This window comes from Psammomys obesus, unplaced genomic scaffold (genome assembly GCF_907164565.1).
Source record: "Psammomys obesus unplaced genomic scaffold, mPsaObe1.curated_primary_1811, whole genome shotgun sequence".
NCBI classification, from domain to species: Eukaryota; Metazoa; Chordata; class Mammalia; order Rodentia; family Muridae; genus Psammomys; species Psammomys obesus.
Genome location: NW_026592118.1, coordinates 33,780,735 through 33,845,882, shown reverse-complemented (window position 1 = coordinate 33,845,882; position 65,148 = coordinate 33,780,735). Strand labels below are relative to the sequence as shown.

The window sequence follows — 65,148 nt, the reverse complement described above, 5'->3', positions numbered from 1 at the left end:
CTTCCTTTCTAGCTTTCTTTCCTCCTGCCTGCCTTCCTTCCTTCCTTTCTAGCTTTCTTTTGCCTGCAGAGGGCAGCAGTTATTAACTTGTCATTTTAAATATACCGTGTTGGTTTTCTCCAGTTCTAAACTGCTGTATTAATACAGGGTTGATTGTATTCTAACAAAAATTAAAGATGCACACACCACATTTGGAGAAGAGGATTGAATTTACACAGTTGATATAATGTCATGTAAAATATTAACAATCAGAAATGGATTATTTAAAAAAGGCTTATATATATATTTTTTTTTAATTTTATTTTTTTTCTTATCAGTTACATTTTATTAACTCTGTATCCCAGCTGTATCCCGCTCCCTCATTCCCTCCTAGTCCCTCCCTCCCTCCCTCCCTCATCTCCACCGTGCCCCTTTCCAAGTCCACTGATGGAGGGGAGACCTCCTCCCCATTCATCTGATCCTGTTTTGTCAGTTATCTTCAGGACTGGCTGCAAAGTCCTCCTCTGTGGCCTAACAGGACTGCTCCTCCCTTGGGGGGGGGTGGGGAGGTCAAAGAGCCAGTCATTGAGTTCCTGTTAAAAATAGTCCTTGTTCCCCTCACTATGGGAAACCAATTGGTTACTGAACTACCACAGGCTACATCTGAGCAGAGGTTCTAGGTTACATTCATACATGGTCCTTGGTTGCATGTCAGTCTCAGAAAAGACCCTGTGCCCAGATATATTTGGTCCTTGTGGAGCTCCTATCCTTTCCCCGTCATACTAACTCCCCTTAAAAAAGGCTTTTTAAGTTAAAAAATTTTACCTGAGTAAGCAACATACTGAAAAGTGACATAAGAGTTTAAGAACTGTACAGTATAAAATGTAACTGTATATTGTAAAATCGTATCTCAAAATATGCTTAAAATATTATAAACTTTGTGATCTTTAATTTTAGCTCCAGAGCAGGAAATAAGAGTAATGTTGATTGTTCTTTGAGAGATAACAATGAGGTGTGTCTGGAATGTAGACACTAAGTAATACTTTCAACTGGTGATACTGCCTTAGTTTGGGTTTCCATTTGCTGTGAAGAGATGTCATGACCATGACAACTCTTTTATTTTCCAGACAGGGTTTCTCTGTGTAGCTTTGGCTGTCCTGGACTTGCTTTGTAGGTCAGACTGGTCTCAAATTCACAGAGATCCGCCTGCCTCTGCTTCCATGAGTGCTGGGATTACAGGTGTGCGCCACTGTGCTTGGCTCATGGCAAGTCCTATAAAGAAAAACATTTAATGGGGGCTGGCTTATAGTTTCATGGCAGGGAAGCATGATGGCGTGCGAGCAGACACAGTGCTGGAGGAGGAGCTCATAGTTCTATATCTGCACCCAAAGGCAGGAGAAAAGAAGACTAAGACATACTCCTTCCAACGAGGTCACACCTAGTTAACAAGGTCACACCTGATAGTGCCACTGTCTATGGGCCTATGGGGGCCATTTTGATTCAAACTACCACACTATCCAAATTGTAGACTTTAGTAAGGTAATGGAAATCAAGTTATAACACCAATGTCATCTCCCTTTCATACTATGTAAGCATGTGGATAATATAAGTAATTCTGATTCCACAGGGAAGATGGAGTGGAATTTCAGTGGTCTGGGAAGAGTCCACTGAAATGGCCAAAGGAAATTGAAATGAATTACATGAAGGTATATTCAACAGATGCAACTTCCTAGAGTGATAAAGGGGCATGGCAAGGTAGCTGGAGCCAGTCCAATCCCACCTTTTGTTTCATAGTAGTTCCATCTAAGAAGGAAATATTACATCCTACCGATGTTCATTATGACTGGGGGTAAACAATTCCAAGTAGCTTTAGGAAGTTCCTGAAACTGACCAGATTCACTAAGGCCTTCCTCTCCTAAGCTAATAATGTAGGTAGTAAAGTCCATTGAAAGTTGCTCTGTGAAGAGCCATGCTGCAAAAAGATTTTCAGACAAGCCCAGCATCCTGAAAGAAACAGAGATCAGCTGTACTGACTGCCTGGAGGAAACAAAGGCCAGCGGAGCTGCCAGGAAGGCACTCAGGCCAACTGAACTACCAGGAGAGGACACTCTGCAACCTGCTGAGCTTCCTGCAGGCTGTGCAGTGTGCTCCAGGTTTTCCAGCTTTGTGAGCCGTCCCCATGCTGGGGTAGACTTCGGTGAGGCAGCTATGTCTGAGTCATTTCTGCTCCTGAAAGTAGTCCCTCACCCGTATTCTGTTAAGCAACCTCAATAAAACTCACTGGTTCATCAAGTTGGGCTTTGGTGATGTGTGTACCTTGCTCTGTGGTGGGCTCCATATCTGGGATGAGTGTATGTGTGTGTTGTGTCTCCCTAGAACATTATTGAGTACTTATTCACCTCTGACAGGTGCTAACATAGTAGATGTAATGAGAGGTACCACTTTCGGCAAGGTGCTTTCACAGAGTTTACATATAGAGAGTATATAGAATATAAAAACATACACCTATTGAAGATCAGCTGCTCAGATGTAGGATTTTCTAATAAGTTTCAAAATAGAGAAAATGGAAACTTTAGGACTATATCTTGGTCTCAGGTAGAAGGGATGGGGTAAAGCTAGCCTTTCTACAGCTACTCTGGCTATGGAGATAGACTGCTTGCGCTGGAGGCTTATGCTAAACTCCTGGTGATGCTTGTATTTCTTCTATCATTAGAATCACAACCAATATGTAAAGGTTGGTCTAAATCACTTAATTGGCATGAATCTAGATATCTCTCAGATGTCCTGGGTACTCTAATTTATTAGAGGTACTCAGAGGAAGCCGAATAATACCTCAGTGGAAATGCAAGAGCAAATGCATGCCTTAGATGTGGATTGGCTAGATTTGTGCTTCTATAACTAACTAACTAACTAACTAACTAACTAACTAACTAACTAACTAACTAACTAACCCAAACTATTCAGCTGCTGAAAACATGATCTTTTACTGACTGTACCGAATGGTTTTAACCCCTTCTTCCAATGTCCACCCCGTTTGTCTTTCTGAGTGAAGATTGATCATCTTACCCAGAGTCCTCCTTCTTGCTTAGCTTTTTTAGGTGTACAGCTTTTAGTATGCTTATCCTATCTTATAGGTCTAGTATCTGCTTATAAGTGACTATACACCTCATGTATCATTCCACCATTTGCCTGCAAATTTCATAATTTCCTTGCTTTTAATTGCTGAGTAGTATTCCATTGTATAAGAGTCAATGTTTCAAAAAAAAAAAAAAGTCAATGTTTCTCATTAAATAGTAGGGTTGTTTTTTTTTTTTGCCTTTGCTTTGTTTCTCTAAAAAGCTTTAGATTATTTCCTCCCAAACAGCAATTTTCTCTCTAAAATTCACGTCCGCATCCCAGAGTAACAGTAGTTGTTTTGTCCTTGTTTATTTGTCTGATTCCCTTTGCCATTTTCTCCCACTTCCCTGTGCTGACAATACATTCTAAAATCATCCCCACAACTTTTGGAAATTGTTTAAAAAGTGGATAAAAACACGAGCACTGCGTGAATCCTTTCGATAACACAGCAGACACGCCACCTCGTTTGCATGGTAGAATCCCCCAGGGTTAGAAGCCTGGCTCTCAGACCACACCCCAGACCAATTAGATTAGAATGGCACAGGGAGGCAGCTATACCCCAGTTTGATTTTGAAAGTGCTTTACATGACTGCAGTGCGCAGCCAGGATTGAAAGCTACCAGCTCGAAGAGAAATCCATCTTCAACTTCAAAGAGTTAACTTTTTAGATGATGGCCAAATTGCAGCAAGATATATGTGTTTTCAAAAGTGAAGTGCGAAGTGAACCTTTAGAGCCATTTCTCTTGGGAAAGAGCCTTCAATTTCTTTGGACTGTCATTGTTTGAAGATTTGACACGGGGATATGATGTATTGGCTTCCAGATGGAATTATATTGCCTTCCCCACCCCCGCAAGTAATAGCATCAACCATAGCAATATCGTGGCTGTCAAATTTGTACCTTTCAAACCCAGAAATAATTCCCATTACTGGTTGAATTTTCTCTAAGGGTAATTAAAACATTTCATTATGAATATCATTTAAAATAGAAAAATTTTTTTATTAAGCTTTATTATGTTTCTCCTGATTAAGGTTATTAGACGGCTGAAAAAGCTTTTAGAACCATTCATATGCAGAACATTCAAGAATGATGAAGTGGTTTTACAGAGCTCCGACACGCTGGGCCCATCCTGTGTATTAATACATTAACTCCATCACCGGCTTTCTGAGGATCAGTTTCTCTGCCCTGAATGGTGAAAACCGTATGAATCCCCTCAACTCCATCTGTGTTAGTAAAGGCTAGAAATATACATTCACGTGCACACTCACACACACACACACGTGATTTCACTCAAGGTGTCTTTCTAAATATAGCTCCACTTCCTACTTACTAATTAAGGACGGGTTGGTGGCCACCTTCCTTCTCCTGCAGTTCCCGTTCTTCTCTTTTCTAAAGTGTACAGTACCCTTTAGTCATCTAAATCAGCAAACCTTGTCATTTTTCTCTTTTTATTCCTCACTGTTTCTGCAGTCAAGGGTTACTGAGCGAAGCACTTTCTCACTCTGAAACATCTTCTAGATTCCTGGCATCCTCTACATTGCAACTACATATATTTTGGGTCAACCAGCTGCTTACTATCATTGAACTTTTTAGCTGATCGTTCACTTTTAAGAGTCCTTGCCTTGTTTAATTAAGTTTTTTTTCTGTGAATTTTGCTTGTCTTGACTTTCATTTTCACCAAAGCCATGAGTTCTAAAATCTTTAGGCCAGACGTTTAAGAATTTTCTCTGATAGGGGAGGTCCTCCTTCCCTTCCATCTGACCCTAGTCTATCAGATCTCATCAGGACTGGTTGCATTGTCTTCGTCTGTGGCCTGGCGAGGCTACTCCCTTGATCAGAGAGCCAGTCACTGAGTTCATGCCAAAAATCCTAACCCTAACCCTAACCCTAACCCTAACCAGCTCCTCTTATTAGGGAACCCACTTGGAGAGAGGGGGAGAAGAGGGAAGGAGGGTGAAATTGGGAGGAGACGAGGGAGAGGGACACAGCCAGGATACAAATTGAATAAATTGTAATAAATGATAATAAAAAATTTCTGACTCAAAAAAAAAAAAGAACTTTCTCTGACTCTCCTGAGCACTACTTATAGCCTAGTAACTATTACTGCTGCCGGACAAAGCTCCTATAGGAAAGTGTTAGCGAAAATGAAGGGAAAAGGAAGTGAAGCTGACAGGCAGTTATTAGGTATTTTGAAAACTGCTTTCAATGCAACATATTTCCCTGAGGATGCAATTTAGTTGATCTACACAAATGCAGTTCATTTATTCCCCGAGAACCAATTGGTTTGTGCCTTGGGGAAATCACTTCGCACTTGTCTAGTTATACAGGAATGATAGCATCTTCTGACCCTTTGCCAGGTGGACCGTCAGAAAAGATGATTGACAAATAAGGGCTCGGGAGGACGTCATGAACACGAAATACGGGTTTTTTTTTTTTAAATTTGTGAAAAGCTGATCTAGCCGGAGGTCTTGGAGGACACCTAAAAACAAGGCCCTCTAAATCAATATGAGCAAAGCTCATATGACCTCACAGAGACGGAGGCAGCACACCCAGGGCCTGCACAGGTCCGCACCAGACCCTCTGTGTACATATTATGGCTTCCTGTTTAGTGTTTTTATGAAATTCCTGAGTGTGCAAATGGGCTGGTCTCTGATTCTTGTGCCTCCTCTTGGGCTCTTTTCCTCTGCTAGTTTGTTTTGTCGACCTTCAGTGGGATAGTTTTTGTTTCAGCTTGTTATATTTTATTTCATCATCTTTTGTTATTATCTCTTAGAAGCCTGTTTTTTACTAATGACACACAGAAAGGGGGTGTATCCGGATAGGAGGGGAGGAGAGGAGTAACTGGGATGGGAAACAGTAATCATAATATATTATCTGAGAAAAGAATCTATTTTCAATAGAAGGAAAAATATTATAAAAGGATAAAAACTAGGGCAGAAGAATCACCCAGTCTCTATAATTGATGAAATGTATTCAGTTTTTCTATCAAAAATTTGAACTATAAAGTAAAACTACTTCTTTGAGATCAATCTGTGATGTCTAAATATATGTAAAACAGCTCATTTTTATATATTTATGGATGCATGTATCCTGCTTTGAACAAAAATAAGCTTTAAGTTCTAGATAAAATAGGGCATTTGGATATGGGTAAAATACAATGTTAGGAAAATACTGCTATTTTGATGTTGTTGTTGTGCTCATTTAAGATAATCTTCTTGTTAGGAGAGTCACACTGAAGGGTTGAAGGCCAAAATGTAACATCTAAAGTGTAATTACAAATTACTCATCAGAAAAAAATATGCAAAAACGTCTATCTGGGTGGTGCATGCACAGTTGTATATTATTTTCATCTTTTATGTCTAGATTTTTCCATAATAAAATGTTATATAAACTTTATTAAAAAATGACAATGGAAATTATAATATAGATTTGCTAGTAACTATTATATTAAATTTTTTTCTATTTTTGATTGGTCTAAATAACTGATTTTTACACTTAAAAATTTTACCTGACAGTGCAGCCACTTCTGATGAGAACTGATAGACTAAGATCAGAAAGAAGGAGAGGAGGACCTCCCCTATCAGTGGACTTGGGGAGTGGCATGCATGCAGAAAGGGGGGGAGGGTGGGACCAGGAGGGGAGGAGGGAGGGGTTTATGGGGGGATACAAAGTGAATAAACTGTAATTAATAAAAGTTAAAAAAAAAGTTCAAATGGAAAAAAATTTTACCATTAGTAAGTTATTCTTTTTCTTTTTGATTATTATTTATTACAATTTATTCACTTTGTATCCTGGCTGTGGCCCCCTCCCTTGTCTCCTCCCAATCCCATCCTCCCTCCCCTAATCCACTGATAGGGGAGGACCCCCTCCCCTTCTATCTGACCCTAGCTTTTCAGATCTCATCAGGACTGGCTGCATTGTCCTCCTCTGTAGTCTGGCAGGACTGCACCCCTCAAGGGGAGGTGATCATTAAGTTCATGCCAGAGACAGTTCCTGTTCCCCTTACTAGGGAACCCACTTGAAGTCTTTTTTTTTCTTTTGATCTTTACATTTTTTTAAAAAAATTTGAACAAGATTCCTGATTTATACAGAGATGTATTTTCTAAACATAATCCTGTATAGAAATTACACACTATCTGTTTAGACAGATTTTGGTTACAGCTGATGGAATAGTTCCATTTATAAAGTTTTACACATCAGAAAGCTTTAAATTTGACCAGGCTGTCCATTAATCACCCCTGAAAAGGTGGCATTTAATTTTAGATCTATTTTACAGCACGTACTATCTGGTTTTACATGTCAACTTGACATACGCTAGAATCATCAGAGGGAAGTGAGTCTCAGTTAAGGATATATGTCCATGAGATCTGTAAGACTGTAAAGTATTTTCTCAGTTGTGATCAATGGGAGAGGGCCTGGTTTATGGTGCCATCCCTGGACTGGTGTTTCTAGGTTCTATAAGAAAGTAGACTGAGAAAGCCAAGGGGAACAAGTCAGTAAGCAGCATCCCTCCATGGCTTCTGCCTCAAGGTTTCTGTCCTGTTTGATTTCCTGTCCTGATTTCCTTTGGTGATGAACAGCAATGTGGACATGTAAGCCAAATAAACCATTTCTTTCCAGCTTGCTTTAGTCATGGTGTTTTTGTTGCAGCAATAGAAACCCTGACTAAGATTATTGGTACCAATGTAATAGGGTATTGCTGTGACAGATCTGACTATGTTTTGGGGAAGATTATGGAAGGACTTTGAAAGTTTGGACTAGAAAAGCATTTGAGTGCCAAGACCTCAGTAGTATGTTCCTTAGGAGCCTGGAAAATGAGAATGTTGAGAACAGGGCAGAAGATGAAGGCTTGGCTTGTGAAGTTTCAGAGGGAAAATTTTAAGGCTATATCAGTGCTGTTTGCTATTTTGAATTGAGATTTTTGCCATTTTAGTTAGCTGGAGCTGAAGAGTCTGATATGATTCACAAGAGACCAGCATCACTGAAGGGAAACCTTTACATTAGTGGGACAATTGATGCTAATCAGCTGGAGCTAAGAAATTAGCAGTGATTAAGAAGAGACCAATCTGTTCTTCCAACTGTCCTGATCCAGAATAAAGAACTCAAGAAGTTAAAAAGAAACTACACAAAAAGAGCAACAGAACCAAAAATCTGGGCACAGGGGTCTTTTCTGAGATTGATACTCCAACCAAGGACCATTCATGGAGATAACCTAGAACTCCTGCTCAGATGTAGCCCATGGCAGCCCAGTATCCAAGTGGCTACCATAGTAAGGAGAACAGGGACTGTCTCTGACATGAACTCAGTGGCTCACTCTTTGATCACCTCCCCCTGAAGTGGGAGCAGCCTTGCCAGGCCACAGAGGAAGACAATGCAGCCAGTCTTGATGAGACCTGATAGGCTAGGGTCAGATGGAAAGGGAGGAGGACCTCTCCTATCAGTGGACTTGGAGAGGGGAATGGGAGGAGATGAGGGAGGGAAGGTGGGATTGGGAGGGAATGAGGAAGGGGGCTACAGCTGGGATACAAAGTGAATAAACTGTAATTAATAATAATAAAAAAAAAAGACAGAAGAGACCAGGATGGGGCTGGAAAGATGGCTCAGAGGTTAAGAGCACTGACTGTTCTTCCAGAGGTCCTGACTTCAATTCTCAGAAACCACATGGTGGCTCACAACCATTTATAATGTGATCTAATGATCTAATGCCCTCTTCTGACCTGCAGGTGTACTTGTAGGCAGAACACTGTATACATAATAAATAAATAAATCATAATTTTTTTTTTCTTTAAAGAAGAGACCAGCATCACTGAGGTGAAATCTTCTGGGAAGTGTTTTCTGGGGGCACAGAGAAGCTGTGTTCCAGAGAAGGTCAAGGGAGAAGGTCAAGGTTGCACCTCTTGTTGACAGCTGAACTTGGCCATGCGTAAGAGTCACCGAGTCGGTACTTATTTTAAAAGCATGAAGAGTTCGTGGAAAGCAGCTGACGCTTGGCACTGTGAGAGGCCTGGGGAGACCCTTGGTAAAGGTGCAGCAGTTGGGAGGGTGTCAGCCAGAGCCTAGAAGACAAGCTGTGGGTGCTGTGGAGGGCATATCTGGAGAGGTGACCCAAGTCCTTTGGAGGAGCCCAGAAGATTGAGAGTGAATCTCAGACATCGGACGTTGTGTTGTTTACACAGTTGGAGTTTAGTTTTGCTTTGGTCTCACTGTGACTGTGATTTGGTTCTTCCTCTTAAGCAAGAAAGCATTTTACTGGAGCCCATAGTTGAGAGATTTGAATTTTAAGCACTTTGTATTTTAAAAGAGATGGGCTATTTTAAAGGAACTGAATTTTGATATGTTTGAATTTGTAAAGACTGTGGGCTGTCAAGGGCTGTGGCTTAATAGTGATATGTTTGTATGTTTGTGTGTCATTTCACAAGGGATCAGTTGTACTGGCTGTTTTTGTAAGTCAACATCACACAAGCTAGAGTCAATCAGAGAGCCTCAGTTGAGGAAATACCTCAAGCTCTAAGGTACTTTCTCAATTAGTGATTAATGAGGGAGGGCCCAGCCCATGGTGAATGGCACCATTCCAGGGCTGGTGATCCTTGGTTCTGTAAGATGAAGTCAATCTGGCGCTTTCTCAGACAACTAGGAGTAGTGCTACCTCAAGACCCAGCTATACCACTCCTAGGGATATACCCAAAATTTGCTCAAGTACACAACAAGGACATTTGTTCAACCATGTTCATAGCAGCTTTATTTGTAATAGCCAGAACTTGGAAACAACCCAGATGTCCATCAACGGAGGAATGGATAAAGAAATTGTGGTATTTTTACACAATGGAATACTACTCAGCAATCAAAAAGGAAGAAATCATGAAATTTGCAGGCAAGTGGTGGGATCTAGAAAAGATCATTCTGAGTGAAGTATCCCAGAAGGAGAAAGACAAACTTGGTATATACTCGCTTATATAGACCTACAAGATATGATAAACATAATGAAATCTACACACCTAAAGAAGATAATCAAGAAAGTGGACACAGGTGAAGGTGATTAATCCTCATTTAGAAAGACAAATGGGATGTGCATTGAACTTATGACAGGAGTCTCCCACAAAAGGCATCTGAAAGACTCTACCTAGCAGTGTTTCAAAGCAGACACTAAGACTCATAACCAAACCCTCGGCAGAGTGCAGGGAATCATATGAAAGAAGGGAAGTTAGTATGATATGGAAAGGATAGGAGCTCTACAAGGACCAAATATATCTGGGCACAGGGTCTTTTCTGAGACTGATACTCAACCAAGGACCATCTATGGATATAACCTAGAACTTCTGCTCGGATGTGGCCCGTGGTAGCTCAGTAACCAAGTAGTTTTCCAAAGTAAGGGGAACACGGACTATTTCTAACAGGATCTCAAGGGCAGGCTGTTTGACCCCCACCCCAGGGGAGGAGCAGTCTGTTAGGCCACAGAGGAGAGCTTTGCAGCCAGCCCTGAAGATACCTGATAAAACAGGGTCAGATGAAAGGGGAGGAGGTCCTCCCCTATCAGTAGACTTGGAAAGGGGCAGGGAGGAGACCAGGGAGGGAGTGTGGGGTTGGGGAGGGAATGAGGGAGCGGGATACAGCTGGGACACAGAGTTAACAAAATGTAACTAAAAAGAAAAATAAAATAAAAAAAAAGAAAAAAAAAGAAAGTTTTCATAACAGAAAAAAAAAAAAAAAAAAAAAAAAAAAAAAAAAAAAAAAAAAAAAAAAGAAAGCAGGCTGAGCCAGTAAGCAGCACTCCTCCATGGCTTCTGCATCAGCTCCTGCCTCCAGGTTCCTGCCCTATTCAAGTTTCTATTCTGACTTCCTTTGGTGATGAACAGCAATATGGAAGTGAAAGCCAAATAAACCCTTTCCTCCCTAACTTGCTTTTTAGTCAGGGTGTTTTCATTGCAGCAATAGAAACCCTAACTAAGACACAGCATTGAAAAGCTTATGCATTGGGTAGCTTCCCAAAACATTACTCTCTTCACAGTGGTATTGAGCAGACAGAAGTCTTCATCCACCCAGATTCCCAGAGTCACATCTGAGACTTCCTGCTACGTAGCCGAGATACAGTACTCCCCACCACCTCACCTCCTGCTTGCTTTGATAGCCCAACTGGTTGGCCAATTCTCTCTGCCACTGAAGACATGCCAGCAGCTGTCCCATAGAATAACAGGCCTGTGACACCATGGGAGCAGGTGCCATCATAATTTTCAGGTAACTAAAGGTCCATTTAAAAGAAATGTCAAATTCTACACTGGAGCCTAGCACCCTCCAGACACCAGCAGAGCATGGAGGGAACTGGATGGCTTCTCTTTCTTCCCACAGAGCATGGTGGTGGTATTGAATCCACAGTTTTTGAGACAATAAGAAGAGGAATAAAAATGAATTTAGAAAAGAAGAGGGGAGATTCTTTTCACATTGTATTTCCCCCAAAAGAAATTGAGAACCATGGTGGTGAAAAGAGACCTCAAAAACAGAATGACTGGCCTCAAGAAGGGACAAGGGGTAGGGGAGTGGCTGCAACTAGCTCCCAGAGACTGGAAAAAATTAAAAAATAAAAAGAAAGTAAAATAGAAGGTTACAATACATCAGTCTTTGGTGCTGGTCATCCTCATCTTCATCTTCCTCTTCTTCCTTTTTATCATCATCTTCACCTTCATCTGCATTCCCTTCTTTATAAATATCTTTCAATCCTTCTTCATCATCATCTTCCACCTTTCATTCATCATCCATATCAGGGACCAAACAGCACTGGAAGGGATTTGGTAAAATATCATCAGAATGGTCAGTGGGCCAGGTAAAGAAGCCCTTCGGCTCTTCCTGCTGCCGCTTCCTGCTGGCCTTATTCTGCACTTGCCTTGAACATTCTGTCAAGGGCTTTCCAGATTTCCCTTTGATTTCAGTGGACTTTGAAGATGGGACCTTACTCTCATTCAGATGAAATTCTTTGGGGGAGTACTTTTTTTATCAGGTAAAGATTTTTCATCAAAATAAAGATTCTTTCTGTAACCTGATTTAATGTCTTCAAATTCTGTCACTTCAACTCTGGTCAAATACTGCAGTGCCTCCTCTTCCTCCTCCCCAACTGTGCGGACACTTGTGGGTGGTAGACAAATGTTATCCTAGAATCTGTGATTTTGGCCAGCAATTCTGACCTCTTTTTTTCTCTCTACATTTTTTTATGACAGGTACATGGCTACAGAAATGAGAAAATTCAGGAACACAAATGCATTTTCTTATAACATTAATATATTTTATATACAGTGGAATTCTATGAGTTTCAGAAAGAAAATCAAAATACCTTCCAGTTATGAATCTAATAATTACCTTTACCTATTTATGTAATGCTGATGAAATTTTTCTCTGTAAATTTTTCTTTTTTTAATTATTTTTATTTTTTATATTAATTACAGTTTATTCATTTTGTATCCCAACTGTAGCCCCTCCCACATTCCCTCCCAATCCCATCCTTCCTCCCTCATCTCCTCCCATGCCCTTCTCCAAGTCCACTGATAAGGGAGGTCCTCTTCCCCTTCCCTCTAACCCTAGCTTATCAGGTCTCATCAGGACTGGCTGTAGTGTCTTCCTCTGTGGCCTGGTAACGCTGTTCCCCCCTCAATGGGAGGTGATCAAAGAGCCAGTCACTGAATTCATGTCAGAGACAGTCCCTGTTCCTCTTCTAGGATACACACTTGGATACTGAGCTGCCATGGGCTACATCTGAGCGGGGGTTCTAGGTTATCTAAATTATATCCATGAATGGTCCTTAGCTGGAGTATCAGTCTCAGAAAAGACCCCTGTGCCCAGATATTTTGGTTCTGTTTCTCTCCTTGTGGAGCTCCTGTCCTCTCCAGGTCTTTCTTCTCTCCCTTCTTTTATAAGATTCCCCACACTCTGCCCAAAGCTTGATTATGAGTCTCAGCATCTGCTTTGATACACTGCTGGGTGGAGTCTTTCAGAGTCCCTCTGTGTTAGGCTCCTGTCCAGTTTCCTGTTTTCTCCTTCTTAGTCATCAGAGAAATGCAAATCAAAATGATGCTGAGATTTCACCTTACACTCATCAGAATGGCTAAGATCAAAAACTCAAGTGAAAATGCATGCTGGAGAGGATGTGGAGAAAGGGAACTGTACTCCATTGCTGGTGGGAATGTAAACTTGTACAACCACTTATGAAATCAGTCTGGCGCTTTCTCAGACAATCACGAATAGCGCTTCCTCAAGATCCAGCTATACCACTCCTAGGCATATATCCAAAATATGCTCAATTTCACAAGGGTATTTGCTCAACCATGTCCGTGGCAGCTTTATTCATAATAGCTAGAACCTGGAAACAACCCAGATGTCCCTCCGTTGAAGAATGTATACAGAAATTGTGGTGCGTTTACACAATGGAATACTACTCAGCAATTAATAACAATGAAATCATGAAATTTGCAGGCAAATGGGTGGAACTAGAAAAGATCATCCTGAGTGAGGTATCCCAGAAGCAGAAAGACACACACGGTATATACTCACTTATAAGTGGATATTAGACAGATAATATAGGATAGACGTGCTAAAATCTGTACACCTAAAGAAGCTAAGCAAGAAGGAGCACCCTGAGTAAGATGATCAATCCTCACTCAGAAAGACCAATGGGACCGACCTCTTTAAAAAAAAAAAAAAAAAAAAAAAAGAATGGTTGACAGATTAGAATCTTACGCTACTTTCAAAAATTCCCTACTGGCTTGTTCATTAAATCTATTTCATTCTGTACTTCATCAATATATGTTCAATTGTTTCCTGCTGTTCTCCCTTCAGCAGGCAGGGAGATCTTGATGTGTCCTCCAGTTTCATAGCAGAAGCAGATTTGGATTTCTTGGGCTAAGGCAGGAGCATAGATTGATTTTTATAGCCATTGCATGAGGGAAGTGGTGGAAGCCAGAGGCCAAAGTCCCCATGATGTCAGCCAGAAAAAACTCACAAGAACTAGTAAATTATTCTCACTAATTTATTCCTGATGCTCCTTGAGGTGGTTGGGTTTTTTTTTTGTTGTTGTTGTTGTTTTGTTTTCTAGTTTTTTAAATTTAAATTTATTTTTTAATAATTTGTTTACTTTACATCCTGATTATAGCCCACTCCCTGGTCTCCTCCTGGTCCCACCCTCCCTTTCTCTTTCCCTCTACTTGCCACCCCCACTATTTCTCAGAAAGGGGAGTCCCTCTCCCCTACCATCTGCTCCCAGCCTATCTAGTCTCATTAGGACTGCTTGAGTCTTCTTCTTCGTATAGGCTGGCAATGGCTTCCCCACTAGGGAGAAGTGATCAAAGAGCAGGTAACAGAGTCCATGTCAGAGACAGCCCTTGTTCCCCTTACTAGGAAAACTACATGAAAACTGTGCTGCCTACAGCCTACATCCAAGCAGGGGGTCGAGGTCCTTTTCATTTATGGTCCTTGAATGGTGCATCCATATCTGCAGGCCCCCATGGGCCCAGATTTGTTGGTTCTGTTGCTCTTCTTGTGGAACTCCTGTCCCCTCCAGATCTTTCTATCTCCCTCTTCTTCTGTAAGATTTCCTGCTTTCTGCCCAAAGTTTTGCTAGGAGTCTCAGCATATGCTTTGATACACTGCTGGGCAGAGTCTTTCAGAGGCCCTCTGTGGTAGGCTCCTATCCTGTTCCCTGTCTTCTCCTGATTCCAACATCTATTGCATTTGCCCTTCTGAATGAGGATTAAGCATCTTCCCTAGGGTCTTCCTTGTTGTTTAGCTTCTTTAGAACTATAGATTTTAGCATGTTTATTTTATATTATATGGCTAATATCCATTTATAAGTGAGAATGTATCATGTGTGTCTTTCAGGCAGGATATTTAAATTAGATAATTTTAATTAATTTATTTTATTTAAATTAATGTAATCAATTTTATTGTAATCACTGCCTTAATTGTCCAACAGAATCTGATCTGTAGACTATTTACTAATATTTCTTAAAAGTTCTGAAATGTCAAGTGTGCATTTCTACTCTGATTAAAGAATTGTATAACATCGCAAGGTAACATTTCCAAGTGGAGGGGATTCACATTTCTAGCGTGAGCATATGTCTTACCGGCTTGTGATTTGGGATATATTTGTTTATCTCCACTTTGTTGAGACTTAGTTTTCTTTGTGAGTTACATATGCTCTGTTTTTATTAACATGACCTGTGTACCTGGGAAACAATGTGTTGCTGTCTAGGTGTTTTTGCTTCTCTTGAAGCTGCTGAGCTTTGAAGGTTGCTCTGTTATTTAGGAAGACAGGGTGTCTTACGGCTTTTTGTAACCTGTAGCATTAGCATTAGAACTCATCCATCGTTGTGCTATTGTGGCCTGTACCTGTGCTGCTGGAGGCCCAGGTCTTCAATTTTGCTTACTTTTTTTTTCTTTTGGTATAACTTTGCTTCTCCTTATATTTTCAGCTTTTATGAATCACCGTAAGTACGTCTTGTATTTAGCAACATGTTTTGCTTCCTAGTGAGTCAATCTGATCATTTTCAAACACTTTTTTACTATTATAAAAGCAATGTGTGCTCACTTAAGAAGGACAAATGGGGACTACTCAGCATGCAAAGAAAAAAAAAGCGCAAATACTGCTAATCCTGATCTGCAAGGACAGCTGCTATTAGCATTATGCTGTTTTTCATTTAGCTATTTTCTTTCCCTTAGGAAGTTTGTCATGAAATATTTCTATTTCATTTCTCACCTTTTTAAAAAAGCATTATTTTTTCATGGCATAAATTGCATTTTCTACATGCTTTTAGAACTATCAAGCTCAACATATTCACCTTTTTTGTGTGTGTGTGTGTTTCCACATCCAGCTATTCAGAATGCCACTAACATATTTGTACCGAAGTTCAGATTAAAGAAAAAAAAAAAAACCAAAAACCTCCTGTTAGATTCTTTCACTGAAAACTTCAGTCCTGCAAAGTTTGTTATGCAGAATGCATTCTCTGTTCTGCTTTAACCAACACGTCCTATTGCAGGTCAGGATGAGCAGCGTGACCATGTAGTTTAGGCTTTAAACTTGGAGTATTGAAATGGAAGGAGAGTCATTACTATTTCTCAGGCTGACAGACTTAAACCAAGGGTGTTTTAAACAAACTGGAACCATAAAGATGTGGACCTCCAACTTCAAGACACCTGTAGGGTACTCTGTCTGTCTTCCTCTGTGTATGTTTGTGTGTCTGTTTGATTCTTATCTAGCTGGCTGTCCATTTCATTGAATCAGACAAGAATCTTCTGCTTGTTACTGGCCTGGATGTTCTTCAGCTTCTATTTTGGGCTTCAAGATGGATGCAAAGAGTCTGAGTGAGTCTTAGGAACTAAGCCATGTGGCTGGAGAGATTAATACAACCCAGGTTTGGTTTCCAACACCTACACCAGGCAGTTCACAACCGCCTATAACCCCAGTTCCAAAAGATCCAACATTCTTTTCAGGTGCACATCAACTCATGCCAACACACACACACACACACACACACACACACACACACACACACACCCTGGAAATGAATTTATCTCTGCTTCTCATCTTCAACATTGTACGGATCTGCTTGTTAGAACCATATGCTCATTCTCTTCCTCAAATACTTAAATGACCTTTGTTCTCTTATATTCTGGCTACACTGAGGTACTTGCAAATATAGCAAATGTTTCCTTTTCCTAGGGACTTTGAGATCCCAACATTGCCTAACAGTTTGATATTCTTGAGTACTGCATACTCAGCTCCATAAGTCCAAGTAAGCACAACAGTGCTTTTTTTTTTTTTAAAAAAAAAAAAAAAAGATAATCACAGTTTATGGTAACTTGGCATAATGATAGCACGAATAGTTAAAATACCAAAGATTAGTAAAAGCAGCAGGGTTTGGATGGGCCAACTCTCTCAGACTTTTTTGGACATTTGTACAACAGGCCACAGCTTTCTTCAGTGTTAATGTTGTCATTTAGCTTATCATTATTGTGGAAGTTCTGAAAAACCTTCTGATTGGGTTATATGGGCAGAGCCACCAAAATGGCTGTGAACCCATGATTTATCTTCATTAATATCATGAAGACAGAGTCCATAATACTACAAAACACATCAACATTCAGTTATCAAGATGGAATGAGCTGGTGAGAAGAATAATCTACAATGTTATTCTGGATGCTGAGACCATGTGTTCAGTGTATTTAAAAGGGTCCAAGGAGAAGGCTGGAGAGATAGATCAGTGTTTAAGGGCTAGTCTCTGTAATTTTGTGCATCTCTTTTCAACAAGCCATAGACAGAATTTTTTACTTCCTTCTTAGGAAGCATCTAAGTCTTTGCTCCACTTGGCTTATTAGAGAAGCAAATAATCAAAACTTGGCTAATCTTACATTGGACAACAAAAGTCACAGTGTAATAGTAGCTGTTTACACTATCGGTGCCCATTTATCTGTAAGGTAACAAACACAGCAGCAATGAAGGCAATGACCTCAGTTCTACTCATGGAAAATAGATATCCTCTTAGGAATTCCTTCTGTGAATACCAACTCCCAAGTTTCTTTCACATGACTCAGAAGAGACTAATGGCTCATTAGAGACAGAAATAGACACCAGAGCTACCGCTGTATTCAATGAGCTAATTATTTCAATGTATAGAATATGGAAACAGATTTCCTATTCCCTACTGCTGCTATTTGTTTAGAGTTTGGTATAATGAGGCTCTTTATGCTCTCAGTGTAGCTCTTTCTCCTCCTGTTTTGGAATTCTTCAGAAGTTGAACCAGCAGTGACTTGGATGCCTTTCTCATGACTGGTCGATAACAAGACTGCCAAGAAGAGACTTTGATAATAACACAGAAGTGAGAATTAGTGACACACACCTGGGAAATAACTGTCCTGTAACCAGGATGTTTACTTTAAATCATGAGTTCTTATCTTAATTTCCTGTGGGATCAAAATTTTATGTTCCAAGGAAATGATTTATTTTTTATTGCCTAAGACCATTTACAGACTAGTGTTGGATAGGTTTTATAAATTCCAGATGGTTGACTTTGTGCAGAGGCTTAAACTCTCATCTCTGGTACCTTTTGGAATGAATAGGTATGGTGTGACTACCTTAAGTGACAGATCTCAAGGAAGAAAAGAAGTGCAGCATCAGTGTCCTTACAAAGTGGAACTGCAAACTTGATTTTAACAGTTCCAACAAATGAGCCAGTCATCACTGATGACTGTATTAAGCATTTATCTCTGGTTTTTCTTTTTCTTTTTCTTTTTCTTTTTTTTTTTTTAAACAAAATCCCAAGCATTCAATTTTACCAATGTAGACTTGGGAGCCAGATGCTGGGAATTAGCCTATTAGCTCAGAAGTGAAGAAAAAGCATAAGGCTGACCTTCCTCTTTAGCTGATGCTCCCCACCCCCAACAGAAATGCTCCTTTCCTACACCATCTCAAAAAAAACAAACAAAAAAAAAAAACAAAAAAACAAAAACAAAAACAAACCCTCAAACTCAATCACCCTCCCTTCTACTTCCTGTGTCTCTCTCTATCTGTCCTCGGACTTCCTCTTACTTTCTATGATTTTTCTCTATGTACACTCCCTATTAACTGGTTACTTGCTCTGCCTCGAGCTACAGCCGACTTTTAAATCCTGTCTTGAATTAAAGGTGTGGGCTAGGACTGAGCCACACCACACTAAAAAAAAAAAAAAAAGTGTTTTCCAGTAAACAACATAGTCTTGGGGTTCATAATATGATTAAATATCCTGCATTATTTCTTCCTTTTTGTCTAAACAAAAAAGAAAGGTTTTAACTCAAACACAGCAAAACTATTTACAATGATGAAGCTAATTCTGCCAAAATTTCCACAATGTCCAGCTTAGTTGTATTTGGAAGTCTAAGGATTAGGTATTTTTAAGTTCAAATATATTCATGTAAAATATTCATGCCATTCTAATAAACCATTTGAATGTCCATTGTTCAGTTGAGGGATATCTAGGTTATTTCTACTTTCTGGCTTTTACGAATAAAGCTGCTATGAGCATAGCTGAACAAGTGTCCTTGCGATGTAGTAGAGCATCTTTTGGTTATATGCCCAGGAGTGGTATAGCTGGGACTTGAGGTAGCACTATTCCCAATTTTCTTTGAAATCACCAGATTGATTTCCAAAGGGGTTGTGCAGGTTGTACAAGGGAGGAGTGTTTCTCTTGCTCCACATTTTCGCCAGAATGTGCTGTCGCTTGAGGTTTTGATCTTAGCCATTCTGAGGGTTGTAAGGAGGAATCTCAGAGTCGTTTTGATTTGCATTTCCCTGATGACTAACGATGCTGAGCATTTGTTTCAGTGCTTCTCAGCCATTAAAGATTCCTCAGATCAAAATGCTGTTAGCTTAGTACCCCATTTTTAGTTGGGTTATTTGGTGTGTTGTTGTTTAATTTATTGAGTTCTTTCTATATTATGAATTGTAATGTGTGTAATCGGTGTTTTCTGATGGTTTTGGGAATCCCCGGTGAAAGGGTCATTCAATCTCCAAAGGGGTAGTGACCCACAGGTTGGAGAACCACTATCATAAAATTAAACAACTTTGGTACAGCAATATAAGCAGTTAATCATGTGAAGTGACTGTTTACAGAAGTCAAGGAGCAGAGAATAATAAATAAATGCTTCTCAGTTGGTTTAGTTCATACAGCCTCTTGACCAGGGAATGGTGTCACCTGTGGTAGGCAGGACTTACTTCAGTTAACACAATCAAAATAATTCCCACAGGCATCCCCAGAGGACCATCTTCTGTTGACAATGAACACTACCCCCCATGTCTCCACTCCTTCTTAAGTTGAGACTTAAAACTACCACTTTTTAAAAATTTATTTTTTTATTAATTACAATTTATTCACTTTATATCCCAGCTTTAGCCCCTCCCTTGTCTCCTTCCACTCTCAAGCTCCCTCTTCTCCTCCCATGCCCCTCCCTCGTTCACTGATAGGGGAGGTCCTCCTCCCCTTCTCTCTGACCCTAGCCTATTAGGTTTCATCAGGACTGGCTGCATTGTCTTCCTCTGTGGCCTGGTAAGGCTGCTCCTCTCTTGGGGGGAGGTGATCAAAGAGCCAGCCCATGAGTACACGTCAGACAGTCCCTAGTTACCTTACGGGGTAACCACTTGGAGACTGAACTGCCATGGGCTACATCTGTGCAAGGGTTCTAGGTTATCTCCATGTATGGTCCTTGGTTGGAGTATCAGTCTTAGAAAAGACCCCTGAGTCTAGATTTTTTGTTCTGTTGTTCTCCTTGTGGACCTCCTGTCCCCTCCAGGTCTTTCATTCTCCCCCTTCTTACAAAGATTGGCTGTGAGTCTCAGCATCTGCTTCAATTCCCTGCTGGGTAGAGTCTTTCAGAGGCCCTCTGTGGTAGGCTCCTGTCCTGTTGCCTGTTTTGTTCCTCTTCCAATGTCCATCCTGTTTGTCTTTCTCAGTGAGGATTGATCATCTTACCCAGGGTCTTCCTTCCTGCTTAGTTCTTTAGGTGTACAGATTTTAGTAAGTTTATCATATATTATAGGTCTAATATCCACTTATAAGTGAGTATATACTATGGGTGTTTTTCTGCTTTGGAGATACCTACTCAGGATGATCTTTTCTAGTTCCCACCATTTGCCTGCAATTTTCATGATGTCCTTGTTTTTAATTGCTGAGCAGTAGTCCATTGTGTAAATATACCACAATTTCTGTATCCATTCTTCAGTTGAGGAACATCTGGGTTGTTTCCAGATTCTGGCTATTACGAGTAAAGCTGCTACTTATATGGTTGAGCAAATGTCTTTGTTGTGTTAGAAGAAAAAGTGGGGAAGAGAGTTGAACTCATTAGCACAGGAGACAACTTTCTGAACAGAATATTAACAGCACACACAGGCTCTAAGAGCAACAATCAATAAATGGGACTTCATGAACCTGAAAAGCTGCTGTAAAGCAAAAGACACTGTCGTCAGAACAAAATGATAGCCTACAGACTGGGAAAGTATCTTCACCAACCCTATATCTGACAGAGGGCTAATATCCATAATATATAAAGAACTCAAGAAATTAAAAAAGCAACAAAGCAAGTAATCCAATTAAAAATTGTGGTACAGCGCTAAACAGAATTTTTTTTTTTTCAGTTTTAGAGCTGATTTTATTTCACATGGTTTAACCCTGGCTAACAAGATATATTTGTTTATTCATAATATTTCTTCTTTTTAATTAATTAGACTTTATTCACTTTGTATCCCCCATAAGCCCCTCCCTCCTCCCTTCCCGACCCCCCCTCCCGCTCCCTTCTTCACACATCCCCCTCCCCAAGTCCACTGATAGGGGAGGTCCTCCTCTCCTTCCTTCTGATCTTAGTCTTCAGATCTCATCAGGAGTGGCTGCATTGTCATCTTCTGTGGCCTGGAATTCTTAATAGAGGAATATCAAATGGCAGAGAAACACTTAAAGAAATGCTCTATGTCCTTAGTCATCAGGGAAATACAAATCAAAATGACCCTGAGATTTCATCTTACAACTATCAGAATGGCAAATATCAAAAACTCAAGTAACAATACATGCTGGAGAGGCTGTGGAGAAAGGGGAACCCTCCTCCATTGCTGGTGGGAATGTAAACTTATATAACCACTTTGGAAATCAATCTGGTGTTTTCTCAGACAATTAGAAATAGTGCTACCTCAAGCTATACCACTCCTAGGCATATATCCAAAACGACCACTTTTATGGTAAAAAAAAACTTCCATCTCTTGTTTGTATAATTTCATGTCCATGTTATAAAGTACATTCAGCCCAACTTTAAAAATCTCCAGTCTTTAAAATTCCAACACTGTCAAAGTCCAAAGTTTATTAACTGTGAGCTCCTCTAAATGTAAAAAAGTAAGTTGTGTACTTTCAAAATACAATGGCACAGAGTAAACATTCTATTCCAAAAGGGAAGGTCCCAGGCATAGCAAGACAGCCATAGTAAGTCCTGCAGCTCCTGTTTGGTCCCCCAGATCTGCTGCCCTCAGCACATATCGTCTTTCCTGGGCTGGCTCCATCCATGACTGTAGCTTTCCCTAATACATGTCTGATGGTCCTGGGTTCTCCATAGTAACCTCCTCTTTACCTTCACAGCTTCACACAACTGGCTTCTCAGGGCCTCCTTGCAAGGACGTTAAAACATTTCTGGCTTCGATGTTCTCTGATATCATGGAGCCAACACTCCATGACCCCGTTATTCCTTCTTCTTTCATGTTTGCAAACCCGCAGGGATCATGTTGCCATGTTCTGCCAGTTCAAGATGCAGACTGGCCCTGCCTGCCCACAGGTATCTGGGCTTCTGTATGCTGACCCCAGACAACATACCCTAAGCTGTAACTTTTCAGGAGCTTGGAATTTCTTCAGTTTAGACTTTCTCCCTTTAAATTTGTATCATCATTAGGTAGAGCCTCTGGAAGTGTGTGATTTTGCTTCTATTGTCTAAGTACAGCACAAACGTTTTCCCTTTAGGGATGCTGATCTTTTTAATAATTAGAGCTGCCTTCTCAGCACCAATCTTAATGCTCTCCTGTCTTGAAATTTCAACTGGAAAATGCGTTAGTCTATCATTTTAAACTCAACATTATCTGGGTTCTCAAGACACAGGAAGAAATTCTTGTCCATGATATGACAGAAATGGCTCCTGGCTTAGTTTCACTGAGATCCTTGTTCTTCTTTGAAACTCTTGTGTAGGCTCATGAAACTCACGTGAAGGGCTCCACTGTCAGTGTTTCAGCACCGCCATCTTCTGCCACAGTAGAGGGGAATACTCTCAGTGTGCGATGTGTGTGTGTGTGTGTGTCTATGTGTCTGTGTGTCACTGTGTGTGTTATGCCCGTATGTTGCACAGTACTGCATAAACTGAATAAACAATGAAATGAACAAAAAGTGAACTATGTAGAAAATCTGACTTTGAAATTTAGTTTCTTTCTCCCATACCTTTTACTATTTTATGATAATGCACTTGAAATGTTTCATACATGTATGTGTGTGTGTGAATGTATGCATGTATGTATCTTCTACTTGTGCTTCCCACTCAGGCTTCTGTTGATATGATTTATCTGTAGCGCTTTGTGTGATCTAATATATTTGCTGTGGCAAAGCCTTCTATTGTTTGAATATATCCAAACTGATTCATTTTTCCATTTTTCTAGCAATATGCTATTAGGGTGTTTATTATTGTAAACGATGCTTCTGTGATCATGAAAGCAAAGATAAATGCATTTAATTACATTAAAATATAAACTACACTGAAAACATCTTTAAAGAGCAGGGAAGGCAATTTGTGAAATGTATTTCAGTGTGTATAACATCCAGAGGCCTGGTATTTGGGATGCTAAAGAAACCTATACAAATCAATAGGAATCAATCAGAAATAGTTATGGGGCAATTTACAGACGAGCAGAGGAGTAAACCTAAGTGGCCAGTATAACAGTAAGAGATGCCTCACAGAGCAAAATGCAGATTAAACTTACAGTTGCTACACCAACTTCACTGTAAGAAGAAGAAAAAGACACCATGCTGGGAAGATGTGGATTTTACATGTATTGGGGATATTTAAATTGGTACAATTATTTTAGAGAACACAATCTAGTAAAGTCAAAACTATGAGCACAGTCTGGTAAAGTCAAAGGTATATAGAGAAAACTTGTTTCCAGGCATTGGTCGAGGTGCGTGCAAAGGATATCCAGTCCTTCCTAACTAACTTTTTTTCTCTAAAAACTTAGATCATAGGATTCCCTGCACTCTGCCCAAAGTTTGGCTATGAGTCTCAGCATGTGCTTTGATACCCTGCTGGGTAGAGTCTTAGGGGAGATAGGAAGACCTGGAGGGGACAAGAGCTCCACAGGAGAGCAACAGAACCAAAAAATCCGGACACAGGGGTCTTTTCTGAGACGGATACTCCAACCAAGGACCATGCACAGAGATAACCTAGAACCCCTGTACAGAGTAGCCCATGGCAGCTCAGTGTCCAAGTGGGTTCCCTAGTAATGGGAACAGGGGCTTTCTCTGACATGAACTCAGTGGCTAGCTCTCTGATCACCTCCCCCTGGGGGTATGTATGTGCAGCCTTGCCAGGCCACAGAGGAAAACAATGCAGCCAGTCCTGATGAGATCTGATAGGGTCAAATAGAAGGGGAGGAAGAACTCTCCTATCAGCGGACTAGGGAAGAAAAGGGAGGGAGGGTGGGATTGGGAGAAGACAAGGGAGGGGAGCACAGCCAGGATATGAATTGAATAAATTGTAATAAATGATAATAATTAAAAAAATTTAAAAAATAAATAAAAAAAAGAACTTAGATCATACAATGCATACTGAGTTAGGGTAATTAGGTTATCTCTGTCTCCGTATATCAAGAATAAATGTTGAATTTTGTTGCTCTTGTTATTTTGTACTAGATTGAACACAGGGCTTTGCACATTCCCGGCAAGTATCCTCACTGAGCTATGTGCCCACTTACGTTGTGAGGGAGAGATGCTGGATAGCTCTTGAAATCTGAATTAAACTGTAGCTTTTCTGCTTAGTTTCATCTGTACATTTAAAAATAAATTTTGAGTGTGAAAAATACCATAAGAGTTCTAAATATTTTCTCTCTCTCCCTCTTCCTCTTCTTCCTTCACCTCCTCCTCCTCCAACATCTATTGTCACTGTGTAATGTGCTGAAGTGAAAGAGGCACAGCAGCTATTGGTTATTAAGCTATTTAATTGAATTTAATTTTTCTAGGCTCAAATATTTCTGTGTGTGTTCTCACAAACATCTCTACCCAGAAGTCAGAGGCTTCTCTGTAGTCAGTGGTTCATGGCGACCCATGGTGGAGTTCTAATCTGTCTCCTGAGCTTTTAACTGGAAAGAGACATTAAAGACATCCACTTAGTCACTAGAAGGAAATGATACAGATACAGAACGGCTTATGAAATTACAGAGCACAGCCAAGAACGATTCCCTGAAGTTCCCTCTCTTAGCTTCTAAAGATTCAGAGGAAGTAAGAATGAGAAAACATGATGGAAAGATACTAAAAGTGGCACTTTGTGGTTCTCAGTGTGCTCCTATATACTGTTCCTAAGACATTTCAGAGGGAAAATAAAACACATTTTCAAAAGTTCTTCCGCCACCCCCCTCCCCAAACCAGTATTTTAACACACAGTCGTAACCCTGGTACTTGTGCAGTGGAGGAAGAAAGGTCAGAAGTTCAAAGTCCTTCTAGATGACATAGTGAGTTGGAGATCAGCCTGGGCTGCATGAGACATTGTCTTTCAAAATGAAAAAAACAAACAAAAAAAAAAAAAACAAAAAAACAAAACAAAAACAAAAAACAAAAAAACCCCAAACAAACCCAAACCAAAAATAAAAACATTTTTTCTCTTACCTATGTGGGACAAGGGTATTTTTAATTTTTTTCAAAAAGTTCTCATAATTTTATACATGAATACAATATATTCAGATACTGTCCAAGACTTCTTCCTACTTCTGACTCTCCCAGATCCCTTTCTCAATCTGCTTTTTCACTGAATGTCTTCTTAAAACACACACACACACACACACACACACACACACACACACACACACACTATCATTTGTTTATGTATATAATATATACCTATAAAAAAACATCTGACATTTTTATTCCACAAATTCACCAAATTAGTAAACAGTTCTTTCTCAGTTAGAAAATTCAACTTTAATCTCGTAAATGAGATTTTAGACGGTGTTGTGTACAGATCATCAAACTTGCCAATAGTGGAAACCCGGCAGGCAAGCAGTGTTTTCTATAATTTATATCATTCCATTTTTTCGGAATAATTTGGTCAACATTTTTGGGAACAGTACCTCAGGCTGAAGGCATCATGAATTTTCTGCCGTGATAGAGTGATGGCTGTGGGTGGCACACTTGGCTCTACATGAATTGTCACCTGAATTTCATCTGCTTTGTGGGGAAACAGAGAGGCACACACGTTCTCCCTGCTTCAGACTTTAGTGATGGTCTTCAGAATCTGGAACAACAAAAAAGTTAGGCGTGCCTGGCAAAGAAGAGGGACAAACTGAACAGGCAGCACTTTCCTAAGCCTTACTCGAATATTTTGGGTGTCCACCGGCCATGGAGACCTTTTTTGCCTGTCTCTGCCAAAGGAACCTGCTGCATAGAGCCTCAGAAGAATGTGCCTGCTCTGCTCATTGTTGCCACTCAGGAGCTGGGCTTCCACCCAGCATTTAATTTGGGAGCCAAGATTGACGATACAGCTCAGATGCAGGAAGCACTGAATGTTTGTTACTCATATTATGTGGCTCTCTGGGGCAAGCGAGTTAACTGCAGAGATGGGTGGGAAATGAGGTTCAGTGTAGTCTAAGGTAAGGAGTCAGGCTCCAAAACGCTGAAGTGCCTACAAAAGCTGCCTTTCTCAGAGGCCCCTTAGGGAGGTCCATTCTGAGGGAAAGGCAGAGGAATGGGCTAGCTGCATATGCTTGTTTCATTCTGCCTCACAGGACCAGGGCACACTCCAAGTCTCCTTGGGTGGCAGCCACAAAACATGGATAGAAAGACATCGGTCTGCAAGGCTAAGCCACTTAAGCAGCTTAAGCAGGAAGGTAGGCTCTTCATTTAGGGGTGTGAATTGAGGAAGCCCTCAACTATCCCTAACCCTTTTTCTTCCTTCCTCTTAGAGCATTTGAAATTTCAACATCAAAAGTTCATTTTCGGGTAATGAAAAGCAACATTGCCCTTTCAGAGGACCCTGGTTCCAGCCCTATCACCCATGTGGCGGCTCACAACCATCTGTAACTCAGGTTCTTGCTCTCAGGTGACATCATGTCCAGTAGGACCAACCACCGCAGTGCATTCTAGGACGAGTCAGAATGGGATCAGAGACATGGGAGGTGGAGTTTACTGCAAAGGGGAAAGGGGACAGAAAAGAGATGTGAGTCTGTGAGTCAGAGTAAGAGGGCTGGGCCCATCAGAATGTGACTTGTTAATTACCCCAGCAATCAGGTCTTTGATTAGGTTCTTTTTTGTTTTCAAACTACATTTAAAAAAATCTTTCTTTCTTTCTTTCTTTCTTTCTTTCTTTCTTTCTTTCTTTCTTTCTTTCTTTCTTTCTTTCTTTCATGTGTATGAGTGCTTTGCCTGCACATACTCTAACTGAACCACGTGGCTGGCAGAGGCCAGAAGAAGGCACTAGATCAACTAAATCTGGAGTTACAGAAAGTTTTGAGCCACCATGTGGGTACTGGGACCCAAATTTGTGTCATCTGCAAGAGCAGCAAGTTCTCTTAGCTGTCTCTCTGGCCCCTTGATATATATTTTTGAAAAGTATGTTGCATTTTTTGTTTTTTTAAGGTTAATTTCCCTTTCTGTCTGCACGCAAAGGGTGGCGACATGACTCTGAATGACTGGAACTAAAAATTTCCCTATAAAACGTTCTTGCCCCTTTTCAGAGAATTTGACCTTCTCAAAGCACGAAAACATCCTTTAGCAGTTAACGGGGGAGTGTAATGCAGCAGACACTTCCTAAGATGATGCATTATTTCATCGTTTCACCAAGGCTAGTTCAGCTCTGGGCATTGTGCACAGAGAACACAAGATAATAGCTCTGAGGGTGGCAATAAAAACGTGGAGCATTTTGTGCTTCACTGTTAAAGCAGACTTGTCGATATTTAGGCAGAACATCAAATGGGAAGGCTACAGCTACACAGGAATGAGTGCTATTCAAGGCCAGTCACTCAGCAGACATCATCAGGGACTCAGTTGATGAGAACAGTCAGTAAGTGCTCATGCTGAGGGAGAGATGTTTTATTAATACCATGCCATTGGTTGTTTCCGAAATGCCTGAAAAATGGTTCTCAAAAGATTCTATGAAGCCAGGGAGTAAATAGAGTAAATAGCCAGTGCAGGCTGTTTGCAGTATCTTTGGTTGGTACCTGGCTGAACTAGCATCCACTCTGGGGTGGGTGTGGCTGAGGAAGGTTCAGAGGACATGATACACAAAGACGGGCATTGCATCAAGACAAAGATGGCAAGGGGAAGCAAGGCTTTAGGCAAGGATAAAAGACTGCAGTGGGAAGCAGGGTGCTCTGCCCTCGGTGTACAGGAGGGTGGAGGAGCCTTGCCCTGGCCTTCAATAATAGCTTGTCTTTTTCACAGCACTCTGTTATAGACACCTGTAAAAATAGATTTTTCACCATAAATAAGAAACATGAGAGGTATCAAATAAGATTTAAGAGTTTGATAAAGATCCATATCCAGACAGATAAACTTAAGAAATAATATACACATATCTCCAGAGAAAGGCACCACACTGAAAATGTTTACTCTTGGTATTTACAGTGTCTTGTTTTTGTGATAGATGTATTTGTGCACAGCATCTAATATTGTTTTATAGTTTTCAAGATTTTCATTAAGGGTGTGTGCTCTCTGCAAGACTCGTTTCCCCTTCAACTGCATGCTCTTATGGATTAGGTCATTTTAAACTATTATGAAGTGTTTCATTGACAAAACATCCACAATTCTTTTCTCATCTTCCTATGAGTGGTAGAACATGAACTTTTCTAGGGTTAAAGTTGAAGAGACAACAACCTGGATTACAGAATTTGTGTGTCTAGAACTTTCCAAGATAATTGTGTGAACGTAGTTATTAACTTACAGGAGATATTTATTTAGGCATTATCTCTCGTTAGTTATATGCATGACAATCAGTGGTTTCTCCTTTAGTTTCGTGATTTCATTCTATTAACCAATACATAGATAATGTTTAATGGTCCTGCATTTACTGCGCCATCTTGCTAGGTTTTTAAACGTCAAAGATATTCCTCTAATATCTTTTCTTTATGTTTAGAGTCTTGATTTTCCAATCATATATTAAGCCCTAAATATGTTTAGAATTTGCTGTTGAGTAGAATGTCAAATCTCAAGCAAACATTTCTCTTGTTTGGTTAACCAACTATCCCAACAAGATAGATCTATGAAATGGATTGTTTCTGCGCTACAGTGGGTTTGCTGCCAGTGTCTGGATTATCCACTCTATACTTGTCAGTCCCAACGCCAACATTTTAAGCTGTGTTTATTATAGCTTTGCAACAAACCTTGATATTGGGGCATGTTTTACATGAGATAAAATGAGCTAAGCTGGGGGATATTTCAACTAAATAAAGAAGGCCTTTAATTATATAAATTAATCAAACCTTTATATAAATGAATATATTATGCTATATATAATATATTAATAATATATGAAAATTTATGTAAATATATAAAACCTTTTTGTAAATATTTTTCTCTAAGAGTAGATTTACTTTTCTTTCTTTTTTTCTGGATTAAGATTTCTTTAATATACATAACATATACTACTTCATATAATTTATTAATGTCATTTTCTATAGGACACTAATTAATTCAGTGACATTAATATTGACCTCATACATACAAAAGATGAAAGCTGGGTTTTCTTCTGTACCAAATACAAAACATGTGCTGGGAAATTATCATAGACAACAGTTGTACGAGATCAACTTTTAGGTTAACTGAGTTTACAGTGGTTACTTCACATGGTTTTCCATCAAATTGTGGATGCCACCTGGTGTAGCCAAGTTTGTGTAATGGCAGCTATGGGCCTGACTACATCCTTTTGCCAGCCCTGCCTTTGCCTGTTTTACCGCTGCTCCCACTAGATTTGCCAGAGGATTTTGAGGAGAAGTCTTGTCATGGACTCAGAGACATCAGGCAATTCATGGTCGGAATTTAGCATGTTCATTGACTGCTTCATCTATCGTCTCATGTCAGGATCATTTGACCATGTTAGACAGAAGCAAAAATATCAATAATGGAAGAACCATCATCATAACCACTGAATTCATCAAAAAGTCTGTTCAGCCCCACAATTCCCTCTTTATAAAGTAAGAAGGTTGGCCTGAAGATTTCATTTGGATAGGATAGGGTAATCTGACCACTTCTAATGTTTTGATATAATTCACATATCTTGCTCCATATTGCTCCTTTCTGGGCTGCATCTGCTCTATTAGGCCACATCTGATTTTCTTTTCACAAAATTATTTTTATTGCTACTTGCCTGTTGCTCTCCCATATAAGTGTATGAGGTTAAAAATACTTTACAACCTTCTGATAAAGAGTTTGGTTTATAATAATAATGAATCATAGAAAAAGGTACACAGCATAATACAGTGAACTAGCAATACAGGACAGTAGGACGGCTGAAGCCACATTGAGAATACCAACCAAATGCTGAGGATGCCAGGCTACATGAGCTATCATTCAGTGCTGGGGAAGAGAAGATGGCATGACCACTTTGAAAGTCACTTTGCTATTTCTTACAAGTATAAGCATTCTTTCAACCCAACTCAGCAACTTCACACCTTGGCATTTACTCAACGAAGTTGAAAACATCCTCATATTGAAAAACAAACAAAACAGAATGAACCAGCTTAATTAATTGTTAAAACATGGGAAAAATAAAAAAAATGATACAAAATTGAACATTATCAATCCACAAAAAGACACAGAAGAAAATTAGACACATTTTAAGGTTAAAACAGTCTGTCTTAAAAAGACTACATATTGCATGAACTCAATTGCAACAGAGGACTCCCTGGAGAAAGGAGAACAAATGACAGTATAAAAGGTCAGGGGTGCCACAGAGTGTGGGAGAGGTTAGTGGGATGAATACAAAAAAGATTAATGGTATACTAACTTTCAGAATAAAGTCATGAGATAGAGTTGGATGTCCCTGTAGAATATTTTGTTACTCTAACAAAATACCCAAAATGATTTACTTATGAAAGAAAATTTCTTTTATGTTTTTTGAGGTTCAAGGGGTAAACATGAATTCATTTTCTAAAACTATTCTGCACACCTAACAGTGAATTTGAAAAATGTTACATTCACAGCTTTTAAGGGAAAATGTCTGGGTATAATTTGGTGCCACCTTCATTTGTGTTTAAAATCTGACCAGATCATTTTTTTTTCTAATTTTCCATTAGAAAGGGACACTTTTCACCACAATGACTTATTATTCAAGTTACCCACGCAAAGCTTTTTGGTGTCCTCTAGCAATCTGTCCTTCTGCCCAAACAAACATTATTATTTCACTTAGAGACATCAACAGACACCATCATGAGAGAAGCAGGATAAGCCACTAAATTGGAAAACTATTTTCAGAATTCAGTTTAGCCAGAATGATGGCTGTTATTGATTATCAGCTTGACTACATATAGAATTAACTAAAACCCAAAAGTGGAGGACACACCTGTAAAGGAGTTTTGCTTAATTTGAAGAGGAAGATCCACTTCTAATCTGGATCCTGAGGAAGATACATTTTTCTTGATCTAGGCTACAGCTTCTCCTGGAAGCCTGTATAAGGACATGAAAGAAGGAAGCTTTTGCTCTTTGCTTCCTTGCTCTTGCCCTACTAGAAAGTCTATTCTTCCACGGGGAACTTCTTTGGGATTCCAGTATATACTGAAGACCAGCTGAGACATCCAGCCTTCTTGTCTGAGCAACTACTGGATTCTTGGACTTTCCATTCACAGCCAATGATTGTTGGGTTAGCTGGACCACAAACTCTTAGTCATTTTAATAAACCTCCCCCCTCTCTATATTACACACACACACACACACACACACACACACACACACACACACACACATATGTATATATACCTATAGCTATATACAGGGTTTTATATATAAATATGCATGTATACATACACATATACTGTGTATATATACTGTATATAGGATACATATATATATACATATATGTACATACATGGATGTATTGTATATTCATTCTATAAGTTTTGCTACTTTAGGGAGCCCTGACTAATTCAGCTAGTAAAAAGTTAGTATCCACAACAGAAGTATACCTCTAAATCAATCAGAAATCCAATTTGATAGAGGACTAAATAAATAAATAAATGCTATTTAACACTGTAGAGAAATCCTATGAAGCTGACACCCCAGAAAGTTTACCACCAACAAGGATTTCAACAGAATAGGGATTGTAAGAAGGAATTGTGAAAGCTGAAGAACAGATTGCATTACCTAGCAGAGTTATATATGACTGTACTTGATAAGCCTGGCATTTTACTAATTCTTGGGAAGTTCCTCATGACCTAGGAGGTAGCATTTGTCAAATGCTATCAGCAGTGTTGTTCACCATAGAAAAATGCCAGCAACTCCAAATGTTCGACAGCAAGATGCATAGATAAGCATGGAACATTTATATAGTAAAATACTATACTACAGAATAAAGGAATCAGCTGCAGAACACCCATCAGTATAGAGAGTCTCAAAGGCATAAGTTTGAACAAAAGAAGCTGATTGCAAACAGAGATGGAATAATCTATTGCAAATGCTCAGCAGAGAGGCTCATGGGTCATAAAAACAAAACAAAACAAAAACAACGCCAAATGAGATTACAAATGAGTTTCGGGTCACAATCACTTCCAAGGGGAATAAGGAGGGGTGTTGAGTCACAGACTGGAGAGGCATCTGGGAATGGAGATATTCTACTTCTTGGCCTTGATGGGAAGCACATAGCTTATTTTACCATGGCTCTCTATGGAATCTCAAGTTGCATGCTATATTCCAGACAAAGCCCCTGTGGGTAGAGAAGTCAGTTTCCTCAGCGGTAAGGTGGCTTAACTTGCTCTCCATGCTATTAAATTTGCTCTTTCATTTCAGGCCTCTCCTCCCCTCTCTGCAGGCTCCTGCTTCTCTGTGCGTTGCCAGGCTTCAGTGATCACTGTTTCCCAGCTTGTTTTGTACTCTGCTCATTTGTGATGGTTGAGACTTGATATGTGAACTTAACTCTCGTCTTACTCTCTGAGTCCACCCCAGCAGCATCCCTACTTTGTCCCAGATAGCAGGAAAATGCAATGCACCCTAAAGAGAGAATTCTTAGCTAGGCAAGAACAGAATTTGGTGATAGTAAATAACTAACTGCACAAGCTCATCAGAGACTGGGTAAATCATGCTCTCTGCTAAGAATTTTCTTCCAGTCCTTATCATTGATCACAGGCCCACACACCCTATTACACCTTGTCTGCCAATGTTGGTCAACAACAGCACATACCACTGTCAAGGGCAGTTTCAGAAGATTTTCTGTAGGCTATGGAGAAAGACATGGTCAAAATCTAAGCATCAAATCCGAACAGTTAGAGAAGAAAGGAGAGGGATCAATTCTAGAAATGCTGCCTAAATGCACTGACACAAAGATATGTATCCAAATAAGACAGACACTTGAACAACACAAGAGGAAGTCGAAGTCGGAGCTTGTGTTTCCCATTTATCCAGCATTAAACGTGAACCTGTTTGTTTTTATTTCGTTCTGCTCCAGAATTAGCTTGACCATGCATTTGTGGGCCCTCTGGCAATTAAAAGATAAATCTATATGTTACACATCCAAAAAAATATTTACCTCACTCATTTGTCTGATGTGCTTTCAACACTAGGATTAACCTGGATTAAACTAGGATTAAAGTAAAAACAATGGTGCAGAGAAAACCGGTTCACTGTGCTGGCTTAGCTAAATGGATAGTGCATGTTTCTTGGAAGCGGAAGTCTGGCTGCTGAGATTCTAACTTGTAAACTTTATAGTGATAAACTTAACTGCATAGCTGAAAAACTGCAAATATTCAGTATTTACATTATTTCTCCTTAAGCCTTTTAATGAATTCTGAATAATGTGACAATGTACTTCTTTTATGGCATTCCACCATAATTTAAGGTAAGTGCTGTATTGCACATTTCAATTATAGGTTGTCATTTTAAATACCATTTATTTGATAAATACAATTTTTTTGTACCATATGACAAACAGAATCATGACATCATCCATTTCAAGAACGTTCTTCTATATAGATGAACATACAAACAGAAGTCTATAGAACGTCACCACAGAGAAAACAAGTGAGCATAGCATGCAATCATGGTTTTAGTATGCTACACAGTGCATCATGGTTTAATAGAAGATTGGGATTCAGGAATGATGTATTCTATAGTGAAAACAGAAGTAAAATTAATATATTTGAAAACTTGAGATATAAGAAAAATGTTAGCTTAAGAAAAACCATCAATTATTTTTCCATGCCATTGGACTGAAAAAAAAATATTCCTAAAGCATAGAAAAAAATAACTGATGCTTTTCTTAAGCTAACATTTTCCAGGTATATTTTGGCTCTTCTCAGGTTTTCAGGGACTATTCTCCATATTCTGATTGTCTGCAACCGCCAATAAGCCATTTATTCTACTTTTGAATTTAAGGCTTAGAGTGAAATTTCTCCAGAAAAATATGACATTGATTTAAATTCAAGGTCCCCCATTACTGTTGCAACATCCTTACTTAGAGCAAATCTTGGTAGATAGGCAAAGCAGGGGGTGCAGAAGGGAGCAGATAAAGTTCAGAACATTCAAAGTGAAAACCCTATTTATCTGTTGCTCTATATTACTCATGCTCAACGGACAGTTACTTCTCTTCCAATATCTTGATGTCATGACTGAGAACACTGGGGACGAAGAGAATCTCCATGACTGGTGAGTTGCAAATCATACTCCAATGCAGCGACTCTTGTGGCTGTCTCGAATGGGCACTATTAGTAAAGGCGACACAACAGTTTCTCTTGTGTGCTATGACAGTGACAGGTAGAAATCAGGATAGGTTCTATTTTTCTTTTGGAGCTCTTAGGAGAGTACCTAGGTGTTGTCTATGCCAACATCATTATTCCTGTGGAAACACAGGAAATGGTATCCCAACAGCATAGTACACATCATATTTGTGATTAGATTAGTATAACATACGATAAGTAAGAAACAATATGGGATACAAAGTAAATAACCTGTGATTAATATAAAAAAATAAATAAATTAAAAAAAGAAGCAATTTGGTGTCACCTGTATAACAGACACTGTGGTATATCCCATACCCTTGCTAAAATACTGGAAAAGGTGAAAACAAAACTGTCTTTTCTACAGCATACAGAAAAACGATGTAAGCTATGTCCAACTTTCAGCAGGATGGCCTTAGGATACCAGTTATCAACATAAACATGTATAAAGCCGCTGATTAGATCAAGTGCTGTTTAACTGCATGTCATGAGGACACTTTTTCCCTATTAAATTATTGGACACACATAGGATTTTTCTGAAGAATTGAAATTAGATACCAATTAAGGTTGGTAATGACACAGGAACTACAGCCACCCTGGCTACTCACATATATAAGTGGCAAAACAAAACAAAACAAAACATAGCAGTGTAGAAGAGTGTCCTTGGAGCACCTCTTGTGATTCAATGACTCATTAAACACAGTTGAAGCAAGGACAACAGTAGGAAGGCTTTTCCTTTCACTTTGGTAAGAGAGGTTGCCAAGATAATATTCTTACTATAATGGTCAATGTACCACCAGCTTAGAAAGCAAATAAAGAGAGATGTAAAGGTTGTTTTCATTGTCTCAGATGTGGATGAGAGCCATTCTCCAGCCTTTCTAGCTCTCTCTGAACTCTCACTGGCTGCATCGACTCAGCTGTTCTGCCCCAAACTCCTCTCCAAGCTGCCTGATTCAAATTGGTTCCTCTTGGCTTCTGACAGAATTGTTCTGCCTGGCCTCAAACTAATTCTGGCAATATGTTTTCATCTTCTGGCTCTTTCTCATTCTCTGGCTCATTCTGTCTTTACCTGCATCTAGCTTGTTCTTTCTGCAAGCTAGCTCTGTCCCAGTAAGAAACTCTCAGTAAAAATACAAAAAATAGAAAACAAAACATAACAAAAAACCCCAAAAGAAGCTTCCTCTCTCCCTGTACTACTCTTTTTTTTGCAAATTTTTAATTTTTTTTATATTACTCACAGGTTAATATAAAATATAATTTTAATATAATTTACTTTGTATCATAGCCATAGCCCCCTCCCTCCTTCCCAACTAATCCCACCCTCCCTTCCTCATCTCCTTCCTGCCCCTTTCCAAGTCCACTACTAGGGGAGGACCTCCTCCCCTTCCATCTGACCCTATCTTATCACGTCTCTTCAGGCCTGGCTGCAATGTCTTCTTCTGTGGCCTAGCAAGGCTGCTCCTACCTTGCTGGGGGGGGGGCGGGGAGGAGTGGAAGAGCTGGCTGTTGAGTTCATGTCAGGAATATCCCTGTTCCCCTTATTAGAGAATGCATTTGGACACTGAGCTACCCTGGGCTATATCCAAGCAGGGGTTCTAGTTATATCCATACATGGTCCTTGGTTGGAGAAACAGTCTTATGAAAGACCTCTGTACCCTGATATATTTGGTCCTTGTGGCGCTCCTGTACTCTCCAGGTTTTACTAACTCCCCCTTCTTTCATAAGATTCCATGCACTCTGTCGAAGGTTTGGTTATGAGTCTTAATATCTGCTTTGATACACTGCTAGGTAGAGTCTTTCAGAGGCCCTGTGCTGTAGGCTCCTATCCTGTTACTTGTTTTCTCCTACATCCAGTGTCCATTTCATTTGTCTTTCTAAGTGAGGATTGGTTGTCTTTCTTGTTTATCTTCTTTAGGTGTATAGATTTCAGTATATTTATCCTATCTTATAGGTCTATATAAGTGAGTATATACCATGTGTGTCTTTCTGCTTTTGGGATACCTCACTCAGGATGATCGATTCTAGGTTCCACCATTTGTCTGCAAATTTCATGATTTCCTTGTTTTTAATTGCTGAGTAGTATTCCATTGTGTAAAAGCACCACAATTTCTGTATCCATTCGTCAACTGAGTAACAACTGGGTTGTTTCCAGGTTCTGCCTATTACGAATAAAGTTGCTATAAACATGGCTGAGCAAATGTCCTTGTTGTGTACTTGAGCATCTTTTGGATGTATGCCTAGGAGTGGTATAGCTGGATCTTGAGGAATCACTCTTCCTATTTGTCTGAGAAAGCGCCAGATTGATTTCCAAAGTGGTTGTATAAGTTTGCATTCCCACCAGCAATGGAGGAGGGTTCCCCTTTTTCTACATTCTCTCCAGCATGTTTGTCACTTGAGTTATTCATCTTAGCCATTCTGATGGGTGTAAGGTGAAATCTCAGGGTCCTTTTCATTTGCATTTCCCTGATGACTAAGGATGCTGAGCATTTCTTTGTTTCTCTGCCATTCTACAATCCTCTTCAGAGAGTTCTCTGTTTAACTCCGTGCACCATTTTTTTTCTTTTTTTAAAAAATTTTTATTTAACTTTTATTAATTACACTTTATTCATTTTGTATCCCCCCATAAGCCCCTTCCAGTCCCACCCTCCCCCCTTTCTGCATGCATGCCCCTCCCCAAGTCCACTGATAGGGGAGATCCCCCTCTCCTTCTTTCTGATCTTAGTCTATCAGTTCTCATCAGAAGTGGCTGCATTGTCAGGGTTCTAGGTTATCTCCATGGATAGTCCTTGGTTAGAGTATGAGTCTCTGGGAAGTTCCCTGTGTTCAAATTTTCTGTAAGAAGTGGGAAATAGTAAGAGCTGGAGTGGACAGGAACTCCACAAGGAGAGCAACCGTGCCCCATTTTTTAATTGGATTACTTGATTTGTTGCATCCCAACTTCTTTAGTTCTTTATATATACTGGATATTAGCCCTCTGTCAGATAAAGGGTTGGTGAAGATCCTTTCCCAGTCTGTAGGCTGTCACTTTGTTCTGACGACAGTGTCTTTTGCTTTACAGAAGCTTTTCAGTTTCATGAGGTCCCATTTATTGATTGTTGCTTTTAGAGTTTGTGCTGTTGGTGTTCTGTTCAGGAAGTTGTCTCCTGTGCCAATGAGTTCTAGGTTGTTCCCCAGTTTTTCTTCTAACTGATTTAGAGTATCTGGTTTTATGTTGAGATCTTTGATCCACTTGGACTTTAGTTTTGTGCAGGGTGATAAATATGGATCTATTTTCATTTTTCTGCATGCAGACATCCAGTTGGACCAGCACCATTTGTTGAAGATGCTGTCTTTTTTCCATTGAATGGTTTTGGCTTCTTTGTAAAAAATCAAGTGTTCATAGGTGTGTGGGTTTATTTCTGGGTCTTCTATTCAGTTCCATTGATCCTCTTTTCTGTTTCTATGCCAATACCATGCAGTTTTTATTACTATTGCTCTGTAGTACAGCTTGAGATCGGGGATGGAGATACCTCCAGATGATCTGTTGTTGTACAGGATTGTTTTGGGGATTCTGGTTTTTTTGAGACCTTTTCTTTCAAGGTTTGTAAAGAACTGAGTTGGTATTTTGATGAATTGCATTGAATTTGTAGATTGCCTTTGGCAGGTTGGCCATTTTCACTATGTTAATCCTACCAATCCATGAGCATGGGAGATTTTTCCATCTTCTGGTATCTTCTTGAATTTCTTTCATCAGAGACTTGAAGTTTTTTTCAAACAGGTCTTTCACTTGCTTGGTTATAGTCACCCGAAGGTATTTTATGTTATTAGTGGCTATTGTGAAGGGTGTTGTTTCCCTGATTTCTTTCTTGGCCCTTTTGTCTTTGGTATACAGGAGGGCTTCTGATTTTTTTTTCTTTTTTATATATTTATTCACATTATTAATTTAATTTAATTTTTTTAAATTTTTTATTTAACTTTTATTAATTACACTTTATTCATTTTGTATCCCCACGTAAGCCCCTCCCTCTTCCCCTCCCGAACTCACCCTCCCTCCCCTTTCTGCATGCATGCCACTCCCCAAGTCCACTGATAGGGGAGGTCCTCCTCTCCTTCTTTCTTATCTTAGTCTATCAGTTCTCATCAGAAGTGGCTGCATTGTCATCTTCTGTGGCCTGGTAAGGCTGCTCCCCCCTCAGAGGGAGGTGATCAAAGAGCAGGCCAATCAGATTATATCAGAGGCAGTCTCTCTTCCCATTATTATGTAACCTACTTGGACACTGAACTGCCATGGGCTACATCTGTGCAGGGGTTCTAGGTTATCTCCATGAATAGTCCTTGGTTGGAGTATGAGTCTCTGGGAAGTTCCCTGTGTTCAAATTTTCTTGTTCTTTTGCTCTCCTTGTGGAGTTCCTGTCCTCTCCAGCTCTTGCTATTTCCCACTTCTTACCTAAAATTCCATTCACTCTGCCGGACAGTTGGCCATCAGGCTCAGCATCTGCTTTGATAGTCTGCAGGGCAGAGGCTTTCAGAGGCCCTCTGTGGCAGGTTCCTAGGTTGTTTCCTGTTTTCTTCTTCTGGTTTTCAGAGGTCCTCTGTGGCAGGTTCCTAGGTTGTTTCCTGTTTTCTTCTTCTGATGTCCATCCTCTTTGCTTTTCAAGATGGGGATTGAGCATTTTAGTTAGGGTCCTCTCTTTTGCTTAGTTTGTTTAGATGTACAGATTTTAGCGGGTTTATCCTATGTTGTATTTTTATATGAGTGAGTATATACCGTGTGTGTCTTTTTGCTTCTGGGACAACTCACTCAGGATGATCCTTTCCAGGTCCCACCATTTACCTGCAAATTTCATGATTTCCTTATTATTCATTGCTGAGTAATACTCCATTGTATAGATGTACCACAACTTCTGCATCCATTCTTCAATTGAGGGGCATCTGGGCTGTTTCCAGCTTCTGGCTATTACAAATAAAGCTGCTACAAACATGGTTGAGCAAATGTCCTTATTGTGTACTTGAGCCCCTTTTGGATATATGCCTAGGAGTGGTATGGCTGGATTTTGAGGAAGTGCAATTCCTAGTTGTCTGAGAAAGGGCCAGATTGATTTCCAGAGTGGTTGTACAAGTTTACATTCCCACCAGCAGTAGAGAAGGGTTCCCCTTTCTCCACAACCTCTCCAGCATGTGTTGTCACTTGAGTTTATGATCTTGGCCATTCTGATGGGTGTAAGGTGAAATCTCAAGGTCGTTTTGATTTGCATTTCCCTGATGGTTAATGAGGTTGAGCATTTCTTTAAAAGCTTCTCTGCCATTCGATATTCCTCTACAGAGAGTTCTCTGTTTAGGTCTGTTCCCCATTTTTTTAAGTGGATTACTTGGTTTGCTGCTTTTCAGCTTCTTTACTTCTTTATATATACTGGATATGAGTCCTCTGTCAGATAAAGGGTTGGTGAAGATTCTTTCCCAATCTGTAGGCAGTCGCTTTGTTTTGATGACAGTGTCCTTTGCTTTACAGAAGCTTTTCAGTTTCATGAGGTCCCGTTTATGGATTGTTGCTCTTAGAGCCTGTGTTGTTGGTGTTCTATTCAGGAAGTTGTCTCCTGTGCCAATGAGTTCTAGGCTCTTCCCCATTTTTTTTTCTAACTGATTTAATATGTCTGGTTTTATGGTGAGGTCTTTGATTCACCTCAACTTTAGTTTTGTGCAGGGTGATAAGTATGGATCTATTCGCAGTTTTCTACATGTAGACATCCAGTTGGACCAGCACCATTTGTTGAAGATGCTATCTTTTTTCCATTGTATGGTTTTGGCATCTTTTATCAAAGATCATGTGTCCATAAGTGTGTGGGTTTACTTTTGGGTCCTCTGTTCAGTTCCATTGATCCACCATTCTGTTTCTATGCCAGTACTATGCAGTTTGGGTATGTTGTGCTTTCATTTTCATTGAATTCTAGGAAGTCTTTAATTTCTTTCTTTATTTCTACCTTAACCAAGCTGTCATTGAGTAGCAAGTCGTTCAGTTTCCATGTATGTGCAGGCTTTTTGCTGTTTCTGTTACGGTTGAGGTCCAGCTTTAGACCATGATAGTCAGATAGGATACAAGGGATTATTTCAATATTCTTGTATCTCTTGAGGTTTGCTTTGTGACCAACTATATGGTCTATTTTGGAGAAGGTTCCATGAGGTGCTGAAAAGAAGGTATGTTCTTTCGAGTTGGTGTGGAAAGTTCTGTAGACATCTTTTAGGTCCATTTGATTTAGGGCCTCTATAAGTGCCCTTGTTTCCCTGTTTTGCTTCTGACCGGATGACCTGTTCCTTGGTGAGAGTAGAGTGTTGAAGTCTCCCACTATTAAGGTGTTGGGATCAATGTGTGATTTCAGCTTTAATAATGTTTCATTTACAAATGTGGGTGGTCTTGTATTTGGGGCATAGATGTTCAAAATTGTGATGTCCTCCTGTTGGAATGTTCCTTTGATGAGAAGGAAGTGTCCATCTTCATCTTTTTTGATTAATTTTGGTTGAAAGTTTATTTTATTAGATATTAGGATAGCTACTCTAGCTTGTTTTCTGGGTCCATTTGCTTGAAAAACATTTTTCCAGCCCTTTACTCTGAGGTACTGTTTATCTTTGTTGTATAGGTGTGTTTCTTGGATGCAGCAGAATGTTGGATCCTGTTTCTGCAACCATTCTGTTAGTCTGTGTCTTTTTATTGGAGAGTTGAGACCACTTATGTTGATAGATAATAATGACCAATAACTGTTAGTTCCTTTTATTGTGGAGTTGGTGGTCTTACTAGGATTCATTGCTTTTTTTTTTTTTTTTAAGTTTTGTTAGGAAATTATCTGTATCCTATATTTTCTTTGGTGTAGTTGTTTTCATTGGATTGGAGTTTTCCTTCTAGTATCTTCTGTAGGGCTAAGTTGCTGTGTAGATATTGCTTAAATTTAGTTTTATCATGGAATATTTTGTTTCCTCCATCTATGTTGATTGAAAGTTTTGCTGGGTATAGTAGTCTGGGTTGGCATCTGTGTTCCTTTAAAGATTGCATGACTTCTGCCCAGGCCCTTCTAGCCTTCATAGTTTCTGATGAGAAGTCTGGTGTGATTCTGATTGGTCTACCTTCATGTTACTTGACCTTTTTCCCTTGCTGCCTTTAATATTTTTTCTTTATTTTGTAGGTTTAGTGTTTTGACTATGATGTGATGTGAAGTATTTCTTTTCTGGTCTAGTCTATTTGGCGTTCTGTAGGCTTCTTGTATGTTATGGACATCTCTTTCTTTAAGTTGGGAAAATTTTCTTCTATGATTTCTTAAAAATGCTTTCCAGACCTTGGAACCTGGAGTCTTCTCTTTCATCTATCCCTATTATTCTTAGGTTTCGTCTTTTCATGGCATCCTTAATTTCTTGAATGTTTTGTGTTCGGAATTTTTCTGATTTTACCTTTTCTTTCAGGGAGGATTCAATTTCAGCCAGTGTATCTTTAACACCTGAAATTCTCTCTTCCATCTCTTGTAATCTATTGGTGATGCTTACCTTTGTGGTTCCTGATCTTTTCTCTATGTTCTCCAGTTCCAGGGTTTTCTCTCTTTGTGTTTTCTTTATAGATTCTAATTCTGTTTTCATGCTTTGTACCATTTCCTTTATCTGAGTGAATGTGGCTCCTATTTTTTTTTTGTTTGTTTCTTCTCTATATGTCTCTAATTGTTCCTGTACGTGGGCAGTTATAGTCTTCTGTATTTCTTTGAGAGCTCTGTTCATTTCCTCTTTTTGTTCCTCTAATAACTGCATAAGTATAGCTTTAAAGTCATTTTCCTGTGTTTCTGCTGAATTAAAATATCCATTGAATTTGGGGGTTGCTGGTGGGTCCATGGTGTCCTGATTTTTGTTGAGTGAGTTATTACGCCTACCTTTGGCCATTTGCTTATATGAGATCTTCACTATTTTTTCCTTGAGTCTGAACTTCAGACTGGAACTGTCTTTCTCTGGACTCTGGAGTATTATTCTGGATGATGAGGGAAGTTGAGAGTGTGTGTTGCTGCTTACGTTGTTTTACCTAAGGGAGGAAAACCGCTGGCGCAGATTCGTTATTGCGGGGGGGGGGAGGAGTACGAGTATATGTGTGTGTGTGTGTGTGTGCGTGCTTGCATCTTGAAGGTGGGTGCTAGAGAGTGTAGGTGCTTGGGATATGGGGGTTGGGAGCAAGCGCAGGAGGGGATGTGGATGCTGGCGCAGATTGTGGGCACAAAGCACCTGCACAGGTTTTCTGAAAACCCAGTGGTCTCCAGTCTGTGGTGGGTTCTGCAGGCTAGACTCTGAGGCCTGTGGCTGACACTGCGGGCAGGACAAGTACTCTGTTGTGAACTCTGTGTGTCCAGGCCTGTGCTCTGTGCTAGAAGCTGTGAGCAGAGCAGGCTGGGCTCTGCTCTCTGAGTTGCTAAGGGCTATGTGCTTCCTCTGTTGCTTCCCCCTCAGGGAAGGCTGGTGATTGGAGATCGTGGGGGAAATGTTGGGGGTTTGAGTGTTCTCAGACTCAAATATCAAGGAGGGAGATCTGTGCTTGGGGCAGGCAGCACTGTGTGCAGGCAAGCTGTGGGCGCTGTGGGGTGCCTCCTCTGCTTCAGCTGCTGGTTCCAGGAGCTCTGGTAACTCCGCTGCAGCTTCCCTGTTGGCTGCTGTACCTCCGCCTCCTCTGCTGCCATTGCTGGCTTGGCCACCTCCGCCACTGCTTCTGCCCGCCCGCACGGGGAAGTGCCCGGGAATCAATTCCCCAGAAGTCCACGGAGACGTCCGCGGTTAACCTGTGTCCTATTAGACTCAGATCGGGGTTTGTCCCCCTTCTCCCCGGACTCCTTGTACAGTTGTTTTGGGTCCCACAGCTCCTCGACTCACCAATTCGGAGTTTCAGTTCCTCTGAATACGGTGCCTGCTGGTCACCGCCATCTTGGATCCCCCCCTGCACTACTAGCCTGTCTTTCCTGTCGGTTCTTGTGAGAGTTGGGCGTATCCTATTTCTGACTTACTCTCTTAAATCTTTCTCTTATTTGTCACTTTGTCTGCCCCTCAATTAGATACTTTCAAACACGACTGCTTCCTTTTATAAACTAACCTTACCTTCATTGTTTGGGATTAAAGGTATATACTAGGGATGTATCTGTATTTCAGGCAGATTGTAAACTAGGTTGTGTCTGTATTCCACCTGGATCACATAGATGAAAGAGGTTTTTGAATGTGCTCCCTTGGGAGAGCAGCCATATTGCTAGATTGAAATTCCTCTACAGGGAGAGGTCAATATACATTAGCATTTTAGGAGAAATTTATGGACACAATAATAGAAGGATTATTGTGAGATAATGAGAAAAAGTAAGAATCAAATATCAAGAAAACTATCATTCACAGTAAATAAACAGATGAAGAAGGAGGAGGAGGAGGAGGAGGAGGAGGAGGAGGAGGAGGAGGAGGAGGAGGAGGAGGAGAAGACCACCAACCTAACCAACCGACCACAGCCATCTTGAAAAACAAAAGCTGACACCTTGGGCCTGGAGAGAAGGCTCAGTCTGCTAGCCATGCATGCATGAAGAGAAGTGTTTGGTCCCCCAACACCCATGCAAAAAAGCCAGGTGTGGTTGTGGGCATCATGAAGGGAGTAGGAGGGTAAACACAGGTGGATCCCTGGAACTTGTTGGCCAGCAAGTCTAACCAGTGAGTGAGCACTGGGTCCAACGAAAGATCCTGTCTCAAAATAGATCAGTTGATAAAGACAGCCAACATAGCCCTCTGGCCTACATGTGGGTACTTTCACACACACACACACACACACACACACACACACACACACACACCAGGGGGAAGAATAGGGGAGGAGGAAGACAGAGGCACAGTTTGCATATTTTGATGTAAATCTAAGTGCATTAGCCTGGGTCCTAGCAAGAACGACAGGAGATGCAAAGTTTTTAGCCAGAGAACATTTCTTGGAGAATCTACTTACTAAGATGTGAGTTGTTAACTTACAAAAGTGGGAAAGCACCATGATGAGCAGGGAACTGTTCCCTAAAGGGAAGCAGGGGTTGGAAAGTGGTCAGGAGAGAAATACATTAATGGAGTCAGGTGATTCCTGCAGCTCTCATAGAGTTTAAACCTGGCAAAGGTTGTCACAGCAGAGATATGGAGCCATTGCAAGATCATGACAAAGCAGGGGAGAGTGAGAGAATTAGCTTGAATCTTCCATGACTGTTTACTTAACATCATAGACTACTTAGTGAAAAAAAAGTCTGATAAACAGTTTGAAAATAGCAACCTGATAGAACAGAATGAGATACAAAGGAAATTTGTAAACCTACAGAAACATTTTGAGAACTAGAATCTCGTAACCACAGACTAAATGTAGAGAAATATCAAGTGCCAGATCCAGCATCATTGATGATGGAATTAATAACAAGGGGAAGTAGATAACCACCAACATCAATGAAAAGACAAAACTATCAAAACTAGGTACTCATAATGAAGATGATCCAGTACATGGATACCAGCGATCTTTAGTAGAAAAGGAAGAACTGAAGATAAAAATTCCAATATGAAAAAATACTCCTGTAATGAAGGCAGAAAAATTCAGATTGAAAATGCTTGGTGTACCAGGCATGGTGGTATATGCCTTTAAACCCAGCCTTCAGGAGGCAAAGACAGGCAGGTCTTTGAGTTTGGAGCTAGCCTGGTCTATAGAGAGTTCTATAACAGAAAGGGCTACACAGAAAAATCCTGTTTCTAAAAAATAAAGGAAGGAAGGAACGAAGGAAGAAGGACAGGAGAGGGAAGGGAAAGAAGTAAGGAAGGCAGAAAGAGGAAGGAAGGAGGAAAGACAGAAAGAAAGAAAATGCAAGCAAAAGAAATTTATAAAAGAAAATTACAAGCAAATTTACCCTAGTTCTGGGCATGGAACATTCCAGTGGCACTGTTGTACCCTAAAGATGAAGAATAATCTTTACTGCTGAGCCTCATCTCCTGAAGCATTAATTTACTTCCAAAGAGATGAGTAAGTAGTCAGCTATGTAGAGATACGACTTTTCAGGAGGGCAGTTTATCATAAAGTATTTTCTGTGAGCGAGTTTGTTCTTTTAATCCAAATAGAGGATAAGTCAATATTCTGTTAGTTTACATGGCAAAAGGTAATACCAAAAAGCCCATCTTTTTTTTTTATGTTCATAGAAACTTTCTTTCTTTCTTTCTTTCTTTCTTTCTTTCTTTCTTTCTTTCTTTCTTTCTTTCTTTCTTTCTTTCTTTCTTTAAATTTTTATTTTTCTTTTTAGTTACAATTTGTTAACTCTGTGTCCCAGCTGTATCCCGCTCCCTCATTCCCTCCCCCTCCCCAACTCCCTCCCTGCCCCTTGGGCCCGTGGTAGCTCAGTAACCAAGTAGTTTTCCAAAGTAAGGGGAACAAGGACTATTTCTAACAGGATCTCAAGGGCAGGCTCTTTGACCTACCCCCCCCCCCCCAGGGGAGGAGCAGTCCTGTTAGGCCACAGAGGAGGACTTTGCAGCCAGCCTTGAAGATACCTGATAAAACAGGGTCAAAAAGCCCATCTTGCAGTTAACAAATCTGAGAGATCCTGCTGTTCAGAAAGCACAGTTAATGAAATACATTCCCCCAAAGAAAACAATACCCATGCCTTCAATAGACTTACTACCTAGCTAGTACAAACAAAGCAAATAAACAAAGTTAGTGCAGTAAAAGGGAAAGAACGAAATTGGCTATTGTAGACAGAGCAGAGGTTTGACACTTCTTAGAGGAAACTGAAAAAGGAAAAGGGGAATAAGGGTGGGTTTAGAAGCTTGGGTTGTCCCCAGTAGCAGACCATCAGACATTAAACTTACTGTGCATGCTAGGTGAGTTGAAAAGGGAAAATAGAGGCCTGGACATAGTGAATGGGAGCAGCAGAAAGGTGAAATTGAGCTGTATGTGAAATAGAACTGTAACCATAGAAATGGGCAGACCGGACAACTGCCAGCATCTCCTGACATATTTTGGTCTATGTAATGAATGCGGAGTACATTAGTTCAAAAAAGGCAGCCTCAAGATCATTATAGATGAAGCATTGTCCTGCACTTGGCAAAGCCATCATTTGTAACTCCTTTCATCTTCATGATGACAGGGAGATCAGAATATAACTCTTTCATAAGAAGAAAGAACTCTGAGTACTTGATATATATATATATATATAATCTCAAGCCAGAAATTATGACATAGCCCTGTTTCCCTCAATAACCCCATGTCATTCAGTCTTGGTAGCTCCCCCTTACATAAAGCTTTATAAGCTTCTGAAAAAAAATTGTTTAAAATTTGGTGAGTGAGCAAACACTTTCATGGGCATTAGTCTGTATACTGGTAGTCTTCAAAAGCAGTGTCCTCAGAAATATGCTTAGTGGCAATGTGCACTTCTATTTCAGCTCATTCGAGTGCACAGCTGGGCCAGCAGCATGGCAGCTACTGGGTTGCTAGGGTTCTTTGAAAGTCAAAATTCTAAGGCGATGTAGGCCTTGAGTGTAGAGGAGACCTTGAATATAACGATTGTTCGGGTATGTTAGATGACAGAGCTGGCTTAAAAAGGGGCGGCTCTTCTGGGCTGGTCTGTGCTAATTATGAGAACTCCACTGATGAGTGGCTTTTTCTTGGGAAGAGAACAATCTGGGAGACATGAAGGATGAGAAGATTGAAACTGCAAAACGTTCTTTGTCCTCTTTCCCTCTGTCTCCCTTTTTCTCCTTCTGTCCTGGAAACTGTGACTAGGCCAGGCAGCTACTCTGAGCCCAAATTCTTCCTTCTCAACTTTGAACATTAAAGGACCACATGGCAAAAAGGAAGTTCTCTTCCTGTAGATTTTGGATAAATCTCTCATTTGACAGCCAGGAAGAAATGGAGATTGCAGACCTATACCTATATAAGAAATGCAATCTTGCCACAATGACCTGAGCTTTGGAAAGACCCCAGTATCCAGTGGAGAATTCCCTGGCTTGCCTAATACCTTGATTTAAGTGTAAGGAGAACCTGGGGTTGAGTCGCTCCTTGCCATCCTAAGAATTCTGGCCTAGAATACTATGACTTAATAAGTGAGAGTTGTTTTGCACTCAAATTAGTACTAATTGGTTATGCGGTAATAGACACTGAGTCACATTCTACACTTGAAATTTATCTGGGTTAGGAAAAGCTAGAAACTGATTTTTCCCTGGCTAGAGACAATAATTACATCAGGAACTAAGAAGAATCAGACTCTGTCTTGTCTGTTCCTGTGTCACGGAACAGAAGAAGTCCTGTGACTTCTTCAAACACCGCCACTTCAGCCACAAATAAAGTAGTCGGGTAAGACGCTGTTGGGTTTCTCCTGTCCCTGTATACCATGGTTCTCTTATGGTCACTTGTGTCTGGAACTGGGGAAGCTGATGCTCCAGGAGTAATTCCAGTCTGTTTGCCACGAGAGAGGGCAGAAGAAAGTCAGTGGAGAAGATGGCTCAGGGCTGACTGAAGTGGCTTTTCTGACTATATACCTCCTGCCTTCCTCACCCCTGTGGCATTCCTCAGACACACATGAAGGAAACCCATGGACTCAGCATTCTGAAATGCAAACCCCTACAGACAGGCTGACACTTCTTGGGAGATTTATGAATAGAAATCTCTCACAAGTATCATGTTATAGGCCAGATCTGTCTGTTGTGTGAGGCAGAGAACTTACAGCGTCTTATTTAAAACAAAATAAAGGTAACTGAACAGGAAACAAAAAAAAATATGTCAGTTGACCAGAACAGTAAAGCTTGTCCCTGCTTCATGGCAGACACACAATTCATCTTCAGGCTAAGACTTTGCCCATCACTGCAGATATTAAAATGTATGCTATGCTCTTAACAGCAACTCAGTGTCAAGGGAGAGTAATGATGCCATGTTTCTTGCTCTGCTTTGAATGCCTGGCTTCCTGACTGTCAGCAAACCATTTTTTGTTATTGTTGTTGTTGTTGTGACTCAATGGATATTAATGATTAATGGCATCTAATGACAGCAGTTTTCCAGCAAAGCTCTAATGCAGTTCCAAAGCTCAAATATATGTAACCCAATATTGTGATTGAGGGTGCTGCTAATACAATGATTCTAAGATTAATCCCAGAATTTGTTTCTCTTAGCGTTCATATCACTGTGAAGGCAATTACCTTCGACAGTCGGAAAGAAATGGACGTTGCAGATCTATACCCGTAAGAAATGCAATCCCTCAAATGCAATAAGGAACTACTTCTGTCTGCTAAGGATAGAATTCAAGTTCTTTACGGAAACAAAATGCAAATGAGCATTATTTTGTAGTCTGAACTAGCTAAGAGCTATTATTAAATTGCTGATGTGCCTCCTTGCCACACCTTTAGCACACGCCTTCCTTAGCCTGACTACTGTCAGCCCTTTCATCCGCAGTTCAGTAAACACGGGCAGACTTTTCCCAGTATGTTTGTATTCAGTAAGTCCTCACTTTTCCTTAAAACATATTAAGAAACGGCTTTATATTGTAACTGCTAGGAATGGAGTCCAGGGCATTGTGTGGTTGGCCAAGCGCTCTACCACCACGCTGTACCTCCAGGCCTACCATCCGGTTTCTTATTCACTGCGTGCTGACGGTGCCTGTCGGTGCCTGTAGGTTGTAGCCGTTACTGTTGTTTAAGTGAATCAGTTTGGAAACTACATACTGTGGTATTAGATATGTGGCATGGCTCCCTTTCTCTTTTGATGGGGGCATGGTTAAGTAGCCCAGGTTAACCTCAACCCCCCTATATAGTCAAAGCTGACCTTGAACTCCTGGTCCTCCTATCTCCATCTCTGAAGTTCTAGACTTCAGCTGTGTGCTACTAAGCTGGGCACAAGGGCTCTACTATACTTGTCTATGGTTAGCCAATGTGTCATTAAAATGCCTTTGCCCCCCAGCTTGTCAATAGCTAGTCTTTTTCCCAGAAAGTCAAGCGTAAAAGCACATTACTTTCTATTACCTAACTATCACATCTCCTTTCCCTGCAAACTCTCCAAAGGGAAAGGCATGCTAAATTTATAAACTACTATTATTTTTCTATTGCTTTTCTCTTTATTTTCTGTATGACTGTCAATGTCATGAAAGTTATTTCTGTTGTGGAAATACTGCTTGCCACCCTACTCAAATGTTTGTTGTGACATAGAGTACTGACATTCATTCTATAATGTTAGGTCTCCCCATTTTTACCTTTCCTTTTTTAAAAAATTGTTACCTTCACTTTTATGATTCAGACTTTATACATTGTTTTGTTTTTATCTTGATTATATTTGTAAACTAAATCTTTGTATACAACACAAAAGTTAAATGATTTTACTTTTTATGGGTAAATTTATCCTACCTATATTTATTGTTGTATGTATTTGGCTTTCTTTCTGAAATCTTTGCTAATGTTTCCTATTTTTCTGAGTCATTGATACAGAACTCTTTTTTTGTTTGTTTTGGCATATGTTTTTTAATTTCTTCCCTTTGTGTTATTCTCCTCCTTTCCGGCTTTCAAGGTACAGATACTGCTTTTTAATTCTCTTATCAATCTCCTCTGTATCTTTCAAGTAATTTATAAGCCTTCTGTTCCAGGCCATCAATATTGGAAGTCAAGCCATGTTTTTTGTCTGTTCCAAAAAGAAGTAGTGATCAGGGATTTCTGTGTTATCACAACTGCCTTCCATACACACTGTTTGACACTCTCTGCAAAGTTCGACCTCGTCCATTATGTTCAAATTGTTCTTATTTCACATTCATGCTGTTTCTTTACACGCTGCAGAATTGCGCTTTGTGAATACACTCTTTAGACCTGAGTGATCATCAGGAATCTCTTCACAGCGTGCCTTCTTCAACCACAGAGCCTTTATTTTGTCTTATCTTGCAATTGGTTAGGTAATGTTTGAAAATAGATTTTGTGTTTAAAAAATTATGAGCACTAAAATCCTTGATTCCTCACTTAGTGAGACTGTCTTTCTTTACTTTTCTGAGCAGATGACCTTCTGGGAGCAGTCTGTTCTAGGTGGAAGCCTTTCTAGTTAATACTTAGTGCTCATTGCTGCAGTTGGAAGTACTTGACCAATTTGCAGTTAATTCTCCTTTGTAGCTATTTTTGCTTCTGCTTAGAAGCTGTTTTTTTTTTTTTTAAATCAGAAAGTTTTAAGTGGTTTTTTTTTCTATCTTAACTTCTTGGTTTTGTGGTTTTATATGTCTTTTTCATGAAGGGCTCTGTCTTTGTGGTTTTATTAGTCTCATGAACAATATTTTATATACATTTTTGCACATGCTTCCTAATATACTTACATAGTTTTCCTGTAGTCCATACATCTTTGGAATTGTATTCCTTGTTAGTACAGTGTGTATATGCCTCCTTTCACAACACAATGTCAATGCTTTTAAGCCAATGCTTTTATATTTGGATAATACCAGGTATAAAATGTCAGTCATTTCGAAAGAACTTACCACTTTTCATATGAAACTAATTGTATATTTCCTGATGGTGAACAGATACTATACAAGCAGAGGATCAGTATAGGCAGTTGTTCTTACAAAACTACTGAGATCCCTATGGAAACAAATGTCAGTTCTGCTGGAATGTTGAGCTCAAATGCAAAGTACCATAGCCTGTAACGCATATCATAGCTCATCACTCATTCTCGTTCCTGACTGCCCACGTCTTTGCAAACTCATTTGCCAGCAGACACAGGACAATGGCCTGTGCCTCCCTTTACCTGCCAAATCTTCTTCAATGCACCTGCATGCTAAACACCATTTTCTTTCTTTTATGTTTGCCTCTGTGGCGAAGTGTTTTCTTTCAGTGTTTTTTTCCCCCATGAGACATTACCAATTTTATACATATATGCATTTAAATATGTATACACATACTGATTTTCTCTTGCCATCATGGTACATTACTATAAATACTGTGGCTAGAAGAACATCCATTTGTTGTAGCATAGTTGGAGAGATTGGATTTTACAATTTTCATAAGCCACTGCTGGAAAGATTGCCTGCTGGCGCATCAGGAGAAGCCTCAGCCTTCTGAGGTCTCCTCCAGTCCTTGGGTCAGTTTCCTTTTCCTTTCTTTAAATCAAGCGATGGCCAGAGCAGTTCTCATGATTCTAGTTTCGGGCCCTTCCCCTCTGTCCAAGATTTTGCCATTTCTCTTTTTTTCCCAACAAAATGATGAAAAAAAGGCATTTCTAATATGCTTTTAAATCATGGAAGGATGCTCTAAGAAATTGATATAAGCAAGCAAAGCTGGTTGCAGACCAGAACTTCAGCACGTAAGACATTAACAGACCTTCTAAAGTAGCTGGATTCTGCAGCTTCAGAACAGCTGCTGTTCTCTCAAACTGTGGTTGCTGCTCCAATCCTGGAGTTACTGATTAGGTGATGTAGGAAGGGGCCTAGGAATTTACCTCTTTAACAAGTAAGAGTGATGCTGGCCCAGGGAGAAACTTGAGGTAAATGAAGTCCTCTTCTGCTGCCTGCTTCTCTTGGCTTCTCTTGCTCCTCTTAATCTCCATCCTTACAGTGTTTTCGGGGTTTCAAAGCACTTGATAACTGTCTCCTCTTAAACTGTTTTAAGCTAGATGATTTTGAGTTCTATTGTACCTCAAATTGTCTGCCTGAAAGTAAAACAAACAAAAGACCACTTTTTTATTTTAACTTGATAGTTCAATGTCATCGTGTCTCAATTTCACTGATAGAGTTATGGGGTTCATTCTTAACTTACTTTTTTTCTTTTTTTAATTTGGAAGCTATGTTAGAATATTTAGTTGTAGATCAAATTCCCTTTTTTTTTTTCAATTTTCACAGCTATCAGAGGAGGAAGGCCGTGCACATGCTTGTACACAGCCGTTCTCACATATCTCAACCGTTTAAAACCTACAGTTTTCGGCTCAGTGTCTCCATGAGCTAGACAGAGCTAAGCATATAGACGTTAAGTAAAATAGACAAGGCATTCAGTGATTATAAAAACTTACGGTGATGTTTTAGTTAAGATAAAGAACATGTAATAGTTTACCCATCATAGAAACGGCAATTCAGTATCCACAGAATTTAATGCACTGAGCATTATGTGAGAAAAAGGAAATGGAATAAACTCCTTCATGTCTGTTCCTGTCACAGAATCAGAAGTAGATGGACAATGAACGCGTGGCAAATGATCACTGCTCTACTGAAGAGACAAGTTAAGGACACAGCAGAGCAGTGTTGGTAACTGGGATATGGTGTGTCTGACCTAGACCTGACATAGAACCAAACAACTTTTTAAAAGCAAAGTTAAAATCATAAAATTTTGACACTTAAGAAGACAAAGATCTATTGCTTCTATAACTTGTTTCATATTATGTCTTTATTGCTACTTTTTAAATTAATTTTTTATTAATTACAGTTTATTCATTTTGTATTCCAGCTGTAGCCCCCTCCCTTGTCCTCTCCTGATCCCACCCTTTCTCCCTCATCTCCTCCCTGCCCCTCCCCAAGTCCACTGATAGGGGAGGTCCTCCTCCTCTTCCCTCTGACCCTACCTATCATGTCTCATCAGGACTGGCTGCATTGTCTTCCTCTGTGGCCTGGTAAAGCTACTCTCCTCTCAGGGGGAGGTGATCAAAGAGCCAGCCACTGAGTTCATGTCAAAGACAGCCTTTGTTCCTTTTAGAAGGGTAAGCACTTAGACCCTGAGCTGCCATAGGCTACATCTATGCAAGGGTTCTAGGTTATCTCTGTGCGTGGTCCTTGGTTGTAGTATCAGTCTCAGAAAAGACCCCAGGCCCAAATATTTTGGTTTTGTTGATCTCCTTATGGAGCTCCTGTGCTCCCCAGATCTTACTAACTCCCACTTCTTTTTTTTTTTTTTTTTTGGTTATTCTTTTTTTTTTTTTTCATTCTTCTTTAACTCCCACTTCTTTCATCTGCTTTGACACCCTGCTGGGTAAAGTCTTTATGCTTTATTTTTATTAATTTCTCGTGTGTGTATGTGTGTGTGTGTGTGTGTGTTTGTCTGTGTTTATGTATGCCACAGTGTACATTTGGAGGTCAGTGACCAACCCTCAGGAGTTTGTTGTCTCCTTCATCTGCTCTACAGGCCTTCATTTAGAAAACACTCTGGGCTTCTATCATACAGGTCATGTGTCACATGTGTCAATATGGTTTCTTAATAAAGTCATATTGAGAACCACTGAAATATGTCATTCGTAGACTATAAAGGCATTTTAGTGTTCTTTGCACTATAATTTCTCAAAGTTTACTTTTTCTTCCAAAACTGTAGGAATTTGAGATTCAAAAGCTGACTCATTTTTTGGCTCCACTGGAAATAGAGCAATATATTTTACTATTCTGAATAGTAGAAGAAACATATAATTAACATAAAAGATACTATGTATAAAATACAACCTCTCCTGAACATTAAAAGATCCTGGTCTTTTTAATTCTATGACATTGGAATCATCAATGACATATCAAATTATAGACAGAAGAATTTTAATCATTTATAAGCAAAGAGAATACCTGTTTCTGAGTCAAATCATGTTTTTTCAAGTATATTTTATTTTTATTTTTATTAATTACGGTTTATTCACTTTGCATCCCACCTGAAGCCCCTCCCTCAACCTCCCAATCCCACCCTCCCAATCCCTCTTCTCCATCCATGCCCCTCCCCCAGTCCACTGCATATCCAAGGAGTTGGATACTCCTTTAACTTAGGTGTAGCATATAACACTTAGGTTAGAGATTATGTCATTATTTTTCATAGTTCATGGGTACCTGCATGGTTTTCATTAAGGAATTCTAGTAATCTTTCTGCCCCTATTTTCTAGAAAATAACTATTTGCAATGCTAAATGGTAAAGTGAAGCATCTTCAAGAATGCCCACCATCCTAGTGACTCTGAAAGCTGATCCAGGAGGATTGCTTGAGCCCAAGAGTAAGACCAACCTAAGTGATATACTGAGAACCACAACCTCCAGATAGAAAAGAAACCTGTGCTTTCAAGTCGTCAATCTCGCCTTTTGCTGAGCTTTGATGGAATTTCTGACAATTCAGAAGCTCTGTTAGTTAATGAGGACGGCTGTACCAGTGAGCTTTTAAAAATAATCTATCACATTAGAGAGGGTAGCTATTTTAATAAAATGCTAGTTCAGACTCCCTAAATGACCGCTCTTGCCATTTCAAATTATTCACCATCTTTAGGATATTCAGTAGAAACATTTGCATTACCTTTTTGAACATTTTGAAAGGAAACAGCTCAAATATCAAAACCACGTTACCAAACGAAGCACTTAACTACCATGGTTAGAAGCAGCAGCTGCACATCCTGAAGGTAACTTGCAGAATTCTAAGTATGTTCTGGATGCGTGTATCATGGAACTATGTACTTAGCACCCTAGTGTGATTCCCCTGGAAATAACAGTACCCATTTGATGCTTCACAGTGTAGCCAGTCCTTCTGGTCCTGTACTGCATTTGCCGATAAGTTCACGGATGGTTTCTTTTTTTTTTTTTTTTTAATTTAATTTTATTTTTTTTTCTTTTTAGTTACATTTTGTTAACTCTGTGTCCCAGCTGTATCCCGCTCCCTCATTCCCTCCCCACCCCCACACTCCCTCCCTGGTCTCCTCCCTGCCCCTTTCCAAGTCCCCTGATAGGGGAGGACCTCCTCCCCTTTCATCTGTCCCTGTTTTATCAGGTATCTTCAGGGCTGGCTGCAAAGTCCTCCTCTGTGGCCTAACAGACTGCTCCTCCCCTGGGGGGAGGTGTCAAACAGCCTGCCCTTGAGATCCTGTTAGAAATAGTCCGTGTCCCCCTTACTTTGGAAAACTACTTGGTTACTGAGCTACCACAGGCCACATCCGAGCAGAAGTTCTAGGTTTCTAAAACATGTGTGTCATGAGAGTGTGGAGAAAGGAGCTAAGGACCATGCTGAGGTTATCTGTTGCTGAAGAGGTAGGAGTTAGAATAATAAAGATCATTTACAAGGATGACCTTGGTTCTTAACATTTACAATGCATTTTTCAGGGAACAGAATTCTCCATCCTTCAAGCTCATGTTTCAGCAATTCTTTTTCTTATCCCATTCAAAATGCAAGACCAGCTGCAATGGGCCAGCACTGTCTTAGTGGCAAGAGATAACTAGAGAGGGCAAGGCAGGCATCCTTCACCTTCCAGGGACAATCATATTGTTTTTCTGTGTTTCTGTTTTGTCAGTTAATGCAGTTTGGGCTTTCAGGCATTTTCACCTTCCTAGTAAACAGTAAATGTTTTGATGTCATTGTGCAATTCATTGCTATTTTTCTCTTTCAGAATTATCACAATATGGCATATCTATAAGGCAGCTGATGTATGATGACTGAATGGATGGATGAGTGAATGAATCAGGATCTCTGGCCTATTGTGCCTGAGTAATATAAAATAATTATTACCCTTGGAACAAAACAAGTTCAACCTTGATCATTGTGTAAAATACTTGAGCACCAAGGAAGTTATTAGAGTGGAACTCTAGAGCTATCCAAAGTATTTCTGTGGAATCAGAAGATACATTGTTACAGTCTAACAGAATTGAATCAAGATAGAAAAATGGTTTTAAATGGAGAATGATAAATTTACCTAATATGCTTAGTCTATTTAGAAGAAGCCATTAATATTCATTAGTAAAGAGTAGCATTTTCTGAAATTGCACTGAGAAAAGTTTTTTTTTTTCATTTCCTAAATATTTCTTATTGCCTAATAACAGGTTATTGAACAAAGATTTAAAAAGCATCACTTGCTTTATTTTAGAAAATATTTTCTTTTGTCTGTGTAAAATATGAAAACAAAAACAAAACAAAACAAAACAAAAAAAAAAGAAAACAAAAACAGGCTTCCAAGAAAAGAAAACAAATATTTGTCTAACTTGAGATCTACATACACCACATTTAAAGAAGGGAAGGAACATCTGTTCTCGCTTCTTTCTGAGGAGAAGCCAGTTTACACTGGTTTTACCCCCCTTTTTTTTTTCTCTAGCTTTCAATTTAACTCATATTGCTTGACCCAATACTGGTTTTCTGTCTTTTAGTTATCATGAGCCTAAATTACTTTAATATAAATGGTCTCATTACATGAGAAAATCTTACAAGAGTTCCTCCGTTCCTCCCATTTGTGTGTGTGCATGTGTGTGTGTGTGTGTGTGTGTGTGTGTGTGTGTGTGTGATGTGTGTATGTTTATCTATACATTTTAGATGTGGGTGGGAAGATTCAATCAGATCTAGAGCTCCACAGTATGGCTAGTCTTGCGACTCCCATTGCTCCAGAGATCACATCTCTGCCTTCTGAGGCTGGGATTACAGATGGGCCTCCATGGCCACCTGGTATTTATGTGGAATTCTGAGCTCCAACCTCTGGTCCTCATGCTTGCATTGCTAGCATCTTATCTCCCGAGCCACCTCCCCAGCCCCATTACACGTTTTCTTATATAAGATACTTAACTCTTAACTCTATAATGTATTTCTAGTTCTGAAGGCAGGGGGAACAAAGGGAAGAGACTTCATTCCAATATTATGGGCTTATCTTTGAATTTGGAAGTAGAATCAATCAAGGGTGTTAAAATGGGCCTACAACTCTATTAACATAGGTGTGTGTCAGTGTTCCTTCAGGATGCCAGTTAGCACCGCTCTGCTATTATTGCAAGACAGGGGTACAGAGGCCAAGTTCCAGAGAGTAGAGAGATGAGGGTAGTTTTGTTGAATCCCATAACCTCTGAAATGTGTCTGTGTGTTTTGTATTATGTAGTATAATACTGAGGAAGTATGTCTTACATGTCTATATGTTTTGAAAAATGATTATGACTGTAAGATGAACAAATGTTAGGGAATCAATTATACCATGTACTTTAAAAGCATCCTGTGTAGCCTCTGTTCCTCTTCCAATGGAGAGAAGCACCATTCCACCTTGTGAATCATGTTAATTTTTTGGGTTTCCTTTATGGTATTGCCTCTTCTTTCATATCTCTAAATACATGCTGTTTAGTTTATTTCTTTAGCTGAATAACAGATGCAAACCCAGCTGAATTAGAAAAGAGGAGAGCGATGGTTAATCTTTTTTATCAACCTAACTGGATTTACAGTCCCCTACAGGACACACCTTAGGCTTATCTAGGCACCTTTCTAGAGACATTTACCGGAGGAAGGAAGACCTCACCTAAATGTAGGTGGCATCATCATAGTCTGGGGTCTCAGACTGCAAAGAAAGGAAAAGAAGAGAAAGAGAGCAGGGTAACTAGAATTCATCTCTCTTTGCTTCCTGACTGGACGCAGTGTGCCCAGCTTCCATGGGCTCCCATGGCCGTGATTTCCCTGCCACAGTGGACTCTCAAACTGTGGGCCAAAATAAACTCTTCAGTATTTGGCTTATAATTCTGGGCTATCATCCATCACTGAAGAGAAATCAAGGGAGGAGTTTGAAGCTGCTCTCATCACATCCCTAGCAAAGGGTGGAAGGACAGCCTTATAGTGAAGATGAGGAAACCAATCTCCTATTGGTAAAACCTCAGCAGCTGTTTTAGGAGGCTGACAAGACTTCAGACCTGCATTTATTTTCTACTGAATTTGATGTTTATTTTGTTTTGTTTTCCTGCTGGCTACCATTGAAAATATAAAGCCATCCTATGCTGCAATGGATCCATATTGAAGTTGTCACTTTATTTGCTTTTTCAGTTTTGCAGTGTTTAGATAGATTACGCAAATGGTTAAACCAGTTATAATTGAGGAAATGTGTGGCAGCTTGATGGTAGCAATACAGATGTAAATGATTGATTTTCCAAGCTTTTCTTGAAGGTGCGTTGCACCCAAAGTCCACAAATACCTCATTAATATTATATTTGTATGGTGCTGAGAAAGGCAAATCCTTGCAGGCACAGCTATTCTTAATACAGTGATTCTGATGCCTTCCTTGAAAACTCAAACTGTAAATGCTGTTTTGTTCAGTAACAATGAGATTCCAGCACATGACTTTGAGCACAATGCTTTAACGTTTCTTGGGAGAAGAGTCTCTCTCTAGGTGTTGTGTACAAAGTAGAAAACAAAACAAAATAAAAAACCATGTTCCTAGAGTATGTCGAAGTCTGCATACGCTCTTTAGAAAGAGAAATCCACTTATAATAATTAAGGAATTCCATTGTTCTCATTATGGAATCAACCAAGTGCCCTTATGCTCTCTTCTCTAATCCTATCTCTGCCACCTGCTCATCTTGTGCCTGTGCTCAGATGTTCACACCTCTTGGAACACATCCTGTTATTTCACCTTTTGTCACAGTTGGTGCTCTCTCCTTCCTGATTCCCCTGGCACACCCCTCATTCTTCGAAACTCATGTCTCTTAACAGGGATTATTCCTCCAGCTTCCTTATTGATGTTCCTTCCTGCATTTCCACAATACTTATGTCTCAACACAAATCTTTATCAAGTTACATCTTAATCTTTTATTTAAATCCATGTATTTCTCCCACTCACTGAAAGCTTCACGAGGTCAAGAAGTTTGGCTCATCTATTATTAACTGTAACCAAACCATAACTTCTTTTTTCTTGTCAAAAACCCAGAGTTCAAACTTCTGCGACTGACTCACAATTTTTAAAATTTGATTTATCTAGAGTGCAAAGAATACTCATCGGTTGCCACTGGCTGATGTTTCTTAATACTCTCTTCGTCTACCATCTACTCTTTTATTTTTCTTTATTTTAAGGAAGATCTGGGTTCTCTAAAGAGCCCTAGAGCCTGGTACTCAGGACTGTGTTTATCACATCCCTATGATCTTTATACTTTTCCTAAATTATTAGTCAATCTCTAAACCTTGCTTAACTTAGATTTTTTCTGGCAAGATTTCTTAGATTATGTTGTACAAGTCCTTCAAGAAGCAACAGTTACTTACTGACTTATTTCTCTCTTTTGGTCTGAACAGCAATTTATGACTGCTACTTAGATTCACTGCTTTACTGGGGGTGGTGGAACAGTGATGGTTCATTTTAACATTTCGTTTGTTAGGTGGAAAACTTGAACAGCCTTTATAATAAAGTAAGATGAATGTTTGAATCCTCCACTTCATTCTCACCACTTTTGAAAATAATGAGTTGGCTCCCGAACAACATCAGCAAAACCAAGAATGTATTTTATCTTTCGACAGCTAATGCTTAGCATAATGTCTATCACAGAAAGCAATTTTATAACATTATGTTGCACGAGTGATTAGAATCAACACATTAAGAAATAAAATAACACACCAGAGATTTAACATCATTTGTATACAACCCTGTATATATAGTAAATTGGAGCTAAGCAGGTGGTTCCCTTGTAGTAAGAATGGGAAAGAGTCAAACCTGAAGCCTGTCTTCAGCAGGCTCTGGTACACCACTCTAGACCTCAGGCACCTGCAAGACAGGCTGTGTGCAGTCACGTGCAGGATAGCTATGTAGAACCAGGTTGTGTTTTAATTGGTTCTACACATACTTTTAGTTATACTCTGCACTAGCCTTCCAAACTGGAAATGTTGTAGATATACCATGGATCACCATGAATGGTTTTTCAGTATTCTCGAAGAGGTCAGCACCCCACCATAAGTAATTTTAAACATTATCATAATCTTAAAAAGAAATACTCTACTTGTCATTAGCATGCTATTCCAGAAACATTGATGACCACTCTATGTTAATCAAGGATCTTAAAAGGAACAGAAGTTATAGAATGAATACTTATAAAAAGGGGATTCCTTAGATTGGCTTATGAAATATGGTCTGGACAATTCAACAATGGATGTCTCACACTGGAAAGATGGACAATCCAGTAGTTGTTTTGTCTACAAGGCTGAGTACATCAACAGTCCTAATCTGGCTCTGAAGGATTGGAGAATTTCTAGAGAGACTCTGGCCTTGAGTCCAGAAGCTTGAAGTTTGATCCTTATAAATGAAGGAATGCAGCAACAGCAGCAGCAGCAGAAGCAGCAACAGAGTAGATCGACGTGCAACTGAGAGTGAAGGCAAGCAGCCAAAGCAAAGCTTCCTTCTTCTATCTTTTATCTGGGCTGAACCAGAAGGTACAAGAAGGTTTGTGTCTTTCTGCTTGTCAGAATGTATTGGATAATAATAAAGTCACCAAGCGTAGAGGTTTCAACAGCAGCAGTTTGCCAGGTAATTCCACCTACCTTGGCAGTATGGCCAAGGCAAATGCAGATCCTTTAATATTAATTACTAATATTATATATCATATCACATGTCACATGGTAAATGTGTCTGTCTGTGTGTCTGTCTCTCTACCTACCTACATACTACTTACCTACTTACCCATCTACATAATTATGAGACTACCAGGTTTACAGAATAAAAACAAGCTAAAGAGCTAGAGCAGAGTACAGTAGGTTTAATAAATGGCTGGGTTGAAATTAAAATAGAGCATGTATTGTCAAAACAAGAATCCAAACCTGCTTCAGGAAAGTAGTTGTCACTGTCAGGTGCTACAAGAGCTTGAAAGAGTCAAGATGTAGTCAGCTGAGGCAGGACTAGTCCAAAATAGAAATGGTTAAGTCCAGATGAGCAGGTAGACAGTTGAGTGAGGAGGCAAAGGACCAAGCTGAACTTAATCCTCTGGGACAGTTGGGTGTTGTCTTCCTAACTGTGGTTTATGAACTCATTGGTGGTAAAGCAGGTTGGTGGGGTTGTGCCCTCATAGTGTTTGGTAGCCACCATTTTGTGGGGCCCAGGTAAGGAGTTACACTTCACCCTCCACCTGGCATGTCTAATAAGTTCTGGGACCTAATATTTGTGATATGATTTCAATATGCCCATATGTCCCTACAACCTCAATTGACCCTGATAAATCTAGAGGGTGGTACTACTGTTACTCTCAGAAATAAGTCATTTTCAGCCTGTGCCGTGTGGGCAGTTCTGGAGAGATGATGTTTGTGGTATGCTGAGGTATGCAATCATCCTCCACTCTGAAAATGAAGCCAAATGCAATCTGTTGAAAAATGCAATCCCAGGGCAAGTCAGAGCCCGAAAAAGCACCTCTTTATACAGTGTGGAGTATGACACAGCCTGATCTCAACACTTAGCAACTTACCCTCCATTTTTTTAATTTCTTTTTTTTTTATTAATTACACTTTATTCATTTTGTATCCCCATGTAAGCCCCTCCCTCCTCCCCTCCCATTTCCACCCTCCCTCCCCTTTCTGCATGCATGCCACTCCCCAAGTCCACTGATAGGGGAGGTTCTCCTCTCCTTTCTGATCTTAGTCTATCAGTTCTCATCAAAAGTGGCTGCATTGTCCTCTACCGTGGCCTGTAAGGCTGCTCCCCCCTCAGGGGGAGGTGATCAACGAGCAGGCCAATCAGATTATGTCAGAGACAGTCCCTCTTCGCATTACTATGTAACCCACTTGGACACTGAACTGCCATGGGCTACACCTGTGCAGGGGCTCCAGGTCATCTCCACGAATAGTCCTTGGTTGGAGTATGAGTCTCTGGGAAGTTCCCTGTGTTCAAATTATCTTGTTCTGTTGCTCTCCTTGTGGAGTTCCCGTTCCCTTCAGCTCTTACTATTTCCCAAAAAAGAAAATAGGAAACAACCTCGGAACCTGCTACAGAGGGCCTCTGAAAGCCAGAAGAAAACAGGAAACAACCTTGAAACCTGCCACAGAGGGCCTCTGAAAGCTTCTGCAGTATAGACTGTCAAAGCAGATGCTGAGCCTGATGGCCAACTGATGGGCAGAGTGAATGGAATTTACCCTCCATTTTTTAAGCCAGTATGCTCCATGGAAACTATTAATCTATTTTCTGCCTCAGTAGATTAGCCTATTCTGGACACTTCATGTAGGTGGAACAATAACTTATATGTTACATATATGTTCTTCCATAAATTATTTCTTTTACCTAGAAAAATGTTTTTGAAGTTTATCCATGTTACAGCACCCTCCCAAGGATTTTATTTTATTTTTTGTTTTGTATAATATTCTCCTGTATATGCATACTGTATTTGGTTTGTCCACTCATCCGTTGATAGCCATGTTAGTTTCACCACTTTAAAAGTGTCTGTGTGCTTTGTCAGTCTCCTCGTGGAGCTCCTGCCCCCTCCAGATCCTTCTATTCCCCCCTATGCTTCCATAGGACTCCCAATGCTGTGCCCAAAGTTTGGCTATGAGTCTCTGCATCTGCTTCAATCCCCTGGTGGGTGGAGTCTCTCAGAGAACATCTATGGTAGGCTCTGGTCCTCTTTCCTCTCTTCAACCGCATCAGGTGTCTATTCTGTTTGACCTTCTGAATGAGAATTAAGCATCCTCTCTAGAGTGCTCTTTCTTATTTAGCTTCTTTTGGTCTGTGGATTGTAATATGGTTTTCTTATATTATATGGCTAATATCCACTTATCAGTGAGTATATACTATGCATGTTTTTCTGGGTCTGGGTTACCTCACTCAGGAGGTAACCTAGGAGACTGATGCACCAACCAAGGACCATGCATGGAGAACACCCAGACCCTCTGCTCAGATGTAGCTGACAGGCAGCTCAGTCTCCATGTGGTTCCCCTTTTATGAGATCAGGAAATGTCTCTGACATGGGCTCTGATGCCAGCTCTTTGATCACTTCACCCTGGGGTGGGGGTGGCCTAGACTGGCCACAAAGGGAAAGCATGCAGGCAGTCCTAATGAGACTTGATAGGCTGGGGTCAGATGGTAGGGAAGGGAGGGCTTCCTCTCTCTTAGGACTAGGGGAAGGGGATGGGAGAAAGAGAGAGAGAGAGAGAGAGAGAGAGAGAGAGAGAGAGAGAGAGAGACCAATAAGAGACAAGGGTGGTGGCGACAATTTGAATATAAAGTGAGCAAATAAGAAATTTTAAAAATTCTTTTATTTTATTTTTATTAATTACACTTTATTCACCTTGTATCTCAGCAATAGCACCATCTCCTACCCCCTCCCCAATCCTATCATCCCTCCCTCTTCTCCTATGCCTCTCCCTCAGTTCAATGATGGGGGAGGTTCTCCTCCCCTTCCATCTGACCCTAGTCTACCAGGTCTCATCAGGACTGACTTCTTTGTCTTCCTCTGTGGACTGGTAAGTCTCTTCCCCCCTCAGGTGGAGTTGATCAAAAAGCCAGCCCAAGATGGTCTCTGTTCCTATTATTGGGAAACACTCTTGGACACTGAGCTGCCATGGGCTACATCTGAGCAGGGGTTCTAGGTTATCTCTGTGCATGGTCCTTGGTTGGAGAATCAGTCTCAGAAAAGACCCCTGGGCCCAGATTTTTGATTCTGTTGTTCTCCTTGGGAAGCTTCTGTCCCCTCCAGGTCTTTATATCTCTCCCTTCTTTCATAAGATTCCTTGCACTCTGCAAAAAGTTTGGCTATGAATCTCAGCATCTGCTTTGATAACCTACTGGGTAGAGTCTTTCAGGGGCCCTCTGTGATGGGCTTCTGTCCTGTTCCCTGTTTTCTCCCTCTTCTGATGTCCATCTTGTTTGCCTGGCTGAATGAAGATTGAACATCTTACCAGGGTCCTCCTTCTTGATTAGCTTCCTTAGGTGTACAGATTTGAGTATGATTATCCTATATTATATGTCTAATATCCACTTATAAGTGAGTATGTATCATTTGTGTACATACTTTCTGCTTCTGGGATACTTCACTCAGGATGATCATTTCTAGATTCCACCATTTGCCTGCAAATTTCATGATTTCTTTGTTTTTAATTGCCGAGTAGTATTCCATTGTGTAAATGTACCACAATTTCTGTATCCATTCCTCAACTGAGGGACATCTGAGTTGTTTCCAGGTTCTGGCTATTACAAACAAAGCTGCTATGAACATGGTTGAGCAAATGTCTTTGTTGTATGCTTGAGCATCTTTTGGATATATGCCTAAGATTGGTATAGCTGGATCATGAGGTAGCACTATTCCTTTGTCTTAAAATTGTAGCTATCCTATTTGGCGTTAAGAGGTACCTATCTTGGAGTTTGCCTTTGCCACACGACTAATGACACTGAGCCGCTTTTTATGCTCTTTTTGGCCATTTGTGTATCTTCTTTAGAAAAATATCTATCTATCTTCTATCTATCTATCTATCTATCTATCTATCTATCTATCTATCTATCTATCTATCTATCTGTATGTATATACTATTATATAGAAACATATAATAGATGTTTTATGTAATAAATATTTCTATATAATGCTATATGTTTATATATAATATTAAGATCTCTGCTTATTTTACAATTTTTATTTTATTATCACTAATAATAACTTCAAATATATAATCTGGTATGAGTCCATTATCAGATAATCAGATACAAGGTTTTCACATACTTCCTCTCACTGTATGTGTTTTATTTTCCTTTTCTTGATTCTTTTCTTTCTTTCCCTTCCTTCCTTCCTTCCTTCCTTCCTTCCTTCCTTCCTTCCTTCCT

At 40.0% G+C, this 65,148-nt stretch overlaps 1 pseudogene; it reads right to left on the bottom strand.

Annotated features, from left to right (window-relative positions):
- Positions 1-5,193: 5,193 nt before the first annotated feature.
- LOC129681036 (protein SET-like) lies at positions 5,194-52,262 on the bottom strand (annotated as a pseudogene).
- Positions 52,263-65,148: the final 12,886 nt, after the last annotated feature.